This window comes from Equus quagga, chromosome 17 (assembly GCF_021613505.1).
Source record: "Equus quagga isolate Etosha38 chromosome 17, UCLA_HA_Equagga_1.0, whole genome shotgun sequence".
Lineage (NCBI taxonomy): Eukaryota > Metazoa > Chordata > Mammalia > Perissodactyla > Equidae > Equus > Equus quagga.
In genome coordinates this window covers 37,942,282-38,014,370 of record NC_060283.1, presented here as the reverse complement: position 1 = coordinate 38,014,370, position 72,089 = coordinate 37,942,282, and the positions used below count along the sequence as shown (strand labels likewise).

The following is a 72,089-nucleotide window of genomic DNA, read 5'->3' as shown; positions in this document are numbered from 1 at the left end:
AAACAGCAAAAGAATCCTTTTGAGCTTACCCTCAAAGAAATGAATGTCAGGGAGGTTGGCCTAAAATTTCTCCTCCACTGCATTAAATGCCAAGAGGCAATAGAGAAATGTCAGAAGAGGTGAAGCAAACAGTGCGTGGGCCAGGATCACAGACCACGAGTAGATGTAGCTATTAGCTCATCTTTCAGCTTCTCCAGGATGGCGCACAGGGTCTGGGGTGTGGGGGGCGTTCATCAGGATGCCACCAAATTTGGCGACTGACACGGGAAACATCTCCTAGTGTCCTGTAGCCAGGATGCAGTGCCAAGGGCAAGCCTCAGAAGCCTTGAGAGGCCAGGGCTATGAGCCTCTCCATCGATGGCCTGACCTCCGCTTTTGACTGATGTTAGGACCTGATGGCACCCATCCACCAGTCAGCACAGTCCTTGGGACTGGAAACACACATTGCAAAACATGTGTCACTGGGAGCTGAGATCTAGTTCCCACCGTCCTCTTGGGGGTGAGTGTGCTGATGTGTTGTGGTGAACCAGACCCGTGGTGGAGGAGGGTTCATTTGGCCACATCACCCAGGCCATGAAGGAACCCAAAACCCTGCAAATACTGGAGAACAGGCTGGCTGGAGACCTACATCTGCACCGATTCCAGGCTCCCAGGGACCCAATGGAGGCTCTTTCCAGGCTCCAACCTGGGGCCCCAATATCCAGGGGCCTTTGCTGTAAAGGAGCCAGATGACCTGCAGGAGTCTGCAGAGTGCCCGCTGGATTTCCCACACCCCGCGTCCCATCCCATGGACATCCCTGCCTTCCATCTGACCTCCCAGATCCAGGAATGTATCATCCACTTGGAATGAGGCTGCAGGAGGCTGAGGCCCTTCACACTTGTCCATGAAGCAAAACCCTAGCTGCCAGCCCCTGAAGTTGGGCCATTGGTATACCTCCAGTGGAGTGCGCGCATCTGGAGCCCGCCCTGCTGTAACTTCAGTGTCTCAGTATTCCTCTTAATCACAACATTGCCAATCTGTCATTCTTTCTGTTTACACATGACATCTTTTCAACTGCCGTCTCTTGTTGCCGTTTTTCTAATTTAAAAAGTTTAACTCCAACGGTTATTTTGGAGGCAGAAAAAGCAATTTGGCACTTCATATAATTAAGCAATGGCCCATTGATTTAGCCACCACTATAAATTATGCCTCTTCTTCTCATTTGCCATCTTAATTCCTAATGAGTCTATCCTTAAATAGGTATTCATTGACATCTCAACAGCAACAATTCCACAGTGCCCAGAGGCCCATCCGAATCTGAGCTAAGTTATTCAGCATTTACAGATCACCCAGATATTGTGTTTCCTGCTATCTTTATGGGATGAATATGAAAAGAATTGGAATGGAAGAAAAGAACCAGGTTCTGGCTTTCAACATATCATAGTGACACAGCACTTCTGACAAAGTCAGGTCTACTCTGACAGCTAACCGTCCAGTCCCACACACCGTGTGTCATTCAATAAGTAAATGGCTGCTCTTTTTAATGAAGCCAAAAAGATGGTGAACGCCATCTGAAGCACCGTTCTATCCCCAGCAACTTGGGGAGGAAATGCTAATTACAACATGGTTCACATGGCAACCACCTGATAAACGAAGCTGAGTGAAACCGCCCTGCGCCTCTTGCCCATTCTCCTTCACCTCCATTAGAGAAAAGAGATTTGAAAAGGCAACTTTCATGTCTCACTTTTGGCGTCAGGTGGCCCTTTTTAAGTTTCTCTTTATAGATCCATCCATGCTGGTGGCTAGGACCAATGCGGGGGGACACAGACAATGAAAGAGGATGCTTAGTGGAGGAAATATCCCGGATCTCTTCCGGCCTGCTGCTTCCTCCAGCTGCAAGGACCAGGGTCACCAGCTTGCTCCCAGGGATTGCAATCATGAGCCCTCCATTTGTGGGGTAATTTGACACCTAAGGGGCTAAGAGAGCCATAGGTAGATGTGGCAGTCCTACGTTGAAAAGCATACGGCATGTCAGCTCTGGGATTGAAGTGTGGGCGTTGGGGTCCAGCAAGCTTGTCACTCCCTGTCCTGACACTGCTCTAACTGGTATGGAAGAGCCGATCTTCCCTGGAACCAGGAGGCCTCCACGAATGCCCCACTCTCCCACCGTAAGCTCTGAGAGGGTCAGCTTCTTCTTCGTTGGCACCCTACATCCACTGCCCCCTTCTCAGGCCCAGGTTTCTAGATGAGGCTGACTCTGTCCTAGACTCTAGGAGGGGTCATGGGACCCAGAGGAAGCCAATCAGTGCTTTCCAGCCCTTGGCGTCAATGACTGGTTCAATGATGGACACACGACCCAGAACAGGCTTATGGGACCAATGAGATTCAATTCCTGAGCTTTTGTTTGAATGATTGGGCAGAGGACTTCTTCAGGTATATGCAGCCTGAAGTTTGAATGACCGTTTTTTAATAACGTGATATTGCGTTTTCAAGTTCCTAAAATTGATAACATTTGCTTCTCTTTTGTCCCGGTCAGTCTGACAAATGTATTGACTAGGTCAAATAACAAGCTTTTGGTTTCATTGATTTTCTCCACTGTATTTCTGTTCTCAATTTCACTGATTTCTGCTGTTCGTGTTATTATCTCTTTTCTTCTGTTTGCGTTGGGTTTAATTCACTCTTCTTTTTCTAGTTCCTTAAAATGTAAGCTTAAATGACCAATTTGAGACCTTTCTTCTTTTCTAACACAAGCATTTAACACTATAAATTTCCCTGTAAGTGCTGTTTTAGCTGCATCCTACAAATTTTGATATAGATTTCATTTTCATTCACTTCAAAATATAATCTAATTTCTGTTGTGTCTTCCTCTTTGATGCATGGATTATTTAGAAGTGTGTTGTTCAATTTCCAAGCATTTGGTGATTTTCCAGATCTATGTAACCAATGTTTCTCTTATTGGTTTCTGGTTAGATTCTGTTAAGGTCTGTAATGGAGATGGAGAGAAAGTCCAGGTGAAGGTCGTGTCTTCATCCCAGAGGTCGCTGTTCCTCCCCACCGGGCTTCACAAGGATGGCGGGTCTCTCTTTTCTCTTGATCCACCCCCATGTTTCTGATGAGCACCCTGTGAGGTCTGTGCAGAAGAGCTGCTAGGAGGTGTGACTTCCTCTTGCGTCTGTCACTCTCAGGGGTTCTACGTTGACGTGCTGGTCCACGCTTTGCCTTTGGCACTTGGTTAAACATTTTAGCTTAATTCTGTTGCCTGGCCTGGCCCGCATCCAACTTCTTCCGTCCCAGTTAAAGGAGGGCTTGCATCCTGTCTCTCCTTGGACGATCTTCCTCCTTTAACTTTTTTCTCTCATTTTAAAATTGAGGCAAAATTTGCATAACATATAATTAACCACTTTAAAGTGTACAGTTCAGTAGCATTTAATGCATCCACAGAATTGTCCAACCATGACTTCTATCTAATTCTAAAACACTTTCATCAGTCCAAAAGGAAACTTGTACCCACTTCCCAGTCACTCCCCACTCCCCTCTCCTCCAGTCTCAGCAAACAACAATCTGTTTTTCTGTCTTTGTGGGTTTGCCTAGTCTGGGTATTTCCTATAAATGGACTCATACTGTATGTGACGTTTTGTATCTGGATCATCTCTTAGATTTTTGGTTAGATTGATTGTCCTGCAACCTCAGCTCCCTGGGAGTGTTAAGAAAAGTTATAATTTTGCAAACTATTGGTGTATTGCTGTTGAGACGTCTTTTCCATCTTTTAACATCCTAAGCATTCTGCTGAAAGTCCAACACATTCCTTTCAAAATCTTCCCCAACTCTGCATCCTGTCCCCAAGTTGCCAGATTTGCTATTGTTACCTAAAGCAACTTCTTAATTAAGTTTTGAATTTTTTGGTTAGATCTCGTCAGGATGGTGGCGTAGGCAGACTCTGAACTCACCTCCTCCCACAAACACAACCAGGTTACAACTATTCTTGGAAAAATTACCCTGGAGAGAAAACTGAAAACTGAATGAAAAGAACCCGCACAACAGGGGACAGTCCTGACTGAGGCAGAAATTCCTTCTGGAGAGAAAAAAGCCACCTTCATGAGCCACAGACCTTCACAGCTGGCCGGGTGGGAGCTACCCTAAGGTATGCAGCCCTCCCTGGAGAAGTGGGGACCTGAGCAGGGGTCGTTACTGCTATAAGCATCCTTCAGGTTCAGCACAACTGAGATGAGTGTCCTACTATCTGGCTTCACTAGCTATTAAATGCAATGAGGGATACCCCCAGAAAAGCTTTTGGAGGAAAGTCGAAAAAACTTGGCTCTTAAAGGGCCCAGGTGCAAATTCACCCATCTCAGAGAGCAACCTAAAATCACCAAAAGGACAGCTGCACAGTCCTTTGGTGAACAGAGACTCACCTGATAGGCTCTGGGTGCATCTCAGTGAGAGATGAGACCTCTCCAGAGACTGAGACACTGGTGGCGGCCATTGTTGTGACCTAGTACAGGCGTGCTGACACAGATGCTGGCAGATGCCATTAAAGTTCTTCCCCTGGCCTGATAGCCCAGGGATCTGCCACACCTGCTAGAGTACAGATTTAATCCAGTTCAGCTAGGGCAGGAAGCCCACCTTAGAGACCTGCCCCACCCAACAGAAAGCCCTCAGACTACTTGTCAACATAGTCTGGGTGCCTTGATCCTCCATAGGCAGGTGAATGTGTCCACCTCTGTGGGGCAGGGCCTGTGTGAGGAGCAGGTGAACTGTGGGGGGCATTGGTAGAGAGGTGGGGCCTCTGCAGTGGGGCAACAGGGTACACTCCAGGGGATCAGGAAGTATCCATGGACCAGGGCTGTGTTGAGGGTGTGTGGGGACCACTGGGGGGTGGGGCTTATCAGCGGCAGAAGACCTGTGCTTCACAAACAGCCACAAAGAGGATCAGCCCCACCTTCTGAAGCCTCAAACAATTGAGTGCTCCTGTGCCTAGGGCCTGCCCCACTCAGCTGCAATCCTAAGACAACTGACAGCAGCCTTGTAGGCCTGAGGCCTACAGCAACTGTAAGCCCCTGAGCCTAGCTACCAGCTACACTGGGTACCTACGCAATTGCATACAAGAGACACACTTGAGACCTAAAGACACTCACAAACTGAAAGTGAAAGGATGGAAAAAGATACTCCGTGCAGTGGCAAAGAAAAGAAAGCAGGAGTAGCAACACTTAGATCAGACAAAATAGACTTTAAAAAAGTAATCTGTAGGGGCTGGCCCCATGGCCGAGTGGTTAAGTTCGTGCGCTCCGCTGCAGGCGGCCCAGTGTTCCCTTGGTTTGAATCCTGAGCGCGGACATGGCACTGCTCATCAAACCACGCTGAGGCAGTGTCCCACATGCCACAATTAGAAGGACCCACAACGAAGAATATACAACTATGTACCGGGGTGCTTTGGGGAGAAAAAGGAAAAAAATAAAATCTTTAAAAAAAAAATCTGTAACACAAGACAAAGAAGGGCACTGCATAATGATAAAGGGAACAACCCAACAAGAGGATATAACACTTGTAAATATCTATGCACCCAACATAGGAGCACCTAAAAATATAAAGCAACTATTAACAGACATAAAAGGAGAAACAGACAGTAACACAATAATAGTCGGGACTTTAACACTCCACTTACACCAATGGATGGATCATCCAAACAGAAGATCAATAAGGAAACACTGACCTTAAAGAACACATTAGATGAGATGGACTTAGTAGATATATATAGAACATACCATCCAAAACCGCAGAATACACATTCTTTTCAAATGCACATGGAACATTCTCCAGGGCTGATGACATATTAGGCCGCAAAACAAGTCTCAATAAAAATTTAAGAAGATCAAAATAATATCAAGCATCTTTTCTGACCACAAAGATAGGAAACTAGAAATCAACTACAGGAAGAAAACCAGAAAAGCCACAAAAATGTGGAGATTAAGCAAATGCTACTGAACAACAATTGGGTCATTGAAGAAATCAAAGGAGAAATCAAAACATTCTTAGAGACAAATGAAAATGAAAACACGACATGCCAAAATCTATGGGATACTGCAAAAGCAGTTCTAAGAGAAAAGTTTATAGCAATTCATGGCTATCTCAACAAACAAGAAAAATCCCAAATAAACAATCTAACAGTGCACCTAAAGGAACTGGAAAAAGAAGAACGAACAAAGCCCAAAATCAGCAGAAGGAAGGAAATAATAAAAATCAGAGCAGAAATACATGAAATAGAGACTAAAAGAACAATAGAAAAAATTAATGAAACCAAGAGCTGGTTCTTCGAAAAGATAAACAAAATTGACAAACCTTTAGCCAGACTCACCAAGACAAAAAGAGAGAAGGCTCAAATAAATAAAATCAGAAACGAAAGAGGAGAGATCAACAGACACCTCAGAAATATAAAAGATTATAAGAGAATACTATGAAAAGCTATACACCAACAAACTGGATAATCTAGAAGAAACAGATAAATTCTTAGAATCATACAACCTTCCAAAACTGGATCAAGAAGAAGCAGAGAATTTGAATAGACCAATCACAAGTAAGGAGATTGAAACATTAATCAAAAACCTCCCAAAAAATAAAAGTCCAGGACCAGATGGCTTCCCTGGTGAATTCTACCAAACATTCAAAGAAGACTTAAGTATCTATCCTTCTCAAACTCTTCCAAAAAATTACAGAGGAGGGGAGGCTTCCCAACTCATTCTATGAAACCAACATTATTCTGATACCAAAACCAGACAAGGACAACACAAAAAAAGAAAATTACAGGCCAATATCACTGATGAACATCGATGCAAAAATCCTCAACAAAATACTAGCAAATCTAATACAACAATACATTAAAAAGATCATACATCATGATCAAGTGGGTTTTATTACAGGGATGCAGGGATGGTTCAACATCTGCAAATCAATCAATGTGATATACCACATTAACAAAATGAGGAATAAAAATCACATAATCATCTCAATAGATACAGAGAAAGCATTTGACAAGATACAGCATCCATTTATGATAAAAACTCTAAATAAAATGGGTATAGAAGGAAAATACCTCAACATAATAATGACAAACCCACAGTTAATATCATTCTCAATGGAGCAAAACTGAAAGCTATCCCTCTAAGAACAGGAAGCAGACAAGGACGCCCACTGTCACCAATCTTATTTTAACATAGTGTTGAAAGTCCTAGCCAGAGCAGTGAGGCAAGAAAAAGAAATAAAAGGCATCCAAATTGGAAAAGAAGAAGTGAAACTGTTACTATTTGTGGACGACATGATTTTATACATAGAAAACACTACAGAATCCACTAAAAAACTTTTAGAAATAATAAATGAATACAGTCAAATCACAGGATACAAAATCAACGCACAAAAATCAGTTGCATTTCTATACACCAACAACGAAGTAGCAGAAAGAGAAATCAAGAATACAATCCCATTTACAACTGCAACAAAAAGAATAAAATACCTATGAATAAACTTAACCAAAGAGGTGAAAGAGCTGTACACTGAAAACTATAAAACATTGTTGAAAGAAATTGAAGGAGACACAAAGAAATGGAAAGATATTCCGTGCTCTTGGGTTGGAAGAATTAACCTAGTTAAAATGTCCATGCTTCCTAAAGCAATCTAAAGATTCAATGCAATCCCTATTAAAGTTCCCATGATATTTTTCACAGAAATAGACCAAAGAATCCTAAAATTTATATGGAACAACAAAAGACTTCGAATAGGCAAAGGAATCCTGAGGAAAAAGAACAAACCTGGAGCTATCACACTCCCTGATTTCAAAATATACTACAAAGCTATAGTAACCAAAACAGCATGGTACTGGCACAAAAACAGACACACAGATCAATGGAATAGAATAGAGAACTAAGAAATAAACTTACACATGTATGGACAGCTAATATTCGACAAGGGAGCCAAGAGCATACAATGGAGAAAGGAGAGTCTCTTCAATAAATGGTGTTGGGAAAACTGGACAGCCACATGCAAAAGAATGAAAGTAGACCATTCCCCTACACCATGCACCAAAATCAACTCAAAATGGATTAAAGACTTGAATGTAAGACCTGAAACCATGAAACTTCTAGAAGAAAACATAGGCAGTACGCTCTTTGACATTGGTCTGAGCAGCATATTTTCAAGTCCCATGTCTGACCGGGCAAGGGAAACAAAAGAAAAAATAAACAAATGGGACTGCATCAAACTAAAAAGCTTCTGCACAGCAAAGGAAACCTTCAACAAAACGAAAAGACAACCTAACATTTGGGAGAAGATATTTGCAAACCACATATCAGATAAGGGGTTAATATCCAAAATATACAAAGAACTCATACGTCTCAACAACAAAAAAACCAACAACCCAATTGAAAAATTGGCAAAAGATCTGAACAGAGATTTCTCCAAAGAAGATATATGGATGGCCAACAGGTACATGAAAACATGTTCAATATCATTAACTATCAGGGAAATGCAAATCCAGACTACAATGAGATATCACCTCACTCCAGTCAGAATGGCTATAATTAACAAGACAGGAAACAACAAATGTTGAAGAGGATGTGGAGAGAAAGGAACCCTCATACATTGCTGGTGGGAGTGCGAACTGGTGCAGCCACTATGGGAAACAGTATGGAGATTTCTCAGAAAATTAAGAATAGATCTACCATATGATCCAGCTATTCCACTGCTGGGTGTTTATCCAAAGAACTTGAAAACACATATGCATAAAGATACTTGCACCCCTATGTTCATCACAGTATTATTCACAATAGCCAAGACTTGGAAGCAACCTGGGTATCCATCAAGGGACGAATGGATAAAGAAGATGTGGTGTCTACACACAATGGAGTACTACTCAGCCATAAGAAAGGATGAAATCCAGCCATTTCTGACAACATGGATGGACCTTGAGGGTATTATGCTGAGTGAAATAAGTCAGAGGGAGAAAGTCAAATACCATATGATCTCACTCATAAGTAGAAGATAAAAACAATGACAAACAAACATATAGAGACAGAGATTGGATTGATGGTTACCAGAGGGGAAGGGGGGAGGCGGGAGGGAGAAAGGGGCAATTAGGCGCATGTGTATGGGGATGGATTATAATTAGTCTGCGGGTGGTGAATATGATGTAATCTACACAGAATTTGAAAAATATTATGATGTACATCTGAAAGTTATGTAATGTTTTAGTCCAAAGTTACTGCTATAAAAACAAAAATTAAAAAACTAAAAAAATTTTTAAATTTTTTGGTGTTTTGTTGTTTCTGCGGAGGAAGAGTTATATGATCACACGTAGACTATTTCTCCACTGTTGCCAAATCACAGGAAAAGACCCTGTCCGATTGTCTTGCATCCCTGAACTTGTATGAGGATCAATTTAACAGATTCCACATAAATTTTAGCATCAGGAGAATGTTTCTTTTCAAAAACCCTGTTAGCTTTGCTTTATCACATAAACGTAAGATGTCATATTTTCCTTATTTCCTTGGTTATCAAGAAGCTAAATTTAGCTTTCAATTGGATTAACTAACTGATTGTACGTTTCTGGAATATTTATTTCTCTTCTTCAAAAGATTTCTAATTTTTAAATTCAAGTTTTATTTTCCCTGAAAAAGAAATCTGTGAATCAAAAATGCATATAGTATGATATCAAACATTTGTATTTTAAATATCTAAATTATCTAAAAATTATAAAAAATTTTAAATAAAATTATATAAAGCGATTATGGACATACTCCATATCAGTACATATAGGACTAACTTCTCTGTAAGTTTTCTCAGAAAACCTGTAATCGATTATAATAAAGAAGATTAAATGCACATTAGGATGATTAAAGTGTAATTATTTATGAAAATGATCTGTAACAATGTACAAAAATGGTAGGAAAGATTATTCTTTAAACCTCCATATTGTTCCAACTTGTGAACATGTTTTACTTCAATTACAATAAAAGAAAGAATATATGAGAAAAAAATAAATAAAAGAACACATATATAAATAAATGTAATACAAAGTGCAGCCAACTTGAAGTGCTCAGAAACGTCATGCTGAAATTAAACAGCGGCCATGAAATACCTTTGTCCTTTGCACTTGCAGAATTCTTGTTTTCTGAATGGTGCCTTTTCACTACCTAAAGACATCTGATAGTCACCAAATAATTCCATCTAAGTGTCTCACGGTGGGGACGGCTTTAAGACACTTTGCAGTTCTAAGGTTCTGCATCTGATTCTCGTTCTCCTGATAATTTCAGGCTTGTCCTCTGGGCCCCAAACATAGCACATCAATGTCAAGACAAATTAAGTATACGAGGCCTCTTATAAGCAATGTCTCTGCGTCAGATGAGCCTGGATTTTAATTCTATTACATAAATGCCATTAAAGACGTCTTCTAAGGGAAGAAGCTATGGTGGGGGTTGTGAGAGATGAACAATATTTTTAAAGACAGGCCAAAGAGATAGAAATTCTTTGTTTGATTAAAATCATGGGAATCTTAACTACGCCCATACATACAAGCATTCACCATATATTTTCCCTTGAACGGCTTCTCTTAGCTCCTACTAGCTCTGGAGCCCTTTTGGATGATTTCCCTTTTGCAAAATTCTTCAGCTGAGCTGGGTTGGCATGTTTCAATAGTTGACAAACACACACACAGAAAGCCATTGCAACAGTTCGCTATGGAACATACCGTTATTGTCCAAAGGCTCAGATCATCTTTGTATTATGAAAGGAGGTATTTGGGGTTTTAAATCATTATTTGTATTCATGTATAATTCAGGGCTGCCTGGCTGCCAGGTTTTCTAGAGTTGCAGAGGATGCAAGATGGGGATGGAGGATTTGAAAGTCAATCGACATATTTTAAAGTGAATTGCAAAATGGGGCAAGGATGGGGGCTCAGCACAATAAAATTTTCATGATTGGCACGGGGCAAACTGTCTCTATGAAATTAAGAGGACATTTGCAGGAGTGTGGCTAATGAGAAACCTGAGTGCACCTGCCGTCCTTTATGTGGGTGATGAAGTCAAGGTCACCCCACAGACGCACAGGCTGGCCTGGAACAGTTGTTTTCATATTATCTAAGAAAGTAAGAGACCCATGATGCTCTGCTTAATAAGTTTCTATGATGCAGCCACCCTAAGGCAAGAGCTGTACTTTATAGTTTTTAAAAAACAACAGCTCATGAATAAACAATGGATCTAATGCAAAATCCCTCAGGCTAGAGAACCAATTCTGAGCCAGCCACTCCCCTGACCCTGCCCTCAGCATATTAAGAAAAAGCAAACCCTGTTCGACATGCAGCCTCGTCCAGCAGGAACTTGAAAGGCTGTCTCTCCTTGGCCTTAGAAGCAAGTCAACTATAAGATCCCACAAAGAGAAGGAAAACAGTTAGTGGGTGGTAAAGTAATCAGTGAGACGAAATAATAATAAATATGGATTTTCTAGGCGCTACTTTCATTCCCATTGCTGGTTTCAAATTACAGGATGGATAGCCAGCTGGCTCCACGTTTCTGCGGGGCCAGAAAAGTCCACTAATGCCTGAACTGCCTTACAGCTCTGGGATTCTTTCTGCAAAGCTTCCTGGACTCCTCATCCCACAGCAGAGAAGAACATCTGTTCTGATGCCTTTCTGAGCCATTGGTAAGAATTCCATGGAAGGAAGGGCCTGGAACCCTACCATGGGCCACACGAGACCCACTTTTGTCAACGGGCAGTTGCTTCTACAGCGTCCTCCCACGGAAGAATGGAAGGCACTGTGAATCTCCCCAGATGCCTCCTCAACCTTCTCAACTTAGAACTAGTAATGCCAGTATGCCAGTAAGAGTTGTATAATTTATTTTTTACCTAGAACGAAAATTGTTCATTTCACAGTTTGAGAGAAAGTTTCCCCTACAACTTTCTTAAGAAGCAGTAACAGGTCACCTTAAATTCACCCTCATGCTAAAGTGTATTTTGTGGCTCTCAGATCTCCCAGTGCAGCAACCCGAAGCTCTCAAGCTTTCGAATCGAGAGAATCTAAGTGTCTTGAGGCTTGACCAAGTGGCTCAAGTTGCTTTCCAACGGGATCGCCATCAGAAGTGTCCTAGAGCCAGCGCCCGCCAGCACCCAGCTCGCAAGAGCAAATTGTGAAACTCTCCTGGATTTGGCGCACCCATTGTTCAATCCAGCCATTACTATAAAGTAAATGATGCGAATCTCCAATTAAGTAAATTATATTAAGAGCAGAGGCAACAAATGTTCTACACTCATCCTTTCCTAAATATTTGACTAGAGGTTCATTAGCTGTGCTTTGAGGTTATTCGTGTCTTCTGGATGTATAAGAGGGGAAGATACGACACAGCAGCGTGCTTCTGCCTGTCTCCTCCCAGCTCTGTGCTCAATGATGTCAGGTCGGTAGATTGAAATTGACCTTGTTGGGAGTATTCACACCACGGTAATCAGCAAGTGCTATAAAGCAAGGCTTTTTTCTCCTCCCTGAAGATGCAGTTGTTAAACATTTACTAGCACACCGCTTTCTCCAGCTGGAGCATAACGATCATAATTTTAAGGATAAGCACATCTGAGACCAGATCTCCGTGTACCACACACTGCACTTCTTCCAGCACAGCGGTTTTAGCTCAGGACTCATAGTTTCTAGTGGTTGATTGACGAACATGCAACTGACGGCATTGAATCCCATCTCTTCACAATCGAATGCCCAAGGCTGACGGTCAGAAGGGGCACAATGGGCAGGAATTAAACCAATGGACGATGGGTGCCTGAGAGATGGAGCGGTCTGCTTTTGCACCATCGGTCATTCAAAGCTCAGGTTGGCCGATGTATTTGGCCTCTGAAACTTTTTTCAACAAAGGTTTTTGCAGAGGTGGGATCTCTAAAGCAGATGCAAGCGGGGCTGCTGTGTGACAAGGTGGGAAGGGGCCGGGGTCCACCGCCCACCGGCTCTGCGTCTCCCTTCTCACTCCGGGTGGGGCTGAAAGGTGAGCTCTTCAGTTTCAGGGTGCACAGCTTGGAAACCTCCCCCACCAAGAGTGAAAGCAGAGAACAGATGATTGTTGATGTTAAAACGCACACAGAAGCCTCGCTCCCACCTACATGGGCAGTTTACCCCAGAAGCTGTTTACAGAGCTGGCTGCTTTCACCTACTAACTTGAGCTTCTCCACAATGGGATCTGTTTCGAATGGAAAGAAGGATTTTGTTTAATGACTTCTGGGCTCAGGTGAGCAGCCAGGTTCCCACACTGATGGCAAGAAAGAGGCTCTCCGATGTCCCCTCTGGCCCTGGCATAGCATCTTCTGGTGCCAGTGGGTGAATGTGCATAAGGAGCCAGGAGAGAATGGGAGGATGGTTAAAACTCCTGGAAATGTCTTGTTCAAATGTGTCGCCAGCACCTTGTGAGAGAAATCCCAGCCTCACCAATCATCCCAGTGAGATGAGTAAGGTCACAGAGAAGTCTTCCCTTGGGGCTTCTCGCCGACGATCCAGGACTCTCAGATGAGCCAGCGGGTCTGTGAATGGCGTGAGGCTTGTCTGCAGAGGGGAGACAGCCACGTCAACGTGTGGAATACTTCCAAACACTGCCATGGCCACACTCTTGACAGTCATCGCAAAGCCACATTGGTGGCCGTCACAATTTTCTTTCAATGCTATAAGCGTCTCTAATTCTGTATCTTTAAAGCTATGGGAAGAATCATAGTCTACACTGTCTTCATAATTACCCACATGTACATAACTCATGGCTTACATTTTTTCCACCAGTTCTAAAGCATTCCAGTATAGGAAATTGACCACGGTTGAACACTTTGCAGATGTGTTTATTTTCTTAGAATCTTCTTAGGCTTCTTGCGCCTAGTCTGTGCGTGTTTCTCAGTAAGCAGTTTATACTCTGCTGCTGCTTGAAACTCTGATCCAGCCTCTTTGTCAAGATGTCAGCATCCGTGAAGGCTGGATCCCCTCTCCCACCAACAACCCAGTGACCCCCAATTCCTATGCTCCTGTCCTTCTGCCCCTGCTGCTGGTGCCAGCTCTTAATGTGACAAAGAGGGATCCATTGGGGTGAGAAGAGATGGGGCATTGTGATGAATCAATGATGCGCCACCCAACCTCCTCTTTGTTAATTCAGAAAGAATCAGTCTGATTTTATACATCAGTCTCCTGTGAGTTGAGATAGCATATGTCACTTTGCCCTGTCTGCTCACTTCAGATAAAAATCATACTTTTGGGGTTAGCTAAATTGGAGGGCTCTTTGTAGAGGCAAACTCTGCATTTATTTCATTCTCACTTTATAGGTACAGAATACTTGTCCCCAAATTTAGACTCTTGGGAGAGTGGAAAACTCCACTTGGGCGTACAGTCCTGGGCTGAATCCTCCATTCCAGTCTATTCAAAGAAGCCTGAATTGAGCCACTGAGCCAGGCACTGGCCTGGCCCATAACAGGATAGACTTTTACATCCAGTTGGCTAGTGTCCTCGGGGATAGGCCCTGAGATAGGCCTCAAGGTAGATGGGGAGTATTGACAATTGAACTCTACAGCCCTAGCTCCCTTCACACACAAACGCGCCCAATTCCAACTTAAACAGAAACTGAACTATGAGAAACATTTTACCCCTGAGGATAGGAACATGCAAATAAGGTGAAGCAAAACCAGAAAAAAACCTGTTTGCCTTGTCTTAACCATCCGGGACTATGTACCTCTCTCATCATTAATGACATCTCTGTATAAATATTTCCCCGGGAGGCCACTTCTGGTGGCTCACAGACCTCCTGCCACGAAGGGAGGGGGGATGTTACCTCCTTTTCTCTATCATGCTTCTGCCTCTTGACGGGAAGACTGATGCCCATGAGTCCACCTGTCCCCCACAGGTGAACCTGGAACTGAGAACCCTGTCCCATGTCCTCCCGAAAATACAAACCCATTTCATGAGAAATTGACAAACCCAGCAGTGCATCGACAAGTCCAGATGACCCTTCTCTTGTTGCAGTCCAAATGCACAGTATCATAGTTAGTGAAAACCTCACTCCTTTTGGACAAGTATCCAGAAGACTTCTTTTCTCCTTGCAGCTCTGTCGCTCGATTGCTGGAATATACGAGGTCTTAGATAAATCCAAGAAAATGCATTTTGGAAATTATTTTAAATCCTCCCAAAATAGAAAACTAATTTAATACTTTTTTTTTTTTTACCAATTCTAAGCAATAACTCTTGTTGATAGTGTAGAGCTGCCAGATTTTGTAACACTGTCATTTACAGAACAGAAAGAGATTGAGCCGGGGTGGGGAGGGGAGTGGAACCATTGACTCAATCAAGAAAATAGGTAGAAAATTAAAAATCGGTGATAGAATGGAAAATCTAACATCTGTCACCAACAATTCTACATAAGCTGTCTCCTCACCAGCGTCCTAACAAAGAGCCACGCTTCTCCTTATTTTTCTCCTGCTCCACTTCCATTGATTCTGCCGAATCTTGTTACCACCAAGTTCTCATGTGTTCAGCTCGATCTCATTTAAAAGAAAATAGGTATCATTTATTGAGCATGCAGGCTTCACCTCCACGATTTCATTAATTCTTCAAACCGACCCTGCCAGTGAGGGATGAGAGGACCGAGGTCCTGGCTCTGGGGTGACCACTCATAGCTGTTGGATGATGGAGGCCAGCATTGACTATATCACCACCAGGGGACCCTCGTGCCGTACCAGACGGGCTTTGCTTGTTCTGCTTCGGTTTGGTGTTCTGAGAAAAGTCACAAAGATTCTTACTTTTTCCTGGATATCTTGAATATCAGCTATATTTGGAAGCAGAGTTTTTTAGGGGGGCATTAAGGTTAAATGGGGTCATAAGAGTGGGGCCCTGATCTAATAGGACAGGTGTCCTTATAAGAAGAGGAAGAGACACCAGAGATCACTCTCTCTCCGTGCTCACAGAGAAGAGGCCACGTGAAGACACAGCAAGAAGGCAGCCATCAACAAGCCAGCCAGAGAGGCCTTACCGGAATTCCAATCTTCTGGCACATTGACCTGGGACTTGTGGCCTCCAGAGTTGTGGAAAATAAATTTCTGTCATTCAAGCCACTCAGTCTGTGGTCTTTTATTATGGCAGCCTGAACTGACTAGTATAGCTTCTTAAAATATATATAAACGGATTTTGTTTTTCAGCGAATTTAAATATTTTTAAAAGGGGTGTCCAACACATTTGCCTTTCATCTCTTTTTGCACCGTGTTCTTTTTAATACTTTCTTTACAGCTCCCTTGTCTCCTGCCTTTCCTGTAGGACCTAAGTGTCATGTCTTTTATCTTTGCAGCTTTCTATGGAATATTTTACGTGACTCTGGCAATTGTGACAATGGAGGTGCAGACTTTAAGTCATTGGAATAGAGGTGATAGTTGAAGTGATGGGAATATTTGATTGCCTGAGAAAGAAAATGTAGGAAAAAAAAAAAGGACATGGGCAATTCTTGGGGAGTGTGTATATGAGCCAGAAGAATGGAGCTGTAATTGCAGTGCTGTGGGTGCCCAGATAACACAAAACCATGGATGCAAAGGGGAGAGGAGGTTTCCAGAAGGCAGGTCTGGCTGCTGTCTCCAAAGCTTCAGGGGGCTAAGAAAGATTTAATTGAGAAAAGAACCTTGAGTTTGGTTAATAAGACATCATTAGGGAGCCTAGAGGACTCATCTTTAGCTAAGTGGTGGAGGCCAATGCTAAGCGAATACGGAAAACGTTATTGTAAGTGAACTCGACTATTCTTACAGGACATTGAGCAGGAGAGGAGAGAAAAAGGCTTATAGCTTCAGGGGACAGAGGCCAGCACATGTGCATTAATGTTGGAGACAAGGCTGATCCGGTGAAGTGGAGAAGGCGTCCTTGATGGAGCACGGTCTCCAAAGACGAATGTCAATAGTGTAGGGCTGGCACTGAGGAACAAGCACCATTCTCCCCCTACTTCTAACTCGAGGGTAAGCATTAAGCATGGAATACATAATAGGCCAGACTCCATTAAGCTTCCCCCGCTGCTGTCAGGGGCTCGGAGCAGGGGCTGCCAGAGCAATCTCGGGCAAAATCAATTATCAGCACAGGAGGGGATGGGGGTCATCGGCAAGTCAATGGCTGCCATGTCTAAATCCACTAATTCAATGAGGGTACTATAAGAGTCTAAGGATGAATGCACGCAGCATTTGGGGGTGACAGTCTTCATGTTTCTACCTCATTGGCATCTCACAGTCACTCTGTGAGATTTGTAATTTAACCAACTTTAAAGAGCAGGCTCAGAAGTTAAGTGACCTGCCGACCTGCCAGAGGAGGCAGAGTTGTAGGTGACAGGATCAACACTCCAATCCCAATCTCATGACTCAGACTTCAGGGTTCTTTTCACATGACACTCTCTTTTCCAGCACTCATCTCGCAACAGCCAAGCCACGTAAAGAAGACAGAACAAGAGCATCACCACGACAGACCCTACAGTGAGTGGAGGACTCCCTCACTCTTTGACCTCCATCTCCCATTTCCAGTGATTCACTGAGAATGACCACCTTTATTGCTGGAGAGAGGGTTCTTGCTGGAATCCTGCCTCCTTCCCTGCAAATAGTGAACTGTGCAGGACAACCTATAAAAAATCCTAATGTCCAATCGTCTCTTTCCTGGAGGTTAAAGGCAGCCCTCAGATCCTGCCCCATGGTCTCCTCTTCCCCTCCAGTGCTCCTCCATTGTCACAGGAGGCTCCCAAGCAGAAGCCATCCAAAGTCCAAGGGAGGGAGGAGTGGGGTGAAGAGAATGGGGAGTCAGAATGACCTCAAATGCTATGACCCACAACTCAGATAAAGCTAGGTGGGATGTCCAAAATTAGCCAGATAGCTTCTAAAATAGTCATAAGAATTGCATCAATCTAAGAAGTTTTTTTGTCTATTTGTTTTGAGGAAGATTAGCCCTGGGCTAACATTTGCCACCAATCCTCTTTTTGCTGAGGAAGATCAGCCCTGAGCTAATGTCCATGCCCATCTTCCTCTGCTTTATATGTGGGACGCCTACCACATCTTGGCTTGCTAAGTGGGGCATGTCCACACCTGGGATCCGAACCAGTGAACCCCAGGCTGCAGAAGCAGAATGTGTGAACTTAACCGCTGTGCCACTGGGCTGCCCCCTAAGAAGTTTTTTAAAATATAAGATTACATCTAATTCAAATGGCTTTAAGTTCAAATAGAAAACATGTGTACATAATTTAGAATACCATAAAGTTCAAAGTCTGTACATCTTGATTGAAAATGTATTTAAATATCTAAAAAACTAAAAAGGAATACAAAATCCAGACAAGTAATGATCTGGGATGAGAGCTGCTGACATCTGACATTTGAAGGAGAGCAAAGTAACGTGTGTGTGTTGACTCCTAGAACAGGGCTATGCGAGCTATGACACCAACGCCTCTGTAAGCTTGTAGCTTGTGATCCAGTGACTATGAAAAGGTACTCTTTTGGCTCAGTGAGTAGGTGTCTCCAGCGGTAGAATTCTTACACAAATGAGACCTCTGGCTCTACATTCTCTCAGTTCTGGGATGTGTAGTGGACACACCTTCCGTAGTGTCATACACTGTCAACTCCAGAAATATTTGGAGCTAAGCAATCTCCATTAAAGTGCATCTTAAGTATCTTCTTCAGCTTCTTGACTTCTTCCTAACTATCTTCTTTCACTAGAAAGATTTAGGATTAAATATAAAAAGACTTAAGAAATTCAAAACCAAATCTGAGTATAATGGGTAACTGAATAACTTGTGATATTTAAAGAAATGTGGCCAGTTAGTGCGATCACCTTCCTTCTCTCTTTTACATTATGATCGATGAATTAGTTCAGACCCTTCATGTTCATTTGAAAATTTATTCACAGATTTAGAACATTTAACAGAACCTTAGAGAGTGATATATATATATAATGTATACATATGATTTAAGCAAATTATTTATTACAGGGAAGATTTTTGTTATTACATTGCCTTCAAAGCTACACTAATAAGACGTAACTAATTTCTCAACAGAAACAGTGGGAACCCAAAGGCAATGGAACATCTTTAAAGTGCTGAAAGAAAATAACCACTAATGTGGAATTCTGTCCCAGCAAAAACAGGCTTTCAAAATGAAGGAGAAATAAAAACATCTTCAGATAAACAAATACCAAGAGAATCCGCTGTCAACCGATACAAACTAAAAGAAATATTGAAAGGAGTTCTTTAGGCAGAAAGAAAATGATTTCAGTCAGAAGCACAGCGAAAGAAGAAGGATGGTGAGCACTGGAATGGGTGAATATGTGGGTAAATTTTAAAATATCACTGACTGTATCAAAATAATAATGAATCGTGGGACTTCAAATAGAAGATCAAAATGCTTGATAACAATATTACAAAAGGCAGGTGGGGTAAACAGATTTAAAACGTTGCAAGGTCTTTACATGATCCGAGAAGGGATACAAATGCTGGTGTCTATTTGATGCTAATAAGTGAAGGATGTCTGTGACAATCCCCAGAGTAACAACTAAAGGAACAATCAAGGAATGGACCACAGAAACGCTGATAGGAGAAAACAAGGGAATAAAAAAGTAGTTGACTATCCAAAGAAAGTGTAAAGGGAAAGACAGAACAATTTTCCCCTGCGTACTCTTCAGAAAATTGTATATTTCTACTAGTTTTGCCCTCTTTTTCCCATTGTAATAGTTACACTACCTATGGCTTGATTGCTATGAACATCGTCTTTTCACACTTTTTCTCACTCAGTCTTTATATAAACCTTGGAAGGCAGGTACTATTATGTGCCTTTTATTAATAACAAGATGAGTGAGTTCAAGAAACTTGCCCAAGAAATAAAAACCAATAAGAGGTATTATCTTATACCACGGCCTCACCCTAACCTGTCCCCACAGAGGCTCAGGTGAATGGGGCAGCGTCCACGACACTGATGGTTCAGTTGACAAAGCACTTTGGGGCTGTTCTGACTTGTGATCCATTTTGCACCAGGCTTTTCAATTCAACAGACACTTGTTAAATGTATTAAAGAGGTAACATGCTAGGTTCTAGAAATATCAAAACCACTTAAACTGGTTGGCCATTCTAGCTGAAAGCAGAAGAGTGAGATTATTAAACTTTTTATTTTGAAATAATTATAGCTTTGTATGCACTTGTAAGAAATGATACAGAGATCCCATGTACCTTTTACCCAGCTTCCCCAATGATACTATCTTGCAAAACCATAACGTGATATTGCAACAGAGTATTGACATTGATGCAGCTAAGATACAGAACATTTCCATCACCAGATGCTTGCGCTGTCCTTCTACAGCCACACTCACTTCCCTCCTGCTTCCTCTACTTCCTTAACCCTGGCAACCACTCATCTGTTCTCCATTTCTATAATTTTGTCATTTCAAGAATGTTATACAAATGGAATCATGTACTATGCAACCTGTGGGAACTGGCTTTTTTCACTCAGCATAAGTCTCTGGAAATTCATCCAGATTCTTGCATGTATCAATAGTTCCTTCTTCTTCTTCTTCTTTTTTATTGGTAAGTAGTATATTCCATGGCGTGGATTTCCATAGTTTGTTCAACCATCCATGTGTTAAAGGACATGTGGGAACTTGTTACGGATTGAATGTCTGTGCCCTTCCCAAAATTCACATGTTGACGTCCTAAGCCCCAATGTGATGTATTAGGAGGCAATTACCTTTGGGCGGTAATTAGGGCATGAGGGTGGAGCTCTCATGAATAAGATTAGTGCCGTTATAAAGGAGACCCCAGAGAGGTCTCTCACCCTCTTCAACACGTGAGGACACAACAAGAAAACAGCCATCCTTGACCCAGAAGAGGGCTCTCACCAGAACCTCACCATGCCGGCACCCTCATCTCAGACTTCCCAGCCTCCAGAGCTGCAAGAAATACACGTGTGTCTGAGTCTGTGATATTCTGTTATAGCCTGAACCGACTCAACAGAACTATGACAAATCAGCAGCTATGAACATTTGTGCACAAGGTTTTGTGTGTATGAGTTTTCATTTCTCTTGGAGAAATGCCCAAGAGCACAATTGCTGGGTCGCATAGTAGTTGCATGTTTCATTTTTTAAGGAATTGCTTTCTAGACTGGATGCACCATTTTAGACGCCCACTGGGGACGAATGAGGGACCCAGATTCTCCACATCCCCTCCTTGCGTTTGGTGTTGTCACCATTTTGGAGTCAGATAATCTGTACGTGTCTGTCATCTCAATTTCGGCATCTATTGATTGACTATTTTCATTCAATTTGAGCTCTTCCTGGTTCTTGATATGATGAGCGATTTTCCGCTGAAACCTGGACATTTTGGGTAGTATGTTCTGAATCTTACCTGAGCCTGTTTTACCTGGCTTCCTCTGGCATTGCACCAGGGGGGAAAAGAGTACCACCTTGCCGTTGCTGCCTGAGTGGGGCAGGTTTCTTGTCATTGCTAGGAAGTGGGGGGAGTTCCAGCAGCCACAGGCATCCCCTGATACCTCCCTGGCTGGGACATAGTAACGCCTCATTATTGCTCCCTATGTTGTCTCCCCTGGCACCAAGGGGAAGATGGCCTCCTTACTGCTGGGTGTTAGAGAAAGTCCTGACTCTCCAATAGGTCTGCTCCGAGACCACCCCAGTGGGGAGGGAGGGGCATGGGTACCCATTACTGCTGGCCTTCTCTGAAACCATCCTGACAGGCGTTGGGGCACCTCATTACAGCCTGGCCAGGTGGACGTATAAGATCCCCACTCCACCCTTGCAGAGTGGGGTAGGTATGGGACTGCAGTTTTTTCTTGGTGTTTGGCTAGCGTAGAGCAATTATTGTCTGTTTTCTGTCTTGGCAGGCTGCCCTTTCCCGGTCCTTTGGGCAGAGAAAGCAGGCTTCTCTTGGGGATTTTTGTTTGTCTGCATCTTTCCAAGTTACTGGCTTTTCAGCCCCAAATTTGAAATAGATGAGGCAAAAAGGCAACCCAGGAAATTGCTTCTGGTCTGTCTTCTCTCTCCCTCTCAGAGTCTCCTTCTGTTTGCTTTACATAATGTCCAGGGTTTTCAGTTGTACCCAGGAAGAGGAATGGTGCATCTACTTCAGCTCCCCAGAAATAGAAATTTGGCAAGAGCTGAGTTTTTAGGAATTCTAATCACCAATTCTGATGTGTGTGGGGTTTTTCCATACCATCAATAAGCAATACTCCCACACCAGCTGGGTGTCCCCACTTCAACTCAATTCTGACGCCATCTCCCTGGAGCTAGCCTCAGATCCCACAGATTAGGGATCAGCCCTGCAAGACTGTCTTCCCTCCAACATGGCTCAGACACCAAGCGCAAGTCCAGGTTGTCACCTGTGCTCCTGGGCAACTGACGGAATCTCCAAGTAGTGGGAGCGTTCATCCCTAGGGTAGAAGAGGTGGTAGGAAGGAAATGCTTACATTGACCTTCTCAGGGTTCCAGCAAACTTCATTCTTGTCCTTTACTGTTTGGTGTTCAGTCCTCTCATTTCCCAACAGCCTCTAGAGCAAGGCAAAAAATGCCAACCAAAATGAATTGCTTGGATGTCTTAAAACTAGCATTTCCAATTCGACTCCAAATTCTCCTAACGAGTCTCACGCTGTCTTTATGGCAAGTTTAAATACTATTTGTCACTGCACCATCCGTCAAGTCAGGGAAGCTGGCTGTGAGACTTTTGCCCTAAAAGAGGGAAAGAACGTCCTAGAAGGGACACCAGCAGCCCTTCAACCAAGGTCGACACTGCCACCAAGTAGCCATGTGACCTGGGCCCTCCATGTGACTTGATTTCCTTGATTTTAAATATATATCCCTACCTCCTCTTACAGACCTTGAATTCTGTAATAGAACAGAGGAGCCCCAAGGCATATATATGCTATCACAACCATAAAAGTGTGAAGGGTTTGAAGTCAGTCTTGAGTGGGTTTAGCTTTATGTGCTAGTTTCCATGGGGTCAATCAATTTCCAATGGGATCGGTGGATTGGATTTATATTTACAGGAACAGGAGACCTGTGATCAGCAACACCTGTGCTCAGGAGAAACTGGTAAGCCACATCCTTTTACATTATTAGCATTAGCATTTGGAGATGTCTTTTTCCAGAGAGAGTGGTCCAACATTCCTCCCCATTTTCTTGGTAAAAGAAGCCTTGTTGTGGGGAACCCACACCATATGGATCATGAGGCTGATCCACTCTTCTCAGCCACAGAAGTGATATGACCCAGGCCTGACCAATAATAGTAGCCCGTTTTCCTGGCCACAGTGACTGGTGAGAAAGGGCATGTGACCACAGCTGGGCCAATCAAAGTCTTTTCTAAGTCCTGACGTGTGGACCTAAGAGAGAGATTGAGAGCCTGGAGCTGCCGATGCCCACCCCTCCTGCCATGCACAGAAAGCCCACCTGAGGATGGGCCCACACAGAGGAGAAGAAGGCTGAAGAGTGATTGATGGAGACACCATAGTGGAGGGAGTTCCTTGAAGGAATTTCCTCACATTGCTTCTAATATGAGATTTCTTTTTCGTGGGGAACTTAACATGAGTAGTTTAATAATGATGAGCTTGCTAGAACCAGCCAACAGAAGCTTTCATATTCTCCCAGCTCTTGCTGGGTATGAATGAATCCATTCAAAGTGGCTCTGTACAATCATCAAGGATGAGCCTGTCCTCTGACGCAAAGGCTTACCTGGCAGCCAAGGCATTGACCCTCTGCAGCCACTCATCTCTTCCTGAAAGACCAGGGGACTCGCGGCTCTTTCTAGACACCACCTTGCTAGGTTCACGCCTTCAGTCCAGGGAGCACCAACTCCACTTGAAGAGAGAAGGTGCTTCCAGAATCTGCGTCTACCTTGGAGGAAACTCCATCTCAAGTCGCATCCAACTTCTAGCAAGATTAACCCCTCAAATTTCTCACTCCCAGGAGCTACAAGGTTCGATTTGTTTTACAAGGCAAGGTCTTTTAAGAAAGGTGAGACAAAGGTAATTTTATAAAGAACAATTTTTATGAGACAGAGATAGATACTACCATTTCATATCCTAGAGATGGACTGGTCACTCTCATTAATTCCCTGGTCAATCTGTGCACCTGGAGAGAGAAGCCAGGCTCTGTATTGTGCGTAAAATCTCCACGTTTATCTTCCGTGACACAAGTTCATTGTATGCCATAGTGATGGCAAAGAGGTTTCAAATCTTGCATCAACTCTTGTATCAACTCTGGACAGTTGGTGGTGGCTCTTGGTGAATAAAGAGTAGGGAGCTACATGTGGCCTCAGTGGGACAGGGCCTTGATCAGCGATGGCACCTGCCGTGGAGCTATCCAGTAGGGCACACAGTGATGCAGCCATGGGCTAGATTATCTTAAATGTCTCCTCAAGCCCAGTTGGCTTTTCTGATTCTACCTGATTCTGCAGGTAAAAAAGTTTGAGTTTACTTCATGCACGTCCCGATGTTTATGCTGCAGAAGTCCCATGTTCCCTCCAACAATAAGAAATCCCCAGTTTCGTTAACGGGCGGGACACAGAATTCTCCTTCCTGAGAACGTCATGACTGGAGCCCAAGCTTGAAGCTGTGGATGATTTGCTGTGCAAGTGACTCAGGACTCAACGTTTTACTTCACCTCCGACAGGCTTGCTCTCTCGGGTCTTGGTAAAGGAAACTTTGGGGAGGTTTGGGTGCCATTTCTTCACCACCCTCCTCCAGATTTCAACCAACTGAGCACGGACACCAAGGAGCTAGCGGAGATCCAAGCATAGCTTTATACCTGCTCAGCAGAACCTGATGACGGCCAAATGGAAGCTCCCTTATAAACTATGTTGGAAGCCCCCTTCATCTTGAGTACAGGACGCAACCCCCTCGTCCTCTCCCTTGAACTGTAGGCAGCAGGCCCACTGAGCCAGGCCTTCCTGACCCGCCTAGGTTGAAGGTGAAGAACTTGGATGCAAAGGAACAGAGGCTGGGATCTCCCGGGGGCAGGCCTTTGCTGTCTACTCACTGGTGAGAGGAGACGCAACACAGGCTCCCCCAGGCGTGGCCCCAGCCAGGCTTTAAAGAACAGGAACTGGGAAAGAGGAGCTGGTCCACTTTCTGACACACCGCAGAGTAGAATGAACCAATCAGGTTAGCACATCCACCTCTGAGGGATGGGGGAAGACCAAAGGCTGCTCTCCAGATCCTCTGAGAGCCAGGAACCATGGGGAGAGCTCTTGTTTATGGGCAGTAGAAAGAACACAGGAGAGAAAGCAAAGTGTTTCTCCTGCAGGAATCAGCAGCGGCTTAAAGCGGTGGATCCAGTGTTCCCTGTGCTCTCGACTGTCGGGAGCTGCCCGTCCCGTCTGAGAGGTGAGGCATAGGGAAGCCTGCAGCCCTGTATGAAGACAAGCAATGCTACGTTTATTCCCCTCTCTGCTGGATTCCATAGAAAGCAGAGAGAGGGCCCCCACGACGCCCCTAAGAGAGCCAGAAGGGGCCACAACCTCTCCTTTCCACAGTGGAAGAGGAAGCACGCCAGGCTCCAGAGGCTCTGAGACCCACCCCAAGACCATTCACTGTGTAAGCAGTCTTCTAGATGGTTCTACTGTGGTAACTCCCGTATTATGCAGCATTACGAAGCCCATTAAAATCATATTCACAGATACTCCGGAAAAGTTTTCAAAACTCAGAGATAAGGCCAAAAATAGGATCTCGTTACCTTTTAATATTAGGCTAAATGATTTTCTAACAAACCTGTCTGAAGGTCATCTGACTCTCAGGGAATACACTGGTTTGAAGAAAGCTGATGAGGTATAATGACAGATCCATTAGACGAGATTACCCTGAAGGTTATAATGTAATTGCCCTACAGGAATATTAACCAGTTTTGTATCTAAATCACCAAGCACTTTTTCCCAGCTTTCCTCTCTTCGCTGACTGTCTCCGTTCCACGCAGTCTCCTTGAACCAGGTCTGTTATTCCACTGTTGTTTTCAGACACGCGTTAGAGACAGCTCTCCCATGCGGTATTCAGATTATGATTTTAACAACTGAAGAATTATCCTTAATCAAGGATTTGTAATAATTTGTGAAAATGCTTAAGATATAGTAATATTAATTTATAAATTTAGCCATAGAATTAAATATAATCTGTCTTCTGCTGAGATGTATTTATCCATCTATGTATCCAATTCTTTATCCATGTGCCCATCCACCTGCCCATTCATAACTATCCATTAACCGATCCATCATAACTATCCAATAAAGAGTACAGGGTCTTAAGTCAGACTGTTGGGTCTTGTTAAGCTGCTGTTGATTCCATTTTAGGTTCTGCTCCTTACTAACCCCATGACTTTGGACATGTCATAGCTGCTAAAAGATGTGTTTCCTCATTTGTAAAATGATAACGTTAGGGGAATGTGGAGAAATCTAGAAGAGGATGTGTGTATAAAGCATTTGGGGAGCCTAGTCCCTATCCTCAGTCAGTGTACATTATTCTTAATAACTCTAAGTCTAGAAGTAAATATGTAATAAAAATAAGAAGGAAATTTGACAAAAAGTAAAGAAGGTTTACTTGGGACTCATTGTATCAGCTCTTGACAAGAGCTTGAAAATCATCACTCCTGTCCTTGTAACAAGAAAAGGAAGTCTGTCCTTGGACTCACCAGAGAACTGAGGTTGCAGGGCCAACCACCAGCCCCAAATCTGAAGAAACAAGAGACTCCAGAGGGCCAAAGCTGAGATCAGCGCACCTGGAGCAGAAGCGGCGGGAGCCGTGAGCCGGCAGGACACGTCGCTGGGGACTGGGGTGAATTTCTGGGGGTTGAGTGCGTTCCACCACGAGAGAAACCCCTGAGGTGGCGTCTTCAGGCGCTCTCACGCTTTTGTGGGGTTTACCGGCAGGAACCCCACCAGGTTCTCCTGGTGAAGATCTGAGACAGGGCCCCTCTTGGCTCTGGCAGGGAGAAGGGAAGAGTAATCATTGTGCAATACGCCCAGAGGCTTGTCCATAACAAAGTCGTACTCCCCAAGGAAAAAGACTGCCAGAGCTTCTGAAACCCTATCGCACTTGGGGGAAATGGGTTTTTCCCACTCAAGCCCCCTTTAGCTTCCTCCTCTCACCCCAAAGAAAACAGAGACAGCAGGGTCAGGGCTTCAAGGAAACAGTTTGTGGATGCTCCAGCCAGGGAGGGGAGCAGGCGGCAGAGGGGAGGAAGCTATCCCACTAGAGCCACCCTTGTGAAGGTCCCCTAAGACACAGCCACTAAGAGGCTGAGATTTGACCCTAAATTATAGAATGGTACTCCTCCCGACACCAACAGGCCTCCAGAACAACGCCCGTGGATTACAGACAGAGCAATGCAAGACATGCTCTCCCTGAGGAGTAGTGCTTAGGGAAGCCAAAGGTCAAGAGGGGAGATGAAAGGGAGAGAAAGAAACAGAGAGAAAACAGTTACCAACACGAGAGATATTAATCTAACCATATCAATAATCACTTTAAATGTGAATGGCCTAAATATAACAATTCAAGGACAGATCAACAGAACGGATAATAAAAAAAGACTCGGTTCTTTGTCGTCTACAAGAAACCCACTTTAAACATACAAACGCAGGTAAAAAGTGAAGGGATGGAGAAAGACATACTATGCTGACACTAATCAAATGAAAGCTGGAATAGCGACATCAACTTCAGATAAAGCTGACTCCAGGACTAGGAAAATTACCAGGAATAGAGAAGGGCGTTACATAATGAAAAGAGGTGAATTCTCCAAGGAGAGGTACGCCTAAAAATGTATGTACCTGACTAAGAACAGAGCGTTAAAATATGTGAGGACTTTCTCTGGTTGAGGTGATTATGAGTCACTTTATTTTATTTTCCAGATGTTCTCCAGCAAACATGCATTCATTAAATATAGCATATTTCACTACTTCCCCGTGTTGCTTGCCCGACCCTTCCCGTGATGGACAGTGGAGGAGGGCAGGAAAAGCTATGGTGACAGAAGCCCAGGGGACCAGACGTCCATTCAATGATACTTTAGGAGCTGTTCTTGGCATGTGCAAGTTCACCTTGTCCTGGAGAAGAAAGAGCAGGGGCTCAGCCTGAACAGATGGCCTCGCAGAGGGAGCTCATACTTTACAAAACCAAGTCTCCACCCCAGACTTCCCCGTCCATTTAAGACCGAGGGCCCCACGGACAAGTTTTCAGGAAGCATTTGGGAACACCGGCCACTGAAGCTGAATCACAGGCATGAAAATGTGTCAACCTGCTCATGTGTGACCTTCAGAAGGATTTTAAGCACTAACACAAGGACGGCACTCAGTCTTCAGGTGTGGGAGGGAGACGGTATGACCACTGGCTTGGGCAGCCGAGCGCCTTCTCCTGGGAGTCAGAGGGTGTTAATTAAATGGCAAAAGCTGGTTCTGCGGGTGTTTATAATTCCTGGGAAGTCTTCAACTTTGAGCTGTGATGCCAAATTCTAGCTCTGGTGAAAAACAGCACACCCTTGCCCTGTGAAAAATGCTATACAGTGTCCTACCTTATTGAATTAAAAAAACTGGATTTTTTTCATGTAAGAATGTGTATCTCATATACATGGTTAATAGGAAAACTTGAGAAATAAATGTATGAGGTTAAGATATTTTTCTGGCCAATTAAGAGTTAATCAAAAGGTATTTTGGTTTAGTTCATGTTAATAAAGATACTGTTCCTGTCTTTATTCCCAGCATGGCTTACCACCAATCAATTTTTGTCTTTCTTGAGCAATTAAGTTCTTGCAATGACTTGCGGTTGTGGTTACCACACTAAATACACATTTTTTCATCACATATCTCAATCAATGAGAATGAGGGATAATTAAATGAATATATAGTGATCCCATGATTTATTATAAATTTTTTTTAAAAATCTCCTATATCAATGTATTCAATTATAATTTCTCTTTATCCTAAAAGTAGATAGCAAATATTTTCAAATCAGTAACAGCATCGCTCTGTCATTGTCAATGGAGCCTTTTCATCAAAATGTGCCCAACAGGGGCTGGCCCCGTGGCATAATGGTTAAGTTTACGAAGTGCTCTGCTTCGGCAGCCCAGGGTTCGCAGATTCGGATCCTGAGTGCAGACCTAGCCCCGCTCAACAAGACATGCTGAGGCGGCGTCCCACATAGCACAACCAGAAGGACATACAACTAGGATATACGACTACGTACTGGGGCTTTAGGGAGAAAAAAAAAGGGGAAGATTGGCAACAGATGTTAACTTAGGGCCAATCTTCCTCACCCAAAAGCATAAAAAAAAAAGTGTGTCCAACAGTCTTAGGCTGGAGCTGAGGACACATGTTCATCCTCTGTCTGTGTTTAAGCTGCTACAGCAGCTGTGAGCCCAGACTCCAGGCAAGAATGGAGGGTTTAACGAACAGAAGGCCGGGAAGAACTTGGCTCCTCCCTCCACCCACGCAGGTGCACGCACCTCACAGAGCATCTCTTCTTGTCCATACCTGCCTGCTATCAACTCATTATCTCATCCTGTTTTGAGCCCTGGTCCTCAGAGAGTTGAAAACCATTCCTTCATTTAGCAAACACTCACCGGCAGCCTCTGTGTGCCAGACTATGTTTTTGGTACCCAAGATGCAGTGAATAGGACTCTGTAGGTGTCTGCTTTGTGAAGCTTCCCTTCTAGCCGGAGACAGCAAGTCATAATCGATGAAACGAATGAGTAAAAGATCCATGGTGACACGATGGGCACTACAGAGGAAACTGCACAGAGGTGGGACAGAGAGACTGGGGTGGCACAGGTGATGCTGCCTCAGGTGAGATGCTCAGAGGAGATGCTCATGGAGGAAGGACAGACGCACTGAGGTGAGAGTGACAAGAAGAAACCAGCTGTGCAAGGGCTGGGAGAAAGAAGGGGAAACTGTGTGTGCTGAGAAACTGCACACACAGATGGGCTTAGCTTGGGGGAGGATGCGGCCTGGGCCATGAACAGGGGAATAAGTTCTGAGAGGCCCTGGAGAGGAGTGTGCACATAGCTTGCACATCTGCGTTCCTCAACATACAAACCATGAAGACTACACAGCATTGAACTGAGATGCACGTGGGGGTATGAGTTTCCAGGGGAAGGCCGATTGTCACAAAAAGGCCTCATGGGATGAGATGACTTTGGCGACTATGCAGTGAAGGGCTGGCCTCTCTCCTCCTCTCTGCCGGTGGCACTTGCTCCCCCATCACGGACACGATCTGGAAGGAAGTGGCCTCAACCAATGTGGGATAGGAGAGAGGGACAAATTCTTCAGCCTCCCCTCACTTCTATCCAAAAGAGAGTAGAGAGGAAGAGTGAGGTGGTCCTTCCAGGAGGACTGCAGCCATTTCCGGCCTGTAGTCCTCCAAGGAAGAGCAGGAGAATCCCCGTGAACTCTGTGTGGTGTCTGAGGTTGAGGACCAGGCGTCTTTCCCATGGCCATTTGTTCACCAAACCACCTCAGTGCCCCCAAGGGAAACCATGATGAGACAGAGGAGCTCTGGGCATCTGACCCAAAGTTTGGTGGCATACATGAGTGTAGACGACGGAGCCAGGCTCTCGTCTGAAGATTCTTGGAGGTGAAAGGCTCCCACACCGTTAGGGTGTGAAGGGGTTGTAGCCAATGTGCCTGTCAAGATGAGGTCGAGGGTGCTGCTGCCTCTGTGTCTCAGAGAACACCAGAGGGGACGCCAGTGGGTTCCCATGGTGACTATTGGGGAAGCCCAGAGGCTTGAGAAAGGGGTAGAAGTCACAGGCTCTGCAGGGGGCTTCCCTGCCAAGCCATGGGAGCTCAGCTAGGGGAAGGGCTTAGGCCCCAGGGCTGCCACTGTGGTCCTCTGAGGAGAAGGGTGGGAAAGGGGTGCTTCTCCATGACGTCAGTGCAGGACTGATGCCCAACACACCCAACATCAACCCACACGCCACTTAGGCCGAGAGTAGGACAGTAGGGGTTCGCCGGCCTCTCCCTCCCACGGTTTCGGAGCAGGAGTCTCGTGCGCAGAGTTAAGACTTGGCTGCCTGGAAAGACGGTGGTCGGAGGAGAGGGCACGGACGGTCTGTCAGAGAAGACCCTGATCCTGAAAACCGTGACTGCCAATTCTGACTTTGAACGAAAGCTGGGCTGCAGGTGTGAAACTCTCCAGCTGCTGGGTGTCAAACAGAAACGTCAGCAGTAACGGCAGGAAAAAGGGCAATCATTTCACATTTCACCCACAGTAAGTGGACTTTCCCCTGTTTTTGTTTTTGTTTTTTTTCTAAAGATTGGCCCTGAGCTAACGTCTGTTGCCAATCTTTCTTTTTTTTTCTTTCCTTTCTCCCCAAAGCTCCCCAGTACATAGTTGTGTATTTTTAGTTGTGGGTCCTTCTAGTTGTGGCATGTGGGATGCTGCCTCTGCATGGCCTGATGAACGGTGCTAGGTCCACGCCCAGGAGCTAAACCGGCAAAACTCTTGGCCACCAAAATGCAGCATGCGAACTTAACCACTCGCCCAGGGCCGGCCCTGACTTTGCCCTCTTGATGAGTTATTCTTCTCAGACTGTTTTTCTCAGCGCCCGCAGATGGCCCTGCCTTCTCGCTGGCTGGTTCGTTTTTCAGGCTGGCTGACACCTTGGGTCTCGGCACATCTTTGCACATCTCCAATGGTATCCCTTGTGTATGGATTTTTTGTTTCAATCTCAGGGTTTAAGGAATTGTCTGTTTTGATAGTATGGACACATGGTTTGACAATTTTATGATTTTTTTAAAAAGCAGGCTACCCTCAGGTCCTGTCTATAGGGCAGTTTGGGGTGGCTGACACCCAGGCACGAGATGGAACCCCAAGCTCCTTGCAGAGTATGGCCCTGGGAAGGGGCTCAGCCACCTTTGATTGCTTTACTACTGTCTTTTTCTTTTACAAAGTTGGTTTCTATTTTTTTCTATTTTTTGTTTTCGTGAGGAAGATTAGCCCTGAGCTAACATCCACCGCCAATCCTCCTCTTTCTTTCTTTCTTTCTTTCTTTCTTTTTTTTTTTTTTGCTGAGGAAGATTGGCCCTGAGCTAACATCTGTGCCAATCTTCCTCTATTTTTTATATGTGGGATGCTGCCACAGCATGGCTTGATGAGTGGTGTTTAGGTTTGCACTTGGGATCCGAACTGGTGAACCTTGGGCTGTTGAAGTGGAGGGTGGGAACTTAAGTACTATGCCACTGGGCCACCCCCTTTTGCAAAGTTTTAATTCAATTTGCTTATTTTACCTAGTCTGCTCTTTAAGCTTTGTTTTTTAACATTTTATTTTGTTTATATTGAACTGTGTCAGTTTTTCAATTAGTTCATGGCATTTACATGTTTTATCTTACTCTTTTGCTATTTTGGCTATAACCACCTCTTCTTTGAAATGAATTTGTTTAACCCTTTGCCTGTGGCCTCATTTTTCAATTCACCTCTTCTCTTGAGAGTTTTGCTTGCTTTTGTAGTTTCCCGTTATATCCCCTTTGCTCTAATTATCTATTTACCCTTTATTTCATCCTGTTATTGTTGAATTACCATATAGAGATTTTGGTTTTGATTTTAGGAATTCTAGGCATGGAGGTCTGGTGGCAGGGTGCAAGATGTGGGAAGTTGTCACCTGGCTCTGAACGATGCCATGCTTGTTTTACCAGGAAGCCAAAGGGAAATGGAAAGAACAGACATTTGTCACACTCGCTCAGGATCTCCGAGATGGATCCCATGATAGTGACGGAGCAACATTTACTCCCATGAAAGCCAGAAAAAAGGAGAATCTACAGAATTTGTTTTCAGAACTCTGGCCTTTTTAAAATGTATATTATTAAAATTTAAGAAGGAAAATATAAGCATGTTAGGATCTAATATCATCATGTATCATGTGTTGTCATGAAGAAGCCACCAAAAATCAAATTCTTTCCTTTAGTCTATTCATTTTAGAACTTAGGTTGTTACCTGAACAGAAGGGAGCAGAAATAAGAGGAGCTGCCTTCATAAATAGGCAACAGCTCACTTATAGAATCATGAACATAGGTCCCCTACGAGTGAAATTTTCAACAGATACAGCCTACTTTCCTGCTGTGGAAGGCAAACCACAATAAAACCACTAGCAATCCTGCGTGCCAAGCCAGACTCGCTGCTCTGATTAAGCTCAGGATCCAAGGAGCCTTGGCCAAAGAGAGAGGCTCCTAAATGGCCAGGGATGAAACCATCTCGTTGCTGTCGCTTGAACAACAAACCTTACACCAGGTGCGATAGCGCCATTCTGCAATGCTGTATTTTAATTCCCAAGAGAGATAAAGTCTTCGGAAACCTTGAAAACAAAGCTGAAAAGTCAGCAATTTCTAATCTGTATACATGCGTATTTATAATGGTCAGATGTTTCACTGTATGTCAACAGAGTGCGATGGCGATTAAGATGGTGGGGAAAATGGTCATAACCGTAAACGTGGAGAAAATTGAAGTGTGATGCGTTCTGCAGACAGAAAATGGAAAAATAAATGGGTCTGATTCTCCCTTTGGCAGTTTAGGGGGAAATTTTTTGAAGTAATGAAGGGAACTAAAATGAAATAGGGTGAGAAATTGGCTCATGAATTGAGACGCATCAGTCAGTGTCCTAAGTAATACAAAATTCCAGGTATCGTTTAGAGCATTCACATTGCCTTCACGGCATCTCAATAGAGTCTTCAAATGTTTATTACACAAAGATGAAAAATTTTATAGGCAGAATATATTAGCGAAAGAGCATTGGATTGTAACAAAAATAAAAACACCTTCTGTTGAGTGTATGTGGCGTGTTCAGCACCTCCCTGCGTGTTTTGACTGTGTTATTTCATCCTCTCCACAGCTCTGTTGATACAAACAAGGAGTATGCAGCCAAAAAGTTAAGCTCCTTGTTCAACGTCATACAGCTAGTAATCGGCAAAGCTGAGTTCTAAAGCAAAGATCTCTGAAAACAGGTGCTTTTCCTCTGGCTTTCCTTTTCCCAGCATTCTTAGTGAGGTTCAGCCACATACCTGCTGGCTGACCTCCATCTACTCTCGGTCAGCATGCTGTAAGCTGGGTGTTGCTGGCAGTGGCATTGAGGGCTGGACCAGCTGCCCCCATCTCATGGGGCCCCAGCAAGCAGGGAATTCACCTTATCAGTTAGTGTGACTTTAACAGAGTCCTTTATTTTCTTAGCTATCTAGTTTCTTTATTTGTAGAGTGAGGAATTTTTAACCATTAAGTGATTTAGAACTCAGAGTATGCAACAAAATCGCCTATGAGCGATTTTAAAATGTAGTTACCAGGGTCCTACTCCAAACGAACTGAACCAGACTTGGGTTGAGCCCTGAAAGGTGGAATTTGGGACTTCCCGCCCGGACAGTTTGAAGTCAAACCTGTATTTTAAGAACCACTGAAAGTGCTGACTGCAAATTCCTTCCCAGCTCTCACCTAGTTTTATCTTTAGAAGATCTTTAAATATCTCTCTGTTGTGCAGCATTTACACCTCCACACTGGCAGCTAAATGCCTGCTGGCGTTGCATTACCAGATAGGGGAGCACCGTCTGAAATGGAGAATGATCAGGGATCTTTATGTGGGATGACAGGTCGAGACTCTCCACTGAGCAGAATGCACAGCCAACAAGAGCCTTCCATGTCAGGCCAGGCAATGAAGGCATCAATGACCAAGGCAATCCACGGCTTGCTCCCCCAGCACCATTTCAGGCACTTGGACCAGCACTATCAACCCAATGAGTCCTTGGTGCAAGGTCTCTCAACCAAAGAAATTCCAGTTCCAAAGACATTGCTGGGGGATGGGTTCCTTCCAAGTGAAAAGATGGAGTGTTGGGCCCAGGATGATGGGGGAAGCAAGATTAGGAATTTACAGGAATCGTTGGACAGGAAGTGAATTTCTTCAGACCGTGCACTTGGGGGTAGGAGCCAAGCTGGACTGGTTCTTGGATGGGGCAGAGAAGCTGCCAATATCATTCAGATTAAGTGTGCACAGAACACGTCATTTTAGAAAATGCTTGCGAAAGGAGATAACTTCAGACCAAAGTTCTATTCCTGAGTGTTCCACGAGTATCCACGAACTTTGTACTGAAGAAGAAAATCAAATGTAATGAACCACACTCTCAACTACACACAAAAATATGTGGAAAATGTACTTCAAAGTAAGAGAAAATACGATAGTAAGTTACAATCCAAATTAGTACTAGATCGATTTTATTTTTCCCATGAACATTATTTTTCCTTCTCTGCTTCTGTATACTGAGTCTGCAAGAGTAAACGGCTCTCCTTTGATAGATCTGCCAAAATTGGCACATGGGATAGCGCAAAGATTAGCAACCAGCATTGCCGTGAGGAAAATACAAGGATGTTATTGTAGAAATCCATCCACTGTTTTCCTCCTTCATTTATTTCCACACAGCCCCTTTCATCTTCCATGAACCCAAACAGCCAGTTGTAGCTCTGGAAATCTTCCCAGGGTGTATTGAATCATGGATCTCCAATAAGCTTTGCCCGTTCCTAAAAGGGGACCACCAATTCACATCCAAGAACGGCAATCATGGCTTTGACACTCTTCACAGATAAAAATTACAGCCATTCCAGGGCTATTCCTAGGCATGGACTAGCATGACCCAAATCAGGGGACACGCTGTAGCAAAAAACTGGGAGCACACCTTGGAACCAATGCAAGAGGAGCAGAGACCACCACGAGCCAAGTCAGGGCAACAAGATCTATAGTCAGGAATTTGCCAGGCAGACAAAGGGACAGGAGTTGTGACCCAAGGTTGACCGTGGGAGGGACTGGCTTGATTGCAGAAGACAGTAGGACCGTCAACATCTCTAGGGTGTGGATTCTTTTGAGAAGACGGATGCATGTGTTCCCTTTGGCACTGCTGGGCATCTTGTGAGCTCCATGTGGGATCCCACCCTGGCCTGGCATCCATGATCAAGCTACCTCTTCCCTAGTGGGACGCAGGAGTAAGTCATCTCTTGTGCCCCTTCTGGAAGTTTCCCAATACCTACATCATACTCTCATTGTTTAATTTCCCTTTGAGTCTGTGCTATGAAGCTGTTTTGCGAGGTAAAAGCATCTGTTCTTTGTTATTATTTGAGATACGTCTTAATCTTCTTATTAGATTATAAAGTCCTTGGAGGAAATTATTTTTATCTTATTCATCTTTTTATTATCAAAATTCCTACAAACTATGTACCTAGAAGCCACTGGCTGACTAAACACGCACAATTCCCTTGAGTGGAATCCAAGGACTTGAACTCAGATGCTATGAGTATGGTTTCAACTGACGGAAGAATTTTGAACTCAGATTCCAGCTGGTATGATCTTGAAGGACTCCAGATAAAATATTTCTTTGCTCCTTAAACAGGGGTACAGAGAGGGTCCGGCACATAGACAAAGTCACAGGGCAGTGTGCTACACCATCCTGGAGCATCCATTTTTGGCTTGTGCTCTACACGAAAGCCTTCTCTTTGTTATTGAACAGATAGGAATATGCTGTGCAGAAGACAAAAATCCCACAGATGGATTACATAAGACATGAGTCATCACCTGGGGTAGATTGTCATACACCTGTTTACCCTCCCTTGCCATTAAGATAATTCAGTGAAGCGTGTGATCCTCAAAACATAAAAAAAAAAAAGAGCAGAAAGATGATCTTATTTTACATGATTTCTGGACTTGGGCCTCAACGGATAAGCACCCAGACTCCAGGGCAAACGAATCTGGATTTGAATCTCAACTTGGCCACTTTCAAGCTGTGTGACCTGGTAAAGTAGACAAGAGAAGCCTCAGTTTCTCTGTTAAGTGGGGATAAGTGGTTTGTTAGAGGCACTACATGAGATCATTCATTTACATGAATGAGATAATTCACACCGTGTTGTAAGTGATAATGCTTTAATAAACGTTAATTATTATTCTGTTATTATGACGAGGAAAGATGAGTACTTAGAAGGCTGAAAATGAAAAATTAGATGATACAAAGCAAGCACGCTAAAGAATCACAAGCTGCAGTTCACAGAAGGTCGTGCGAGAGCTCAGGAGAGCCCGGAGGAGCCAGCATGGGCAGAGGTGAGGGTGGGAGGCTGCTGGTCCAGCAGCGGGAATGTCACTGGACCCCAGGCCCCAGGAAGGCTGATGACATGGACCCCAGTCCTAGAGATGCTAGTGTGCACAAGTGACATTAAAATAAGACTTCTGCCCAATGATGGTCTTGGAACCAAAGAGAAACCTGATTTGATAGAAAGAACACTTATGGAAACGAGACACATGGCTTTCCCAGGGCTCAGACAACCAGAAGCCCAGAGAGAAATCTCTCAGAGATGATTAACTACAGAAATCTCTGTAAAAGCCTTCCTTAGGCATGGCGGCTCCCCAACAGAAGGCCTTTAACAAATGTCATTGTTGACGGCATGGCCATCCTCGTGGTTAGAGGTCGAGGGCTGCTGCCCAGCTGGGCCCACCTCCATCCCTGAGTCTTGTGTTTTGGAACCAAACGGAGTCTAACCCCTCGATGGTCTGTGTTTGGTTTTTGCAGGAAACCAATTCTCTCACACTGTGTCGCAACCTGCAAGGCAAGCACATTCTAAGAAGAAGGCAACACAAGCAACAAGACGGTCAAGGTACCGAGCTGATGTCCAGGCCCCCAAACAGCATCCCTTTCAGCCATAAGTCCTGGGGTAGAAGGAATCTTGTATGTAGGGTTTGGGGGTGGAGCCGTGAGATCCCAGCTCTGAGGAGCGGCAAGCAGAGGCAGGCGTAGGGGGCCGGTGGGGGGGGGGGGGGGGGGGGGGGGGGGGTTCTCATTCCAACTCAGTAACTCTTTTCAATTAGGAGGCTTCCAAACTCAGGACTTCTTCAAGTTGCCTTCAGCTATGATGGTGCAATCGCTTTTTGAATGTTAAGCAAGTTTTGTTTTGAGCATACATTACATTAAGCAGGTGTTTTAAGCTATACTTGCTTTTTATTAACACTGGATATTTTTCTGGGCATCAAAGGATTTCAGACTCTGTCCTGCCATCCCCATGGACCTGCTCTCGGGAAAGGAGACCCCAGGGGAGGGCCTGCACTCACACCCACTCAGCCCCAGGCCTCGCTCTGCACTGAACACTCTCACATATTGAGTTTTCTTATAAGATTCCCTGTAAATGGAGACTCTGCCACTAAGCACCAAAGGTACCAGTGGACATAACCATGCCCTTGTTGGGGATCGAGGCACCTGCATTGTCCCTGCTGTAAGTCGCCCACTCGGGTCACCCTGGCCTTCGGGGTCACTGGGCCTTTCCTCCCTCAGTCATCATCTGGGGACCTAAGAAACCACAGGTTCTGGGACGCACATGAAGCTTAGCAGAGGCTGGCACTCCTGATGCTTTTCTTGAAGGTTAAGGGCAAATCAAAGGGTCCTGGCTCCTCCCCCACCACCCTTCTCAGAACACTGATAACCAAACCCACGTCATGAGGATGCAATGCCGCCCGGTGGGAGAAGGCTGCTTATCGGGCCTCCACCCCGGGGCTCTCCGCACAAACAAAGAAGCTCTGTGGAAGGCTACTGACGTCATTTTGATCAAAACTTCAGGGTTGAAGATTTGGGAAACCAGCCAGCCTTTCACCTCCATCCTTCCCAAGCCCGGCTGTGGTCATCCAATGTGTGTGGACTCCCACACTACAAAGTTCTGGAATTAAAGGACTCCAGTGATGAGGGAGACCCCCTCACCGGGGTCTTCACCGTCCCAAACACTGGACAACAGCTGAGGAGGGGACAAGACCCAGAGGTTTTCTATCAATGCTGTATGGTATAGAAGACAAACCCCACATCCTAAGAGGGCCTCAGGAAGCCCTGCTCTTCCCTCTTGGGTCTCACAGCTCCCTTTGCTCAGGGAAGTGAAGGAGCCCAGGCACGAGGGGCAAATTTGTGACAGAGCATGGATAACCCCACTCCGGAAATCCAGTGCTCGTTGAGTCTTTCTTGCTCCAGCTTCCAGGCCAAAGCTTGACCTTTGACAAGTCTCTCAGCTGTGGCCACATCCAGGAAACGGGTGTGAGTGAATGAGCGCCTGCCTGTCTGGGCAAACATTGCCCCAGGTGAGTTTTGTTCCCATGTTTTAAATCCTGCAGAATGGATGGTCTCCTCAAGGCAGCCGACTCTTCTGGAGCTGAGGAAACCAATATTAGTTAGTGTTTTTGCTTGGAACAGAAAAAACGATGGCTGCCGTGCCCACCATCTGGAATTGCCTGGTCAGTGTGTGCTGACGTATTCTCTGTAATGGGAATTATGTTCTTGTCATCAATGCAGAGGGCACCCAGCTGACTCCTTAGGACCTAGGTGTTTGTGAGGAAGCAAGACTGAGCACCAAGCTTGTAAGCAGGAGCCTAGGAGAAGCATTGGTTCTAATAATTGGGGATAATTTGGTCCTCCAGGATATGACCTGGAGAATCCATGAAGATTTTCTTGGTTACAACTAACAGAAATTCAGTCCATCCTAGTTGGAGTAAAAAGGGAAATACACGAGAATACAATTGAGTTGTCTCATCTAAGGAAATAAACATGGGCTTCAGGAACAATTGCAGCCAGAGAATTGACTGCCCACAGGACTCCACGCTCCATCGTGTCTCCACTGTGCTCTGAGCATCGGCTCCCTTTCCTCTCAGCACAGAAGTGCTTCCTCTGTATGGCGGAGAGCATGGCTGCCAACCACGCCTGAGATTCCTATCTCGTGGCTTCCTCCACCAAATAGCAGCCCATCCTTTCCCATGTCCATTTCAAACCATTCCTGGAGGAAAGCCCCGTTGAGCAGGCTTGGGTCAGGCCCATCCCTGGACCAAACAGTCGAGGCCAAGAGTAAAGGCCTCATTCAGAAGGGAGACCCACCACAGGAGAAGGGATATGGCCTGGGCAGACCAAAGAGGAGGGGTCCCAGCCCCTGGGCTCAGCCTTTCCATGCTAAAGCAGGAATTGGCAAAGTGGGGCCCCTTGGCAAAATCTGGCTGACTGCCTGTTTTTATAAATAAAGTTTTATTAGAACACAGCCACACACCACTGCTGTCATGCTACGACGGTAGAGTTGAGTAGACCTTATGCCCAGCAAAGCCTGAAATACTTAGCATCTGGCCCTTAACAGAAAAAGTTTGTTGGCCCTTGTGCTAAAGGTTAAGACATCCCGGAAGGGTCCTCAGGGCTGGACCAAGCTCATAAAGGGACATCCTCCTGTCTCAAGGCTTATGCTGTTTAGAAGCATCCCATGAAATAATAAAAAGGACACTTTGTGATTTGGGGCTGAATTTAGTAGAATCTTACAGTATGTAGCTTTTTCAGATTGGCTTTTTTCACTTAGTAATAGGCATTTAGGTTTCCTCCATGTCTTTTCATGGCTTGACAGCTCATTTCTTTCTAGTGCTGAGTAATATTCCATCATGTGAATGTACCACAGTTTATTGATTCACACACTTACTGAAGGACATCTTGGTTGCTTCCAAGTTTGGGCAATTATGAATAAAGCTGCTATAAACAAGCGTGTGCAGGTTTTTGTGTGGACATAAGTTTTCAACTCCTTTGGGTAAATACCCAGGAGCACTCTGGCTGGATCATACGGTAACAGTATGTTTAGTTTTATAAGAAACCGTCAGACTGTCTTCCAAAGTGGCTGTACCATTCTACATTCCTAGCAGCAATGTGTGAGAGTTCCTGTTGCTCCACGTCAGTACCAGCATTTGGTGTTGTCAGTGTTCCAGATTTTGGCCATTCTGGTAGGTGTGTAGTGGTTCTGTGTCATTTTTTTTTTATTGAGATATAATCAACATATAACATGATATTAGTTTCAGGTGTGCAACATAATAATGCTGTATTAGTATATATTGTGAAATGATCACCACAATAAGTCTAGTTAACAGACACCACCATCCATAGTTACAAATCTTTTTCCCTGTGATGAGAACTTTCAAGATTTACTCTCTTAACAACTTTGAAATACACAATATGGTATTATTAACTGTAGTCGCCACATTGTGCGTTGCATCCCCGTGACTTATTCATTCTGTAACTGCAAGTTTGTACCTTCTGATCACCCTGACCCATTCTGCCATTCCCCTCAACCCCCAACCCCCGGCAATCATCAATTTGTTCACTATATCTATGAGTTTGGTTTTTCCTTTGTTTTTTAGATTCCACATATAAGTGAGATTTTTTTTCCTTTGCAGAACTGTACTATTTAACTTGTGCTGTCATTGCCCAAACTTGGGAGCCCCTACCCCCTAGAGGATCTCTGCGGACCCTGGGACTAGAGGAAATGAGCAGAGACAGCTCTTCCCCACCTTGTGCGTACATGTTCACCAGGCAGCCTGTCTGCAAGAGTGTTCTGGTCAGCTTGAAGTCTTTCAGCGGAACTATTAAAAAGGCGTTCACCGGTCCTTGATGGGGCTCAGGTATGTTGGTAAGGACTGGGGAATCTACACCCAAGATGATGTGAGCAGGCCTCCCCTAACACATTGCTCATGCCCACATCCCGGAGTTAGAGGAAAAGCAATGCTCCTGCTTGATCCCAAGTCCAGTATTAAGCCCCTTGGCCTCTCAGAGAGAAATCAAGGATGGAGAGACTGCTGGCTCAAGCCTCCTGTCCCTCCGCATCTCCATATCCACCCCCCTTTCCCCAGTTCACACAAGAAGAGGTAGGTGAAACGAACGAACAGTCCCCTGGGCCACAGCCCTAAAGTCAGGAAGTTAAAGGTCAAGCAGAGGGTATGGATTTCCTCTTTGGGAGATTTTCTTTGCAGTTTGGCTGGATTCCCAGACCACCACCTCTCCTTGGCTTTTCTAAGCTCGCTTTGTCTTCTTCTCCTCATGGGGCTGAGGTTAGAAGTTCACGGGTGAGCGTCCCCGACATTTGGGTGGCCTGGGATGAACACCAGGAACAACTGCCTCTCAGCCTCAGGGTAAAATGGTTTCTCTGGCCTAATCTTTCAGGCCAAGGTTGGTTCGCCACGTGATCCAACCTTTGCCAGATCTGAAGACCATGCTGGAGCTTAGCGCGTGAGATCAGAGCTGCAGCTGGGATACACCGATCCCCCAGGAGATTGTCCTCTGAGCATGTACCTCCCTCGCAGACCTCAGGGGAAGGGGAGATGGGCTGAGGGGGAATTAGGATTCTTCTGGGTCCACTGGCCTGCTATTATCTCATTATCTCACCTCTTTCCCCAGATATACCCACCCTGATGCCCTACCTCAGAGAAGAATGCTTCATCCACATCCCGGAATAGAGGCGATCACTGACCCCAACTTGCTGTCCACTTCTTTCTGAGCATGAGGACAAGGGAGCCATCCCAGGAAGGTCCTGTCCTAAGGGTGCTTTCTGCTAGCAAGATATTGTCACAAAAAGAGCTGCAGAATTGGGGATTTCTTTTGAGTGAGACCAAAATACATTTCAAGCTCATTTTCTGAGGCCGTAAGACCCTTTTTGAGAAGCCTTGTAGAAGCTGTCCACGTCATGGAGTTTATCTAACCCAGATTCCGGGATTGTTGACTGTCCACTCATCACCATTCTTAGCAAAACTCCCAAGGACAAAAAAACAAGCCAGATAAACACTGCTAGGAAGCAAACCAAATATGCCGTACCACACAAGGCAGCATTCATGCCCACCACACGTCAGGCGGGATGCCTAGAGACCATCACCCCATGGTTCCCTGGGAGATTTGACAACCTCAGAATGACACCCCCACTTAGAATACAGCAGGGCCCACTGAAGTTTCCACGTGATCCCACTGGGAGACCTGGATGTGCTTTGGAACGCGTCCTCCCAGAGGTGAGGTTCCAACATCTGGACCAATTGAGAGAAGAAGGAAGAATCCTGCTTTCTAAAACCTCCTGGCACTGACCATTCATTATTTCATCACGAGGCTGGGTTGTAGGTAAATCCTTTCCTTATTTATCTTTCCTCCTAACAAAGAGTGCCAGAACTAGAAGTTTCTTTCGTTAATCGAAGTGGGTAAAAATCCAGCGTCCCTTCAGTGAGAAATAGCTTCAGGACAATGAAACAGAGATTGACTTCTTTCAATTCCTTGTGGCAGGATGACTGCTGAGCCTCCATCAGTCCTCAAAACAGGGACAAGTGACACCTGTTACTTTCCTCATAGAGTTTTGATTTGTGCCCACATGGCTGAAAACTAGGTAAATGATAGCAAGGCTGCCTTCCAGGTCCCAAAGAAAACAAGACTAAATAATGGCAAGGTTCAATCTCCTTCAGATAGACTGAGAAAAAGGATGGAGTTGTCCAAACGAAGGACAACAGGAGTTTAGAAATTATTCCACCTGTTGCAGGGGTCCTCCTTTTAGTGGTCGGCCCCTTCTGAAGCTGTATTTGCTCATCTCTGAGGTTGAGCATGGATGAAAGCTGGGGGAGAGGGGCTGGACCCTCAAGCTAAAGCTCCTTGTTTTCCAGGGCTATTTGCTGTGTTTTCTTCCTGGACCCGTACCAGACACACCTGTTTGAAAGAAAAGACAGAGACTGTTTAATCAACAGAATAAGTAGATTTTCTTCCCGCTGTTCTGAATGGATTGCTTATTCTTACAAGCAGAGACACGCTGCTCTCGCTTGCTTTCTAAACAAATGCCACCCACTTGTTTCTAAATCTGACTGCACATTGAAAACACCTGGGGGGCTTGCGAGAAATACAAATTCCCAGACTCCACTCCCTCTCCCCCCTCCCCCCGAGATTCTGATCCAGTTGGTCTGCCTGGGGCCCAGGAATCTGAATGTTGAGCAAGCATATCTGGTGACGCAGAGTGCTAGACTCCAGGGACAGCATGGTGACCCCACTACGCCATAGCGAGCATTGGCATGCTAGAGTAGAAAAAAGGAACCCGGAGATCTCTAACTCAGCCTCCTCATTTTGCAGAGAAATGACACTGAATAGGAGCGTTGAGAAAGACCTACTTTGATCAGGCTGCGATGCTGCGAATGCTCAACGTCTGCATAGAATTGATTGCCTCTCACTGAATTTGGAATTAAGAATAGGGTTCTGGAAAGGGTTGGGAACAAATATCCTTACAAGAAAAAAAAAAGGTTTATTAGGAGTCATCCGTACAGAAAGAAGCCTTTGTTCAGGAAAGATGGCTTTGAGAAAGCAAATATTAGTGAAAGATGCTCTGTCAGAGGAAGGCCCGGGGCGAATCCGGCCTGGAGCACAAGGCCCGCTCTTTGTCCGGCCATCTGCAGCCTGCGTCTGAATGCCCCTTGAAGAAGCAGGGGCCCCAATGGCTGATGGCTTTTGGACTTCAAATAAAAGAGAAACAAAGCGATTCTTAAACAAAAGAACTGCTGTCTGAAAGCAATTCTTAAAGAGAAAGAGCCCTATTGATGTGTGTGCTGCCCAAATGGAGCTTAATTAGGCCACACATGCTAATGCGCTGGGGAGAGACCCCCAAATCCAATTCCCTTCTTTATTTCTAGACCGAGCAGGAAATCTGTGTCACTGAAGTCTGCCTTGGGAGCTCTACCTGGACCGTCAGATCTTAGGTCGATTAGGGTGCCCTTGGAGTTACCCCTAATGACATGTAAACTCATAAGTGAACGGCTTTGGGTGGTCTGTGCCCACCCTTCACCCCAATTATTGAACCACAGGCTCCAGAAGTAGAAGAGACCTTTCTGGGCACCTCATCCGTGGGTCTGCCGGGCAGCGATGAGCACACTGTGGGCTCAGCATGGACCAACACAGTCCTAGCTAAAGGTGAGTATAATTGTTTCCATACTTCTGGGCCTTTCCAGTTCTGTTCCACTGAAATCTCACCATGAAACAGGGGCCCCTTGAAGAATATTCTTAAATGAAGTGAAGTAGGACAGAGCGGGGCCTCCCTGGGCACTTGGAATACTCCCGCAGTTGGAATAATTTGTAGACTGACTGAGATCCTTTGAGGTCACCTCTTTAAACATTTAAAAATGTCTGCAGTGCTCTTATCCATGAATTTCTAACCATGTTGCTCATGATATAGAGCTGACAAAATTCAGGTTCCTTGATCTATCCTCAAGTAGTTAGTGACAGAGCTGGACAGCACCTAAATGTCCCAACACCCACTCCTTGCACATCAGTGTGCAGCCTTGAAGTCGCATCTTCTGTTGATGTTAATTTCAGAGTTGTTAGATCTTGCCTGAGTAAACAGTGGCATCTCATCTTCCTTATGTTTGTAAGGAATCTTCTGGAAGATTCTGGCACACCACTGTAGCAAACACACCTTCATGTGACCCCCCCAATGAGTCAAGCCTTTGTGTAACCTCCTCCCCTTGAGTGTGGGATGAACCTGTGACTTGCTTCTAACCAACAGAACAGGCAAAAGGTGATGGCTGTCCCTCCCATTACGTTATCCCATTTTGTTCTATGGGATAGTCACTCCCGTGATTATGCTACACTTATGAGACTCCCTCATAGGTACCTGGAGTAAAAGATTCTCCTGCTGGTCTAAAGAAGTCAGCTGCCACGCTGTGAGAGGGCCACATGGCAAAGAACTGGGGACAGCCTTTCGATGTTTATAGTAACTGCAGCTAACAGCTGGCTAGAAAACAGGACTTCAGTCCTACAGCCACAAGGACTGAGTCCTGCCAACAACCATGAGAGCTTGGCACCCCAAGCTCCTGAGAGGATCACAGTTTAGTTAACATCTGACTGCAGCCTTGCAAGACCCTGAGCAGAGGACCTGATTAAGTAGTGCTCAGAGTCTTGCCCTACAGAAACTGTGAGAGAATACATGTGCAGTGGATTCTCGTTATTTGCAGTAGTTATGTTTTGTTTTTGTTTTTGTGCTGAGGAAGATTTGCCTTGAGCTAACATCCATGCCAGTCTTCCTCTATTTTTTAGTATGTGGGCCGCCAGCACAGCATGGCCACTAGCAGGCAGTGTAGGTCTGTGCCGGGAAACCAAATCCAGGCCACCAAAGCAGAGCACGCTGAACTTAACCACAAGGCCACGAGGGTTGGCCCTGCAGTAGTTGTGTTTTATGAAGTCACCATGAGAAATGTATTAGTGCTGTGCTCCCGGGGAAAGACAGGGTCAGGTTCCTGTGAGTCTCTGGTCACAAGATTTTTGTCAACCAACCAATACATAATTTTGCTTTATGTACGTTTCTGTTTGAAGACACCTTATTTAATGTATATGTTGATTCATTAACACGGAATCCACAGCCAGCAGAACTCTAACTTATGCCTGAACGAAGCTTCTCTAACACACATATTTCTTCCATAAGGTATGCCACAGCCTTCTTGTGCTTAGAAGCACTAGACAGCACTTCAGCATGATGCCTGGGGGTCACCTAAAACAGTGAAATCACCCCCAAAAAGCACAAAAATGCAAAAACCGTGGCACTGAATAGACCACATCAAGGGCTCTTGTCTATGGTATGAAAGCAGAAAACAGAAAGCAGAGCCTCACCTTGTCCGACCCCAGCTGGGAGTGTGCACACTGGGTGACGCGAATTTTTTGCTACTCTGCACAAGTCTGCAAATGATGATGAAAGCACTGCGAGTATTTAGTTTTTGAGGTTTCTCAATAAATTTTATTTGCTCTATCTCAAGATATTAGCAGGTGCAGAATCTACAAAGAATGAGGGTAGACTATAGATTTGAAGCTGCTACGTTCGTGGTAATTTGTTATGCAGCAATAGCTAACTAATGCAGTCTTTAACTCCAGTGACTCCTGAGAATATGTTCTTCCAGATGGACATTTCCAGAACTTCTCAGCATTAGCAAAGTATGAGGAGTTGAGAGACTTCGCTGCACTTCATTACGATATGGTCTCTGTAGCCGGCTTGACTCATTCGCTCAGCCTGGCTTAAACAGTAGGTCAAATCTCTTCTATCCTTAAAGTCAAACGGCTCAAGCCTTCTTATTCTATAAGAACATTTATTTTCCTTTTCCAAGAATCCCACTGCCTTTCCCTAACGGGTCAAAGAATCTAAGAGCTCATTCACCATCCGTGCCCCAGTCCATGCCCCAGTCAAGTTCACCAGGGTGGAGAGAAAATCAGGAACGCTGTCCTGTTCTCTTGCCAGGCCAGCCCTCAGCTGCTCTTGCTGTGGTCATTGCCCTGCTCTGTGGCTCCTAAACCCTTGGCTTACTGGCCACCAGCCCCTTTCCTTCATTCCTTACCATATGTGTGCAATAAACCAGATTTATACCTCAATAGACTCAAGCAAGGCCTCCTCTCCCACGTCTGCTCCCCTAGTGCAGACACACCTGCCACTGGACATGGCCTGGAATACCTAGAAGGCCAGACATGCCCCGACTTTGTTCTTCACAACTGCAGCTCTTGGGCCCCAGATGCCACACGCCTACAGCCCAGCTTCAGCTCTCTCTCCAGTAACCCAGCTGGTTGGGTTGACCCACATTCATAAAGCTTCTCCCAAGGATGGTACAGAGGAACAAGGAGGCAGTGTCTGAAGTGCTTTCCATTCCCAGTTCAACTTTGTGTCAGCGACTCCTGTGCAACTCTCCATATATGCACCCCCCTCGCCCTCCTCACTTGCCCCTTCTTCAAACCCAGGCTGCCCTCAAAAGACAGAAAAAAATCCCACCCACTTACATATAGTCCAAATATTATGAAAAAGGACCTTTGAGCGGGACACAAACCTTCTTACATCAGACTGCACTGCTAGCCGCAGCACAGGACTTAGAAAGACGAAGAGGACAACGTTGCCTTTATAAAAGAGGAAGAAAAATTGGATTGCCACACATAATTAGCAGTGTCTCTCCATCCCAAGGGCTTAGAAAGCCTTAGCTGTTTCCCCATGTTGCTAGGTTAATAATCATCTTCTGCTTCAATGCAGCAAAATAGGAGGAGAATTAATGATCCGTTTCATGGTAAGCGCTCACTGCGTCCCAGCGCAGGCTTACAGAGTGGCCTCAAAAAGTCAATTGCACAGACCTGCTCTACGCTTGCAGAATGGAGGGATGATCTAATGAAACCATAATTTCCCCTTCTTTGAAGCCTCTGCACAAAGTATATAGTTTTCCACTTCAGTTGACTTCCCCAGGGTTTCATATTGGTGGTGAAAGAGTGTCTTCTTGATCATTATCAATTAATGCCATGTTCCCAGATCACTGAGCATTAGCGATGCTCCCATCCCATTTGCAGAAAGCTGTTAAAAGTTAAATTTGGAGAATGAGGGACAATACATTAAAAGCAGTTTAAAGCATGTTAGCACATTCGCCTAAAAATAACGAAGATAATTGTAATAATTTATAACGTAATTCTGCTTAAGATTTCATTATGCTGTGACTTTGAGATTCCCTTTTCCAGAATTTATAACCGAAATGAATCTTAAAACAATAAAAGGAATCAGAGAATAAAAGCAGAAGATCCTTCATATAAAAAAAATATATACCCACGGGATCCTTCAGGAAAAAAAAAAAAAAAAGAATAGGACAAATTCAGGCACCAGTGATTACTCTCCACTTGATCATAAACGCATTTGCGTCACTTAAACCACATCACCTGCTTATAATATTCCACTGGGCTTCCTGCTCCAGCATTCTTTCTCCTTCCATGGATGAAGAGATTTGGCTTTATTCTCATTTGACTTCTTTATCCTAGACTTCTCCTTGATGGCTACATTCCAAACTAATATTTAGAACTGTCGTCCAATGTCATTCGAAAAGTCTTCTGAAGCACTCATGGAAATCAAAAGGGATAAAGTAGCATTTTCCAAAATATGTCAGCAGTATTCCTATTTATACTTCACCTTTTCCCAAAAAGTATTTGGGATATCTCACTATTAGACATATAATAAAATACGATTTTAAGTAAGGGAAAAAACAGTGAGAATAATGGAAAACAAGGATTGACAAGTAAAAGTCTGCGCACCTGTTTTGGTCAACTAGTGCTGCAGAAGAACAGCGCCAAACTCTCAGTGGCATACATGTGTGAGCAACTTCCTTGCTCAGTTCGTGGATTAGCTAGGGGTAGCTCTCACTTCAGACTCGGGGCTCTGCTCCACGTTTCTCTAATCCTTCTTCGGGGACTCAGGGCCAGTTAGGGCATATTCTTCTCATTGTGATGACAGAGGCACAGGGAGGCAAATGGAAACGCACGATGCTTCTTAAGGTCTAAGCTCAGAAATGATAAGTATCACTTTCACTTTCCAATCTTGCATAAGTTCTTCTCTTGGGTGAACTCTAAACCAAAACTGTACAGGGAAAGGGATTCTGGGAAATGTAGTTCCCTGCCTTAGATGCATATGGCAGTGGTGGTGGTGGTGGTAGCGATGGTGGTGATGATGGTGGTGGTGGTGGTGAGCACGGTAGTAAGGGTGCTGTTGGTGATGGAAATGGTGGTAACAAACTGACAACAGATAATCTGGCACAATATGCAAAACGTTCAATTCCTGAGCACTTTCTGGAGACGGGCTGAAAATTTACCTTTGCAATTTTTAGAAATCAACGTGAAGGGGAAACATGATCAGTTACATGACCAAAGAAGCTGTAAGATACACCTTAGGGTGGAGTCATCTGTAATTCATCGTGGAGCGAGCCCTTTCATCGATGTTTTATATCCTTCATCAGTTCATCTGATGTTTATATCCCTCATCAGTTTTGAGTCACTCCTATATTTTATCAAATAATTCCACTGTTTTCTCTGCTCTTTCTTTCTATGATCTATGACAAAAGGTCTCACCATTTCACTCATATTTCCCATCTCTATCTTTGGGAGAGTTCTCCCTGACTTTACTTTTACTTTTTTTTAATCTCTAAAAGCTGTTCCTGTGTTGCAATTTTTTCTTTTTCATATCATCTTGTTCTTGGTTTATGAACTCAAAATTTTAAATTTCTCTTTATTGGAGTTTTGTTCTTAGTTTTTCTTTTGTATCCCAAATTATCCTGTTTCTTCTGGGATCTATTTTTCCTGTTCCTGTGTCTAGGCCTTTCTCACTTGAGGGGCTAGCTCTTCTCATTTGCCTGGTGATCCTTGATTTTCTGTTTGAGTTTGAGAACAAAGGCTGGGTATCTGCTGTTTGTTCTCTGCTGTGGATCTATATGGTCATTGCGTGTTCAATTATTTTAGGAATCAGGCTGTAGGATTTTTGCCTGGGATAGCTAGCTACAGGCTGCCTCTTCTATGGGTGGGGAGAGGGATGGTAAGTGGAGTGCTTGTCACCTCTGGGAACTTCAATAACCCCACTGCATTCCCCCTTAATCTGTTCTAGGGAGTGACTATTCCCACATATTTCATCAATACACTGCCATCTGACTAGCAGCGTCTGCACTCTCCATTAAAAAATCCATAACTTCTCTGACTATTTGCCAACTTCCTCGTATATTCAGACTCCCTCTCTATTAATAGCATTAAATGGACTAAAAATTAACATAGCTTTATAGTATTTTAACATTTGGAAAAGCCACTTCCCCTCATAATACTTCCATTTCCAAACATTTAAATTTATTCTCATCACTTTTTTCTTCCAAATGAACTTCAGAATTATTTGGGGAAGTTTCTCTAAAAACATTATACAGGTTTTGTTTGGACTTATTTTAATCGTGTAAATTGGAAAGTTTTGTCATACCAAGTAGTTTTATCATCCAGGCCATATTAGGTAACATATTATTATTACACATTTCTTAGTAAGTGTAATAATAATATTTATGTTAATAATTATTATGTTTTCTGAATGGTTATAGGGTATAAAAAGACTTGATTTTTATTTATTACTTTCATATTCAGCCGCTGAATTCTATCAACAACCCACGTATTATTTTGATTGATATTCTGGGTGTTTACATATAATCACACTGGCTGGAAATAACATGCTCGTCTTCTTCACGTCCTTGTGTATTCTTTATTTCTGTCTCATAACTGGAGCCTCCAAAATAACATTGTAATATAATGACAGTAATTTATCATTTCTAATTTACTTTTCTGTGGTCTCTTCATTTATTCCTTGATTACACTTGGCAGAGGGGTTTGTCATCTTTGTAATTGAATTGCTTTTTGTTTCGTTTATTAATCCCACCATTTTCTAACTTATTCCTTTTTGCTTTATCTATTTTATGTTTTTTCTAATTCCCTCTATTGAATGATTATCTATAGATTTCTTTTCTTATTTTACATGGTAATAAAGGAATTTAGGGTTAAAAATTGACCTCTCCTGATAACTCTGACAGCCATAGATACATAGTGTCGTCCTTTCTACGATTTTCTAAGCAATCTGAAATAATATTTGGTGGCTTGTCATTCGAGCGTGTTTTTTTCTTATTTGTAATATCCAAGTAATTGGCTTATTCTTTCTAATTGTCTATTATAAAATTTGAACTTCAGAAGGTGGTATCGGCAATGAATAATTTTTGTTTTGGAGGAGTTTATAAAGCCAAATTTATGCAGTTTCATGAATGTTCCATGGACCCTTGAAAATAAGTCGTCCCATCAGTGTGAGCCTGATCATTATTAAGTCTTATTATTATTATTGCAATAGGTTGAACGATGGCCCTGAAGGACATCTAGGTCCTAACGCCTGGAATTTGACAGTGTTACTTTATACGACAAGAGATTTTGTATGTGTGATTAAGGTAAGGATCGTGAGATGGGGAGATTATCCTGAATTACCCAGGTATGCCTTAAGTATCATCACAGGTATCCTTGTAAGAGGGAGGCAGAGAGGGATTTGACACAGAAAAGGAAGGCAATGAATGTGACAACTGAAGCAGGATGCTGCGCTGCTGGCTTTGAAGATGGAGGAAGGGACCACAAGCCAGGAATGCAGCTCCAGGGCTGGAAAAGGCACAGTCACAGATTCTCCCTGGAGCCTCTGGGTAGAGCGCGGTTCTGCTGACACCTTGACTTCAGCCCGGGGAAACTGATTACAGACTCCGAGCTCCAGGACTGTAAGAGAGTGAAAGCATGTTCTTTTAAACCATCAATTTTGTGGTAGCTGTGACGGCAGCCATAGGCAACTAGTACAATCATGTAAGTTTATTTCCTTTGCATTGTTTCATTTTTAAAAATTGGCACCTGAGCTGACATCTGTTGCCAATCATTTTTTTCTTCTTCTTCTCCCCAAAGCCCCCCAGTACATAGTTGTATATTCTAGTTGTAGGTCCTTCTGCTTGTGCTGTGCAAGATGCCGCCTCAGCATGGCTTGATGAGCGGTGCCACGTCCACGCCAAGGATCCCAACCAGCAAAACTCTGGGCCACCGAAACAGAGCGCGCGAACTTTTAACCACTCGGCCATGGGGCCTGCCCCTGCATTGCTTCTTGATCTATCATAGAGGAGAATTAAAACTTCTGCCCAATGATTGCGTTTTTGCTCATTTCTTCTTGACCTTTAAAGCACACATTTATAAATACCTATACTGTGTTTATTAGCACATGAAGGCTAACAACTGCTTTCAGGATTATTACTTTTCCTAACGTAACATGACTCATCGCAACATTAAGGCTTTGTGAAGCGATGTCTATTTTTTCTTCATTTTTAAATTATCATCCTTTCTTTCTGCTTGTGGGGGCCTGCCTCTCTTTCTTTGCCCAGGCCTTTATTTTAAACTATGGAAGAGCTCTCCTTCGTGTCTGTCTCTTGTATCACATAGTTCCACTTTTGTTCCCCATCACAAGACTTCGCTTTGATGTGGTAAAATTTAAACTCTCCGCGTTTATCATATAACCACAAAGTTTAACCCTCCGTCTCTCATCCTTGTTCTGCTTTCTGCTTTCTTGCAGCTTCCTTTTTCATTTTGTTATGTGCACTGTGGTATTTTTTTAAATTATACCAGTAGACGCTTTTAATTCTTTCAAATATCTATTTAAATGTATAATTCTTTAATGATCTAAGCTAAGAATAAAGCAATTACTTTGGCCCCCTCTTACACAAGACTTAAAATTTATTACACTTGATCTTTTCCTCAGCTCTCAATTCTTTCCTAGTCTTTGTTAAATTAATTTTGCATTATCCACCTAGATTGATATTATATTACCATTGCTATTTTTAGTAATTCAAATTAAAAACTGTTTGGGTTTTTTCTCTTTTGTGGCCATTTTTACATGACACATTTTTTCATTCAACAAATACCTTTTGAGGAGTGACTCCTGGCTGGGCTCTGAGCTGAGGACGGCGATATGACAGTGGTGAGAACCCGCGAGCCTCTGCCTGGTCTCAGGGTCCATGGGGTTGACTGGTCTTCAGATTCCATCAGTTTCAATTCTCACGCCGCCCGGTGTTCCAGCCTCACTGCTCCCTCTGACCCCTGTGCTCGTGGGCGTGCTCTTCTCCGCATGCAGTCTCCTTCCTTCCAGCTCTTCTTCAGCCTGAGTCCTCCTCAGTTCAGGCTTCAGACTAGATTTTACTTTCTCCAAGAAGCTGTCTTCCCCCACCAGGACAGCGTGTCATCTTGTCATCATGCCACCATGCCACCAAACCACCATGCCACTACATCACCCTGCCACCACATCACCATGCCACCATGTCACCACTTCATCATGCCACCACGCCACCATACCACCACAACACCATGCCACCGTATCACCGTATTACTACATCACCATGCCACCACATCACCATGCCACCACAACACCATGCCACCACACCACCATACCACCACATCACCATGCTACCACATCACCACATCACCATGCCACCACATCACCATGCCACCACACCACCATGCCACCACGCCACCACATCACCAGGCCACCACACCACCATGCGACCACATCACCATACTACCACGTCGCTACATCACCATGCCACTATGTCACCTGTCCTACTGGTAGGCGTTTGCCTATTTATTTCTCTGTCCCTCGGGGCTGTGGGGGCTTCACAGGGGCATGGACCTCTTTGGTTTTGTTCAAAATTTTACTTATTAGGGCAGTGCCTGGAAACGTGTAGCCATTCATTAAATGTTTATTAACCAACAGAGTGAATAAAGCGTTCTTTTTAAAAAAATAATTGTTGATACTGATTGTTTTTATTTTGGCTGGAATAGCCCTTTAATTATTTCAGGAAGAGGAGGTGAGCGGTAGCGTTTGAGCCCCAGTGTAACTGAGGACGACCTTGTGTTATAAGACACTGACAAGGTACAAAATTCTTTGCTCTCGGTTTTTGATCACTTACAACTATAAATTTTGAAGCACTGTCTTTTGGCTCTTGGTGTTGACAAAGAAATGTCTGATCCCAGAGTAATTTGTGTTTCTTCTTACATAAACTGCTTCCTTTTTCTCCTTTAAATATATAGAGAGATTTTTATCTTTTTCCTTAAACAAAAAACTCACCATGTCTATTCTTGGTCTGCTTTCATTAATTTTGCCAGGTATACTGTGAGCTCTTTCCCTTGTGGATTGAACCCTTGTTCCATCCAGAGACGTCTCCATCAGCTACAACCTCCCTAGACTTGCCCGTGTCTCCGGGGCTGGGGTCCAGCCAAAGAGACCATGGCCTGTTTTCTTCACTCCTCTGCTCCCAGCCATGCTCAAGACTGGCTGAAGAAATAGAGAAATCATAAAGGTGGACGGGAGTGGGAACATCACTGATTGCCTCCAAAACTAGCTCTCCTCTAGTGAGGGGATGCCTGCTCTGTTTTCTGCTAAATGTGGACTCAAGCAAAGATCAGCTGAGAGGTCCAAGTCTTTCGTGTCTCCACCAGGACCCACCTTGCTGTTCTCATGCAGACGAGGCACTGGGTGTGGGCCTCCATGTCGTTCCTCACTCAAACCAAATCCCTCTAAAATATACAATATTTGCCCCAAACTCCAGGTCCAGTGGGCTTAAGTTTCAAAGCTGTTGGACGCTTTTATTTTCAATATATCTTAATGGGAAGTGGCAGAGGACATATCAGGTCTGGTCAAGTAGCTCTACATAAACCATGAGATCTGCGTCCTCGTTTATCTGGGAGGAAGAGGATGCTGGAGGGGGGGTCCATCAAATCCCAAGGCTGTGGCAGCACCAGGATGAGACCGGCACCTCCTGACTTAGCCCAGCACTGACATGGAGAGCCTCACACGTGTCTCTCAGCCACCCTCGTGTCCCCTTCATCCCGGTCTCCTGTCTGGTTACATCCTGTTTCTCTTGGTCGGTGTCTCTTTATCTCTTGGCTTCTGTGGTCCGGAGTTAGGAGGGGGTTTTGACCAGGGGCATGGTAGTGTTTGGTCTCTGGGGCCTGAGCCCACACACAGCATGCTGACGAGCCCCAAGTCCCGGAGCAGGTGCTCCGTGTCCCTGGGCACCTGCAGGCGGAATGTGAGAGGAGAGAGGCGTGTTTGTAAGGGCTGAGTGAACAAAGGACGCCAGTTAAGCAGCTTTCAGGCTCTGAGGCGGCTTCTGGACGTCTAGAAGGTTCTCTGGGCTGGGGTTGTACACAAGACCAGTGAGAGCCTGGGTGGGTTGAAGGAAAAAATGAAGCATCCATAGCAGTGTCCACAAGGAAAGAGATTGTCCTGTCCCCTGGCCACAGTCAGATGAGCAGCCACCCTTTGTGTCCACAGTTCATAAAGCACAGTGCCCTGGCATATTTCCTCAGGAAAAAAAATGAAGACCCGTCACCTCCAGGCGTCTTTGGGTTGAAATGAAACGCAAACCTGAATTCTTTGCATCTTGGCATCTGGACAGAAGAATGGCTGGTCATGAGCTGCGACATCTCCATCGTGCAGCGTGCAGCTGCAGACCCTGCACACAGCCTTATGGTCATGCCAAGCAGTTTGGCCATTAACCAGCCGTGCAAGCTCAGGCAGGTTACCTAACCTGTCTCGGTTCCTGCTTCTGAAATGTAAAGATAATGGAGCCTACGTCATGGGATTACCGGAGGACTAGATAAGATAACAAACACAAGGTATTTGACACAGAAAGTGTACCTGAAAGCAGGATGGCTCCCTGTCCCCTTTCTTCAGAACCAGGCTGAGCCCCTGCTCACACAACAAAGGCCGACTGGCTTTAGAGATCAAGTAGGTCAGCCGCAGATGCTCTTCACGTTTCTAAACCTTTTGCACAGGAAACCTGAGATGAGAGAACGTTTGAATTGGCTCATGCAAAGAACAATATTTGCTTGAGGTTAGCTCCTGCGTTATGAATTTTTAACCTCACATAAATCAAACTGTAAAAATGGACAAAGGCTGAATTTCCTGTGCCAGGACCAAAATAGAAGCCACCTCTGTCTCTGAAACAATTCCGATTATGTTTCCATATCCAAATCATGCTGAGATGAATAGCTGGAATATTTATATTTAGATCCTAAAGTATAATGTAAAATAAATGGAAATAGTCTATCTTCTCGGTCTTGACGCTGTGCCGCTGTTTCCATTTGCAAAGACCAGGCTGTGGAGAGGCCACTGTGGCCTGAGGCAGAATGTTGCTTCTCCATGCTCGTTCTTTTCCCCACAGCTGTTGTCACCAAGTCCTCACCACTAAATGTTTAATAGAAAGCCCCCAGGGGAACCGGTCTATAGCAAGATTTACAGAAGCTTTGTACTGAGAAATATACACACTTTCTAAGATCCATGAGATCGAATCTTATATCTGCAGAGGGCAATATTTTAATTAAACAATGATTTCCATTAATTCAAAAAACGAATCTTTAGCAACTCCTATGAGATATGAACCTAGAATATAAAACAACAGATACAAAAACCACCAAGAGATTTATCTTCTTTCAATCTAGTGGGAAAGGAAGATAGGAGAGCACCCGAAATACTGGAAGGCAGAAAGAAGCGTGGCCTTGAGAGAGTTACAAGCGGGTGCGAGAGACGTGTAGAAGCAGGAAAGACGTCACCACAAAAGGTGGAGTTGGCTGACCTTTAAAGGATGATAAAGGTTTTAATAGGAAAACTGAAGCTGTAGAAGCCAAGAGAACTGTGGCTCGGCTGATGTGAAACCAGCAACAGGGTGTGGGGTGGAAGTCCGTGACATGAGGCTGGAAAAATAAACTGGAGGCAAATCCAGAAGCAGCTAGATTCCAGGCTCAAGCCAGAGCCTTACAGGAAACTGGAGGCTTTTAAAGGCGTTTAACAAGAAGGTTGATAGATGTCAGCGGTGTGAAGATTCATTCATTCATTCATTCATTCATTCATTTAACAAATGTACTGAAATCCTTGAAGAGGGGTAAACTGGTGGTTAGCAAAACTGATAGGGCCCTGGCCCCGGCGACCTTATAGTCCTGTGGGGTGATGAGCATTCACAAATAAACTCATAAATACCTGTATCGTTACAGGTAGAAGTGAGCACCAGAGAAGGGACAGAGTGGTGTCCAAGGGTCTCAGGGAGCCCTGACTTATCCTGGAGGTGGGGGAGGGAGGGTGGGCGTCGTGAGGAACTGACACTGACATTAGGTCCTTAGGGATCAGTGGAAGATGGAAAACAGGCTGTGGGTAGGGGTAGGGCCGCAGCTCTGGCTGGGAGCCTTCCACGTACAGAAAGACTAGGAGGGAAGAGCCCCAGTGAAGAGGCTGGAATTTTCAAGAAATCAAAAGAAAAGAGAGTGGCATGCAGTGACTCTGGAGGGATGGGGGCGTCTGGGGGTTCATTCAGCGTTTTAAGTGAGAAGTGCAATGGGAAGCCACTAACATGTCTGGCTGGTAGGGTCTGGTTTGTTCTAGAAGGCACTGGGCTGCTGTGCAGATCTGAGGGGGACAAGTTTGAAAGCCAGTGTCATGGTCCAAAAGGGATGTATGGGTGGTCCTCGTGGACTGGGAGAAAAGAGGACAACTTGGGACCTACTTCAGAGGCAGAACTGGAGGAAGAAAGACAACAAATAACTGTGGAATCATAGTGAGGGAGGTGAGGAAGAGAGAGCAGAGGGGAGGGGTTGGAGAGAGATGCGGTGGGGGTTCTGCTCTCTGTAGGCCTCTCTATTATCTGGATAAGGCCCTCCCGTAGGATGACAGTTCGGCAGAAATGCGGAGGAAGTGAGGGAGTGAGCCACAAAGGCAAATGGAGGAAAAGCATTCCTGAAAGAAGGAACAGCAGATGCAAAGCAGAACACACCTGGAAAAGGAAAAGCATGAGGCCAGTAAGGCTGGAATATAGAGACTGAGGGTGACCACAGTGGGAGACGTCAGACACGCGGCTGTGGACAGACCACAAGGCAGGTGATGGGGCTACGGACATTCCAGAAAGCAGGACAGCTGACACATGAAGGCAGGGACTCCACAAGGGCCACGACACCATAGCCAAGCTTTGTCTACAGCATGGGAACCCTGGCTGGCTCCCCAGAGCCTTTGTGACACTGACTCTGCCTGGTCAGCAGACGCCTGGTGCGAGAGCTCATGCTACATGGAACGTCGGAGAAGGCAGCCACGGGAACCAGGCCAGACATGTGGAGGACCCCTACAGCAGCTGTGAATAACTGTGGGCCCCTTGGGAATAACTGTGGGGCACCCCAATGTCATTTGCTCATTCAGTGTCCAGCCTGGCTCCCGGAGAAGCGCCCTTTGGCTTACTGACCTGGCTGGCGTATTTTCCCTGGCTCACTCCTCATATTCCTTTAGGTAATTAAAAGTAATTACCCACCGACTCTCATCCCATAACCCTGGGTCAGAAACACCCGCCTGATGTGCTCCCAGGCCCCAAGCCCCACCCTAAGCGGCTATGCAAGACTCGCTCTGGCACCACTCACTCCCCCTCAGTTCACACCTGCAGGTCAGAGACCGCGTCATAGGACAGCAGGTGAGAGTGACCTTGCTGGGGGGTGGGGGGGGACTTGAAACAAAGTGAAAACAGACATCTAGTGGGCTCCCTGACCATAAACAATCTTGGCCTCAGTTTCCTCATTTCAAGGGATGAGCATAAGCCCGTATCATAGGATAAATATGTGGATTAAAAGATAACTGTTGGCACACGTAAGACACACAGAGCAGTGCCTGATACACACTATTGGAGCAAATGTGTTAGGTGATAATTATTTTTATTATCATCGCCATCCTCGTCACACCTGGAAAAGTCAGAAAATTAGACATGTGACTAGAATGTCATAGAAGTCTGGGAACTCCATAGTATTCCTCCCTGGGGGCATGAGGACAATGCCCTAACAATTCCAAGGGCCAGGGAGGGAAGCGGGAAGGAGAGCAGAGGGGGTGAGCATATCTGAGTCCACTCTGGAAGGGCCCCCCAGCGCATAGGTGAGTGATGCTCTCAAGAAGTGTTGTGATGGAAAGGGAAAGAGATGGGGTGTGGTCGGAGGGTGACGCATTGTCATGGGAGAGATTCGTGGGCATCTTTTAGAGGCTGGATGTATCCCTCAGAGTTGCCTCAGGAAAAATGAAACCGGTGCAGAGTTTTCAAACAGAGAGAATGCAATGCAGAGACTTTGTGACAGAGGTGACGGACCAGAGAGGGGCTGGTGATTCACCCAGGAGTGGCCACAGCGGGCAGCCGCTGCCTCCCTAGGCTGGAGGGATAACCAGCAGGGGTGACGCTGCCAGAACCCCGAAGCTGGGGCAGTGGGGAGGGAGCTGAGTCTGGTGGGGGGAGCAGAGCCAGGTGTAGGGAGCTGAGCAGGGCAGGGAGAGTTGAGCGGGGTGTGGGCAGCTGCCACCAGAGATCCAGCAGCAAGCAGAGTGGGGCGCAGACCCCAGCATCCCCTCTCCCCCTGATGTCCTCTAATCTTCCTCCAGGGTCTCCAAGGGGCCAACCCTGCCCAGTAGCTGGAGGACTAGGGAACCTGGGCATGGGGTCCCTGTGACCCAGAGAAAGATGATCTGAGAGCTGGGACCAAGAATAGACAGCATCACGGGGGGCTATGGGAATGCTGGGGACCAAGCAGAGGGAGGGGAGAAGCAGAGACCAGGGTGGCCGTGGGAAAGGGGAAATGGAGGACATGGGGTCCGAGGTGTGGACACAGGGCTGGGGGAAGGAGAAGAGAAAATGCCGTCGTTCTGAGGAGACGGGGACTTGGAGCTCACGTCCCCCTGGTAGGTAGAGGACAGCTCGCCGGGTGCAGTGGGGACAGAGAGCGGCTGCCCTGGGGGCCCGAGCCACCTCTGTGAGGGCTCACCTGGGACCCAGCAGGGACATGATGGGGAGCAGACCCAGAGACGGGGACACTGGCTGGCTCTGGGAGTCCACCCATGTGAGCCCAACTTGGGGGTCGCACCACCTACCTCACAGACTGAGAAACTGAGGCCAGAGAAGAATGCTCACCAACCCAAAGGGGCAGGGGCAGGACTCTGATGATGCCGAAGCCCAGGTCCCTTCTGCGGACACTTTGTCCCCTGTGGCAGGAAGTGAGGGGGTCTGGGAAGGAGGCCCTGGTGAGTCGCGAGTGGAACGATCACCCTGGAGTCTCCGTCACCACCCGCAGCCAAGCCCAGGTTTTCCTGGGCGCCACCTCCTACCCTCACTCCCCACCCCTGCTCTGTGACCACCCCCAGCCCCCCTCCTGTGCACACTCACACATGCACTTCCACACCTAAATCACCCTCACTCGCTCACATGTGCACACACGCATGCACCCCACCCTCAGCTACCCTCAAACACACTCTCATGCGCATCCACAAACACACACACTCACACATGAACGCCCACACTCAGATACCTTCAAACATACTCTCACATGCACACTCATGTGAACCTCACACACTCAGATACTCTCAAGCACACTTACATGCACCCACACACTCTGACACCCTCAAATACACACTCAGGTACACTCACACTCTTGCACACTCACATGTGCTCCCACCCCTTGCACACTTGCTTCCACACTCACCCACTTGTCTGACACTCTTGCACACTCGTCCGTGTGCTCACACACTTGCAGTGACACCTCTTGCGTGCTCACACATCCTCTCACACACACTCACACCAACAGCACAGCTGTCCATCCACCTGCAGGCAGAGCCATCCTCACACAGCCCTCGCTGTGGGAAGCCCCCCGTTCTTCAGGGCTCTCCGGAGGAAGCCTTCACTGATCCCCACAATTAGGTCACTCCCACAGTAGAAGCCCTTGGAGGGCCACATACCTCTTCTGTAAGCCCTTGTCCCCTTTGTTTGTGGGATTCCTGGACAAGCTTCTGACTTGCCCCTTTGAGCTGAGGTGCCAGGCAGTCGGGCAGGCCCCCCATCTGATGTCACTCCCCTCCCCATTTTATGCCCAACGCCCAGCACCTGGCTCTTGATAAACACATGATGGAGGAATGAACGGATGGATGGATGAATGAAGCCCAACAAGGCTGGGAGGGAGAGAAAGCCCCAGAGCCAGAAGAGAAAGATGACACATAAACTTGGGGGCCGTGGGCGAGAGGCAGTGGGAGGTGTGTGAAGCAGTGGTGAAATGTTTATTATCTGAAGAGCTGCCTGGAGAGTCCTCCAAGGGAGAGGCTGGTCTTTGTTCAGGATCCGCTCTAAGTGGGTGGGGGCGTGGGGGCAGCCACGTCCCCTGAGGGCTGCCTGTGGGCTGGTGCTCTGCTTCAGAGGAGGGGAAGTTGCCCCAGCTGAGGGGGGGAGAGCAAGGAGGAAACAGCGGGAAGGAAGAGAAAGGAGGAGAGGGAGGGGGCAGCAGGGTGAGGGGCTGGCACCAGGCAAGGACAGAGGGCTGCGCAGAGCCGGCTCTCCAGGGGTCACACCTGTCTCATGCGCTCTGTCTTATTTCTGCACCACTGCACACAGGCCCGCCCACAAAATTCCTTCCACTCGCTTGAGAAGGACCTTACCTTGGTGGTGGGAGGGGGATGGAGAGTGAGAGAGATGAGGAAGGGACAGAGTCTCACATGGGGACTGAGGATAAAGAGCCGTGTTTGCATTTCGGCACAAAGGCTGGAACAGAGCCTTCTCAGTAGATGAACAATAACATGAGTTCACAGAATCTCGTAGAACTCAGCATCATGTCTTCCTGGTCAATTTGGTAAGCCTGTCCCCCAAATAAATTCGGTCCGAAAGAAAAACAGGCAGCAGAATGTAAATTATTTTTTGAACGTTCCTATGATTGTTCCAACGCTTCTTCCTTTTTACCCAAGATTCTCCAGTACCAGCTTGTTTCGATTTTCCAAATGACCGATGCTGTAGACCATTGCCATATAGCTGAAAAATTGCGTCTTCTACTTCAGTGACCCTCAATCCTCTCTGTGCATTCGGAGCCCCGGGGGAAATTTTCAAAGCTGCAGGTGCCAGGACTTCCACCCGAGGAGATTCAGAATCAGTTCACCTGGGCTGGCGCAGCTCTGCTTTTAAGAAGCTCCCAGGGGCCGGCCCCATAGCCTAGTGGTTCAGTTCAGTACGCTCTGCTTCTGCAGCCCAGGTTCAGACCCACACCACTTGTCGGCAGCCGTGCTGTGGCAGTGACCCACAAACAAAATAGAGGCAGATTGGCACAGACATTCGCTCACTGACAATCTTCTTCAAGCAAAAAGAGGAAGATTGGCAACAGATGTTAGCTCAGGGCCAATCTTCCTCAGCAAAAAACAAAGGAAGCCCCCAGATGCTTCAAATGTGCATCCGGGTCTAAGAACTGCCACTGTGTGGTGTTTAAGCTGATGCCATTTCACCCAAAGCCTCAATGGTTGTGTAGATGCCCAAACACTTCTGCTGAGAAGAAGCTTCCAGAAAACACACTGACGAACCCCTCAACATAGCTACAAGGGCAGACCAAATGTTTTGGATCCATCAGTATCTGAACCCAATAACTTTGAAAATGTTTCTGTTTACAAACCAAATGGAACAATCTTAAAGGTGGATGACATGGGAGCAGAGGGGTACCCGGGGGTTTGGTTCAATGATAGAGAGCATCAAAATGAGGCTAGAAACTCTGATGAGGAGTGTGTCCGTTTCCGTTAATTATTTGCAAGAGTTTCTATCTTATTTTGAATAACTCAGATTGTTCTTCTTGTTCAAATCCAATGATAACCAAAAGCTATGAATTCTTTGAAATATGGACTGAAGCTTAGAATGTACGACCTCTTTTCCCCTTCCGAGATATTATGTCTGTACTATTTTAATATAAGACGTAGGCACAGCCTTCATAAATATCATCATATAATCTTTATTCCTATTTAGGAAAAATTCAGCTTCCTTTTGAGAGAAGAGACCGCTAAGAATCCAGTTTCTATAGAGAAATAAAAAGGGTTTTCTGCTTAGTCTCAAATGGCTTTGGCCACAATTAGATTTCAGTGTGGAAAGTGGGGCAACTTGTTCAAGGTGAGACAGCACGGGAAGAATGCAGAGCCACTGGGAAGTGAGTGACTGCGAGACAATCATCAAACATCCTGAGCCCCATCTCCCCGGGGGAACGAGGGGAGCAGGAGTCGGTGACGCCCAGGTGCTGACCACTCAGAGCTTGCCCCGCGGTCTCAGCACACAGAGGACCTGTGGACAAGACAGAGGTGGCCTGCCCCACATCTCCTCTATGATGTCATACCCTCTTATCATCCTAGCAAGAATTGCAGGTGACACTGCGCCTGGTGAGGTAGCATTATTTCCGCCATCGCTCGTCTTCCTTCTTGCCCTCCCTTCTAAGAACTTATTATCTGAAAGCGTTATTCAAGCATATTTGTTTGTGCCCTGATTATTGCCTGTCCACCCCACTGGAGTGCCACCTCCACTGGGGAGGGGCTGGACTGTCTTGTTCACTTGTCACCCTCCAAACCTAAAACAATGCTCGGCACATGAGAGCATCCGTCTGTTGGACGAATCCATTTGCATGTGAATATCTCTGTTTGCACATAATCTATGTAAATGTTTGAGGGGTAGATAACCGGACACACCAGCAAACAGCTCATTCTCATTCTGTCTTCATGGGCTCTTTCTATAAGAAGAAACTGTAGGACTCACTTAAAATCCTCATTTTGTTGGCTCTGACTTGAGATAAACAAGATCTCAAAAAAGAAAAAAATTGCTCAAGTGAGAACTAGTTGTTTTTCTCCTTTGGACTTTTCTTTCTTCTTTCTTTTTTTTCTAATAAAGCCTCTCAAGAAATTCAGTGTTCTGGTGGAATTATTATTTTGCTTGTTGTGCTCATCGTGAGTGGGTTTCCTTTGCCCCCCCTTAGATCTCCTTCCAGGGACATTGACATGTCATCCAGATTTGAATGGTCATCAATGCTTTGTCCAGTTTGGTAAGACAAACACATCCATAAACATTCTTGTCTATAATCATGTTATTTTTTCCAATTGAGTGTCAATATCCTACAGTCAATGTGAGGGGCTGTGGCAGGCAGGATGTCAGTGACCTAGTCCCCAGAGCCTGTACATATGTTACCTTACGTGGGAAAAGGGACTTTGCTGACGTGATTGAGTTAAGGGTCTTGAGATGGGAGATTATGCTGGAATATACAGGTGGACCCAGTGTCATCACAAGGGTGCTTAGAAGAGGGAGGCAGGAGACTCAGAGAAAGTGAGGTGAGGATAGAAGCAGAGGTGACAGAAAGAGACAGAAAAAGAGGGAGACTTGAAGATGCTCCATGCCTGGCCTTGACCGTGGAGGACGGGTCCATGAGCCAAGGAATGCAGGAGGCCTTAGAAGCTGGAGAAGGCAAGGAAACAAGTTCTCTTCTAGAGCCTCCAGAAGGAGCATAGTCCTGCCAACCCACTTTAAATTTCTCGCCTCCAGAACTGCAAGAGAGTAAATTCGTGTTGTTTCAGGCCACTAAATTTGTGTGATTTGTCACAGCAGCTATAGGAAAGCAATACGGGGGAGGGAGAGGGAGCTGACTGTTGACAAAATTTTGAAGCAGACACTTGGCCTTCCCGCTCCGTCACCTCTCCTCTGCCTCTTCCCTTTAATTCACTCTAACAAGCATTTCTTGAGCACCTGCTAAATCTTACACACACAATTCCTGCCTCATCCCTTCTGTCCACACTGGCCCCATCAACCTCTGCTTTCAAGATGGCTGCCTCCACTAGACATCTGTCTCTTGGGGTGACTCCTCCTAGTCTTTAGTAGGACTCCATGTGGGCCTTTGTCCTTCAGTTATGAAAGGAACGCAGGATTACTTTCAAAACTTTAAAGATATAAAAACGTATGAGGAAGGAAACGAAAAGGATCAGTAACCCCACACTCAAGAAATAATCTTCCTTACATGTTGATGCATTTCCTTCCAGTCATTTTTCTGAAAAGGTCTCTCAAATATCCCTGGGTCTCTCTTCCATGTGGCCCCCAGGAGGTTCAAGAAGATTTGTTCCCCACTTCTCTTAGTTCGTGTCTCAGTCAGCTTGGGCTGCTGTAATAGACGACCATAGACCGCGGGCCTTAAACAACCAACAAGGATTTCTCATGGTTCTGGAGGCTGGAAGCCCATGAACAAAGTGCCAGCAGGGTTGGGTTCTTGGTGAGAGTCCCTTTCCTGGCTATGTCCCTACATGGCCTTTCCTCGGTGAGTGCACTCATAGAAAGAGGGAGATCCCCTGCCTCTTCTTATAAAGGCACTAATTCCATCACGGGGGCCCCACCCTCACGACCTCATCTAAATCTCATCACCTCTTGATGGTCCCAGCTCTTCATATGCCCACTTTGGGGATTAGGGCTTCAATGTACAGATTTTGGGGGGACACAAACCTTCAGTCCACAGCAGCTTATACTCCCCCATTCTACCTCCAATTAACTTGGAGCATCCACAGGGGTTCTCACGCAGGGGAAGAACCCTGCTCCTTCACTCCAACCACCTTGTGCTGTCAAGGGCATCTAAGATGCTCCTTGGCACTAGAGCCATCACCACCCAGGAGGACACCACCTCCCTCACCAAGGAGTCCCCAAAACACCCCAAAGGCTCCAAGGGCCAAATGGGACTGTGTTCTCCTCCACCTGTGCTTAGCCATGGACCTATTCCATACTCCTGGAGGGAAAAGAGAAATGCCATTTTTCCCAGTTTCTTTTGTACTTTGTCATCTGTCTCTGAGAAAACAGCCCCATACACTTAGCCTGCACTGCCCACGCCTCAAATTCCTTCCTCATGGGCCCTGCCAATTACTCAGGCAAACAGACATGATGTGGGGAGGGGATGTCAGGACATCACCAGCCCCCTGGTCAATGTCAATGTAAGCTTGCAATCAAGCTATGTGTGTGTGTGTGTGCGCGCGCGCATGCATGCACATGTGCCTGTTTGGTTATACATGTAACATAGCTGTAATCCTGCAATAAGCACAATTATGTGTCATTTGTTGCTATATGTCATTTAAGATTATATTATGAATATTCCTGCACATTAAACTTTTCGAAACTTTTTTTTGTGTGTGCTGGGAAAGATTCACCCTGAGCTAACATCTGTTGCCAATCTTCCCTTTTTTTTCTTTCCTCCCCAAAACCCTAGTGCACGGTTGTATATCTAGTTGTAAGTCCTTCTAGTTCTTCTATGTGAGCCACCCTCACAGCATGGCTACTGACAGACCGGTAGTATGGTTCACGACTGGGAAATGAACCCGGGCCACCAAAGCAGTGAGAACGCCAAACTTTAACCACTATGCCATCTGGGCTGGCTCTGGAACATTGTTAATCATTGTCTCTATTCCAGTGCATTGACACACCATGGTTCATTTCTCCTGACTGGGCATTTGGGCACTTTGCATGTTTTCCCATTTTAAATAATCCTGCAAGGAATGTCTTTCCATATCAACCGTTGTTAGTTGCTTTGGGGTGAAATTACTGTGTCAGAGGGCACTTAAATGTTAAGCCATGACTCTGATTATAGAACAAAATGCTTAAGCACAATAGGAAATTGCCAAGCAAAGCAAGTGCAATTGCTGTGTGGGGCTGGGAGTGGTCCCCCTGGAATCACAGCTGGTGGGAGGGGTCTAAGATACGTGTATATACGCCCTTAGCTCCTGCCCCTTCTCCCCAGAGATTTCTCTTATAAGCAGTGAAAACGGAATCTATGGAACTGCCATTAGAGAAGCCAGCATCCAATATTGCCAATTATCAACTGATACCCAGAGGAGCCCTTCGGGGTGTCTGCTGGCATTGCAACAGTGCCCAGCTGACCACCAGCCTATTATGTACTGCATCTTGGGATTCAGCCCAGGATGCATTCAGTTGCTAGAAATGTCACAGCACTTGTTGTCAGTCTTTAGGCAAGACAGTGTGTGCTCCTTCCAGAAATTCAGGGTAAGCCTTTGTCCCTATAAAACAGATACAAAGTCCAAAGCACCTGAACAGCTGGATGATGTGCCAGTCGCTGGCACTCAGCACGTTCCATTGATTCTTCTCACATCCGCCTATTTGTTGAGATGCATGAAATTACTCTGTGACCTCTAAACTTGGAATCCACTTTCCAAGCCCCAGGGGACTCAATAAGGAATTCTTATATCATATTCAAGAATGCCAAAGAGTGCCAGCTCGCTGCTGTGGCAGCATTGTTGTTAGTGCTGTAGAGTGGGTTCCAACTCCTAGTGACCCTGTGGACAGCAGAGCGGAACCCTGCCTGGTCTTCCTGTGCCATCCTCTCCCATTCTGGTGCTGTATCAGACAACACTCCTCTGCCATTCATAGGGTTTCCATGGCCAATTTTTCAGAAGTGGGTGGCCAGGTCCTTCTTCCTACCCTGTCTTAATCTGGAAACTCCCCTGAAACCTGGCTAGCATATATGCTAGAATTGCTGAATACATGAAATAAGAGTCCTGAAGGATTCATTTGTTTCCTTCAACAAATAGTCATTGAACACTGAATCTGTGCGAGGCCCCGTGCCAAACCTAGAGATGCGGTACAGGAAGACCAGCGTGGCCCCTACCCCCTCCATGTGCCCTGGGGCTCTTTATCGACAGCAGGGGAATGACCTACCTTTGTCCTAAGCATGCAGACCATTGCTTTTCCTCTTTCCAATAAAGTCCTGCAGAAATAATGGCCAGAGCAGTCTTGTTTCCTGACATTCCAACTCACATTCCCTGCGCTCCCCCACAGTGAACTCTCACCTGCCCTTGCAGTGCCGTCCCGTCTCAGGTTTCCCTCCACTCTGAAATGCTAACCTGCATCCTTCTGCTGGAGGACGTCGCACAGCCAACTCTTCAAGGCCTCCCACAACACGTTTACGTGGAGCTTCGCCAAGACTCCAGGCAGAAATGGTTGCACTCTCTCTGTCTCTCTGTCTCTCTGTCCCTCTCATCTCCTAGCTGTTTGTATGTGTCTCTGTGGTGGCACTTACCACATCAGTCCAGGTGGACTAATTTTGCACATGTTCATCTAGCTCCTTCTCCAGACGCGAGCTAACCGAGGACTGGGACATGTATCATTGATGCCTAGTACCTGCTGGTTGGACGAATGAATGAGTGAATAAATGAAGGCATATCTGATGCACACACACTTTAGTCACAAAGAAAGTTTTCCTGAGCTGATATTAATAGAAAATGGGTTTTGAGGTGTTTTCCCAATAGGAGACTCTTACCTGACTCCCGTCCTGCCTTAGGAACAAGAGGATCGGTACGTAAGATGGCTGGATGCAGAGATATAACCTGCATCCATGATGCTGAAAAGGACCAGTGGCTTGTAACAGGCTTGGATCCATAACCCTGGACTCACTGCCCCTGTCTGTTGACAAATAGGGCTCAGAAACATTGTGCCACGAAGCATGAGATGACAAATCCACCACTGTCACAGTTTGACAAAAATAAACATTAATGGTAACCCACACGTTATCCTGGCCCTCCACCCCTGGGAGATTTGGTAGAACTTAACCCAAACCCCAGTGCCATAGCCTGTGGCTGGCTGGAGCTCTCACCACAATTTCTGTGTGCTCCCACAGCCCATGTCTCTCTCCTCTGCAATCCTGTGACCTCGTGGGCTGGCACTAACAGACACTGAAAACCAATTTTGCCTCTTTAGCAGTTTCCCACAGGAAATCCATTCACATAAAGTGGTTTATGATTTCTGTTCAATCTGTACTAGAGATTTTGTTTGTCAAAGAAATAGTCAGACACGCACAACATCACACAAAGAGACGCACCATCTTGTTTCAATACTGCTTCCCTCTTCTATCTTCTCTCTTCCCCTTTCTTTCTGGTGAAACCAAGATATTCCGCACCTGATTCCGGCCCCACGCTTTGGTCTATCCTCAGTCCCTTAAGGTATTAGCGTCTATACCCACTCAATGCATTAATAAACTCCTCTGAACAAATATGGAGCTCTCACTCCTAATGGTTCTGGTGATTCTGACTTTCTCCATCTCGCTTCATCAAATACGGAGCAAAGTTTAACTGTTCCCCTCCCCCTAATCCACAGGACTCTTCTTTAGAAATTGATGTGAATAAAAAGAGTATGGTTGTTGGGAAATAACTACCTTTTTCATGTTTCTACGTGGTCAGGGCTTTCTGAGCAGAGCGGTGGTGATCTGGGAGAAAGGATGCTTCCCTGCAATGACCCTTGGAAGTTAAAGACAGTGACCACTGCAGAGATTGACAGCTCTCCCTCCCCTGGAGACAGCTGAGTACATTCCAACGAGTAACGAACTCAGAGACCTTCCTGTTCTCTCCCCCGAGAGCATCTGTTTACAGTCCAGAGCAGAGCTCTCTTTCTATCTGGGTCGGGGGGACGGGCAGCAGCTCCTAGTCCCTCCTCTGTGGCCCAGACCCCAGCACCTGCAGGTCCGCCTGGATCTCACCACACCACAATGTGGGAGGTTGGAGCTTGGGGCGTTGGCACTAAGTTGGCTGGGTCAGTAATTACAAGTCTGTCTCTGGCCCAGAGACCTCGTGTTTCCCACCAGGATGAATAAATAAGTCTAGATATAAAAACATGCAACATGGAACGAGGACACCCACTTTTTTGCAATTTGACTGAGGATGGATCTCTTCTTTGAACTTCAGTATTTCTTAGATAAATACTCTAGAATGGGGTAGAGGAGTATGTAAAGAAAAAACCAGGGAAGAGATCATTAAAGTCCCTAAGAATATATTTTATGGCGATGTGTTGTACATTTAATCAAATCTAAGATACTAATAATTATAAGACGAACCATGATTTTATGTAGCACTAAGAAAAAAAGAAACAAGCTGTCAGTTAACTATGACACAACGCCTTCTAGTACCTCAGAATTTTAAATTTATTGAAAGAAGTTTTCAGACTTATTTAGATATAGATGTTTATCCTATAAGGGACATAATTTGCTTAAGGTATTCATAAAACTTTTTCATATTTAGAGTCTCATACTTATGGATTTCATTCCAATTTAGTGTCATTAATGTTCGTGTTGCAGAAACAGCATTTTTCCTTTTAACAGTTGTATTTTTCTTCCAATTCTGCAGATTTTAGTACTGGAAATCTCTTGATTCCATGGGAAGGTGTTGCTGGCAGGTTTGCAGGCAACAGGCCGGGCTCAAGTTCCTTTTTCAAATGGTCCTCTAATGGGTTGTTGACTGAAACATGGGGAAGTCATAGTGGTCCAAGGAGTCTGTCAGAAATAAACACACGTGCATTTCACAAGTGTGCAGTCAATGACAAAGATATCCTAACTGTCATCAGGCCAGTAGGGATTGCAGGAAGCCATCAGCTGTCGTACGCATCCCGATTTCAGACATATTGAAATGTGAAGAAACGTGCTTCTTTGAATCAAGTCAATATGGTATCTGAGATAACCTTCTTGACCTTAAAAAAGGGAGAGGGGAGAAAAAAATAGTAGTATCGATTGACTGAAATTAGTCTACTAACAACATGAAGAAAAACATAGCTAATAATCCCCATTAATTGTCACCATGGAAATTTTTAAGGTGACTAGAGCCAGTTTCTGAATTCTCCTTTCTCTCAAAATTCCCAATAAATGATTAAGCCCCAAAAGACTTAGATTATGGAAAATATATGGGCTGCAAAACAGAAGAGTACATAAGCAAGCCAGTGACTGAGGATTTGACGTGAGATGCAGTATAGACGGAAGGAAGATTTCATGTGAGATACAGTACAGATAGAAGTAGGTAGAGGGTATCCTAGCTGCTCTGACTCCAGGTGAGAGTAAGCCCACCCAGACAGTGAGTGGAGAGCATGCCCTCAAATCTCCAAATGCAGAGTGTCAGGGGCCGACCCTAAGAATAAGATGGCAGCTCATCAGTAGGAGACAGACATCCTGAGCACAGCAAGTGCTCCTGGGTCCTCACCTGGAGCAGCTCACTGCTGGTTCCTAGACATCCCTGAGGAGTGGGGATGCCCCGGTTAACAGAGCCTGCACCCACACTGGGAAAAGGAACTTCTCTGGGGGGCCCAGCACTACACTTCCCAGCCAAGAGCCTGCTGCATCAACTCCACATCTTGAGAGGAAAACTCACGTCTGATTGCTCACCAGTCCATCTCCAGACCCAGTCAGCAGCTGGCACAGAGCAGGTGCCTAACTGTTGACTTCATTCATTTCACACATATTTATTGAGAGCCCAGAAAGGGCCAAGCGTGGTTGAATCGCTGAGAATACAGGAATGAACCGAGCATCAGAGTCTCCCACAGCGAGGCTTACATTCTAACAGAGGCCACAAACAGATGCCTACATCCCGAGTCAGGTGGTGATGGATACCCTGTGCTTCAGGGAAGTGGGAAAGGGATGGAGAATTTAGGGGAAAGATGAGCGTGGGTGCTCCTTAAATAAAATGGGCAGGAATCGCACTCACACAAGTGCGGTGGGACCAGCCTCCACACTTATCAAAAGCCGTGCTCTCCAACATCCGTGTTACCCAAGACTGAAGGTTAAACACATTCGCGTATAGTCTCTGTGTGGGCAGACAAGGCCTCCGTGATCAGGATGCAAAGGATGGAGGTTACCACCAGATGCCCAAAAAGACGAAGGAGTTCAAGAGACGGGCACCTTTCTGATGAGTTAGAACTAACGTCCCCTAAGAAATGGACTCGCTTCAAGGAGCAGGAGAGAATGATCTCCAAACTGTTTTTTTAATACACAATTTTTACTCTCAATGCGATTGGCGAGACAAGGCAGTTCTGGAAAGAGAACGTCATCCAGAGGTCAGCGAAAATTGCTTTCAGCGGAAAAGCCATTACCAAATTTTAAAACGCAATAAAAGAGTTTAATAAGGTGTCCAGTTTACAAAATAAATCTATAAAAATCAATAGCTTTGTTTTATACCAACAATAATCTGGCGGAAAATGTAATGGGAAGAAAATTCCATGCACAATCATAACAATAAATATGAAACACCCAGGAACAATTCTCATGAGGTATGTTGAAGTCCTAGATGGATGCTTTAGAATGTACTTGTAGAGAGGAGAAGATATATCGTGCTCCTTAGAGGGAACAATTGATATCGTCATTTG

The 72,089-nt window shown here is 45.3% G+C and overlaps 1 long non-coding RNA gene across 1 annotated transcript; it reads left to right on the top strand.

The window, feature by feature from the left end:
- Positions 1 to 41,190: 41,190 nt before the first annotated feature.
- LOC124229181 (uncharacterized) lies at positions 41,191 to 51,980 on the top strand. The gene is made up of 4 exons (XR_006885828.1): positions 41,191 to 41,405; positions 42,178 to 42,885; positions 44,598 to 44,703; positions 51,428 to 51,980. It is a non-coding gene; the product is annotated as an uncharacterized LOC124229181 (long non-coding RNA).
- The last annotated feature ends 20,109 nt before the right edge of the window (positions 51,981 to 72,089 follow it).